Genomic DNA, 67,022 nt, shown 5'->3' with positions numbered 1-67,022 from the left:
GAGATTAAAAAATTAGGAGCCTCAGTTATAAAGGTAAAAAAGTGATTGAAAAAATAGGAGTTCAATTATATAGGTACAAAGTGTGATTGAAAAATTTAAAATCATCAATTATAAATGTAAAAAAATGGGATTAAAAAATTAAGGGCATCAATTATAAAGATAAAAAGTGAGATTAAAAAATTATGTACTTCAATTATAAAGATAAAAAATAAAATCCAAGAAAACTAAAAGACTCAATTATGAAAATAAAAAATAATAAAAACTTAAGAATTCTATAAAAGATAAGAGATCTGAACAGTTACTCAATGTATTATCCCTAATAAGTAATAACAGGTCCTGATTTTAACTCTAAATGACATAATCATCGTGTCAATAGAGACTTTCCTTTTAAAATATACTTTTAAAAAGATGATTTTGAAAATAAAATTATTTAAATATCAAATATACCTTTCCAAGCTCGACACCTTGGCGTAACTCGACGACGCTCCGGTTCCGGATGCGGTGAAGAACGCTCCGTTCAACATCGATCCCCTTCCGATCTCCAATTCCAATGCTTCCATTGGCTTTGTGGTGCATCCTCATGTTTTGTCACCTGAAATTTGTAGCACATATAATGTATGTATATGTTGGTTTAAAAGCTTACCCTTTTGCCTATCGGAACAAATAAATGGACTTGATTTTTTGGACCTCTTTGTTGTCTGCATCATTTGGTGCAAGGAATCTATTGCCTTGGCGGTTGATTATAGGATCGGCACTGCCTCCGATTGCATACATTTCTCAATGCGTATAATCATTGTTCACCACGTGGAAATATCCATGCCTACATCTGGATAGTAAAATGTTAAAAAAAATTACTGGATTGTGGGTATTTTTTTCACCTTGGCATTCTTTGTACAAGCCCTTCTCCGAAGTGATTAAAGGCAATGGTGACTTGCATGTTCTTATCTGGTTTATAAGTGTCACTATGTTCCAATAGCATGACCTTTTTATGATGTGTCAAGTAGTTATTCGAAATGGTGATGGCGGTGGAGCCGTGAATGGGGTTGATCAGCCCTTCGTTGCAGTTCGACAACGAGCAATGATCCACCCAAACACCGTTACCTCCGAATATCGACACCCTGTCGCCGTCCGATATCGTCCTCAAACCGTAATGACTAGGGGAGGGGAGTCCCTCACATAAGCATTCCTTCCTCTCTTGCAATCGTGAATGTTGATTACCGTGGATGATGACGTTGGTCACGTGCTGAACAGTAATGCACGCCCCGCCGGCAATGTGGACGTCGGCGTCTCAACCGTCTATGGTCTTGAACGAGTTCATAAGCAATTCCTCCTCCAATTTGATCTTCATGTCACGGGCGAAAATGATCCATTCCGGTTCGCCTTGAATGGCGGCATATCTTAGGGTTATGGGTTTAGGGTTAATCGGGTCGTGATCACAGGAGTTCGTCACCACATATATTTTCCCGTCCCTCCCACCAATGGCGTGCTTGCCGAACCCGATGGCGCAATCGGCTAGCCTCCGGCGGTTCTTTTCCCAATGAGGGTTGCACCGCCATCAATCGTCGATCGGATTGCTGGTTCCACAGGAGAGAAACCACGAGCTCCTCCTCTTCGCCATGGTAGCATTTGTTATGCTCCTGCAGTACAGAAAATTAAATTAAAAATATGAATGAAAATGGGGTGGCCGTTGATGAAAGAAATCGAAATGTACTCATTGACTTGTTGCTCAACTTGGTCGGGGTCTTGAACTGGTGAGGAGAAAACGGAGGAGGGAGAATGGGAATATTGCCATTAAGCCCCTTTTTTATTGCTTAGTGAATGTACAGAGTGAGGGAAACTCTAGGAACTGTTTATAAAGCAGGGGAGGGATTTGCTACAATTTTAAACTCTTCGTTTTAAACAAACCGACACTCTCTCAATCCACAAGTAATGTGGGATCTTGTTTTGTAAAATTATTAGATGATTCCAGCTCACCCGCCTGATTTATAGTATCAATCAATAATATTTATTTATATAATTTTTTCAAAGTAATTTTTTTTATTTTTTTTCTTAAATGTGAATAAGATATTATTAATTATTTTAAAATTGACGACTCTCGTTAACTAAAATTATAAAATTACAAATGATGTGATCAGGCAGGTGCCTCAAATATTTTATCATTTCTTCCTTTCTTTCTCCATCACACGTACATTTCCCATTAGGAAAAAGTGAAAATATAAAATTGGCCTCAATATTTATTCTATTAAATACTTTATTTTTTATTTCTTTTTCTTTGGTGTATTTTAATTTTGATATATTAACTTTTGATTAAAATGACCGCTATTAAATAAAAATTATTAATTAATTAGTGGTTAATATATATTGTTAACATGATATTTTTATATATGTCTAATCAGTGATATCATGTCATCATCTCATGTGATATATAAGGCTATAAATGAAACAATATAGATTATAAGTTATTCGAGTTTGCCTTGATCAAAATTCGCTCAAACTTGAATTGAGTTCTAAACGAGCTGAAGTGATCAACTTAAACTACTTTAGAAAAATGTAATATATGATTTTTATTTAATTAAAGTACATATTCAAGTTTTAATTTTTGATTTTGAGTTTAAGTTGAGTTTGAAAATTTAAAACTCACGATTTTCAAGTCAAAGTCAAAGTCAATTTTAAACTTTTCAAGTCCAATCAAGCTTAACAATATTCAAACTCAACTCGAATATACTCCTTTATAGTCCTAATAACATGACACATACTACATTATAATCTTGATGACATTACACATATCATATCACCATATTAGATGATGTATCATATTTAATATCACATTAAATGCCATAATATATACTATTATTAATTTGAGTGATGTGACACATGTAGTGATGACAAACGGGTGGAGCAGGTGCGACTATCCCTTCCCCCGTTCTCATGCCCACCTAATAGTTTTGTATCTACCACCTACCTACCACCTACGACAGATAAAATTTTTAAATCCACACCTGCTCACGTATATACATTCTCAAATCTATCCATATACTCACTATCCAACTGAATACATTCGTCTATATCCACCCATACTCGCCAATTTGAGATAGAATAAATGACGATCTTCAATTCTAAAAATGTTTATACCCTAACATTTGGTTAAACTACAATTCATGTCCAATAAAATTTTAAAATTTATAGAATAGTCTATAAAATTATAATTAAATTCATAATGTGCCAAATTTTATATGGTGGGTAGTTAGTGGGCAGGCGGATACGGGATGTGTAAGGTCTCAAACCCATCATCTACCCATTACCCACGGCGGGTATAGCTTTCTATATCTACACTCGCGTACTACCCACTAAACTTATACTCATCCACGCCCCAATTAAAGCGGGTACGATACAAAATCCACGAAATTATATTCATATGTCATCTTTAGACACATGACACATCATCATTTTGAATAGAAGATACATGACAAGTCAATAATTCAAACAATGTAAATATCATATCAATAACTTACATTAATAGTCAATTAATTAATATTTTTATCTAATAATAATTATTTTAATTAAAAAAATATTAAAGGTTAAACTATGCATTTCATATATAAATTATTAGTTTTAATACCTAAACTTTTAATTTTTTAAAATTATACCTAACGTTTAGTTTTTATTTCATTTTAGTACCTCGTTGTTAAAAACTTAATGTGTTTAGTAACTAAATTATAAGTTTTGATCAATTTTTGTACCGGAAATTTTAATTTTTTTCTTCAAAACTTAACGTTGAATTTTTAACAGGTGACTACAAAAAACCAAACTTTAAGTGTAGTTTAAAAAAAAATTTAAAAGTTTAAGTACTAAAACTAATAGTCTAGGTACTAAATGTGAATTTACCCAAAGTTAAAATGGTTTAAAAGTGTAAATTGAAAAACGATTACCCAAACAAACATTTAAGCCTAGTTTTAACATTATATTTAGAAGAAGTTACCTAGGTTTTGATTTTTTAACCAAGTCTTCACTGAAATACACATAAATGAACATAGATAAGAGTCATGATTAAAACTGTGGCTCTGAATTTAATTTGCATGCAGATATGGAGACGAGTTTGACGATAAGTGCCGAAGCACATGCTACACCATGTGCCTCCTTCGCCATATATATATATATATATATATATTGATCTTTTGGTTTCTACATGGAGACAAACATTGAATTTTATTTAGTGTTAATTCCCAACAAGGTCAAATTAGCATTCCAATGCTGACAGTCGGTCAAGAGAGAAGTGTGTGAAGAGCACAATATATATATAAAACTTGATTTAATTTGAAAATTATTTTTTAATTTATTTTGTTTTAAAATAATTTGATTCAATTTGAAATAATTCGATTCAAATTAACTCTAGATTATAATTTTTATAAACTCAATTTGAAAAAAATAGTAATTGGTGGATTGAATTTCAAGTTTAAAATGAGTCACTCGACTCTCTATGGTATATGTATATCATATATGGACAAAAATAAAAAAATATATATGCATTTATATATGGTTATAAAATGTCATTTAAATTGGAATCAAATAGTATCCGAATATTATAAATATTTACAATTAAATTTAAACATAAACTTGAAAACACAACTCGACTTAAATTTAATAACTCAATAATAACTCAAAATTGAGTTATAAAAGAGCGACTCAAATCGACGATGATACATATCAATTAAATCTCAAACGGAGTACTATCAATTGACTACCCACAAAACCAACAACAAAGCATAATACAATTTAGGAGCACACAGTTGCATACCATCCCGAGATCAACAACACCCGAGTCTCAAGTTTGACAGGCATAACCATACCGTACTCCACACTCAAAAGAGATCAATAGCCTATTAGATAAGTCTAGATGACCCACTGTTGGTAAAACAGATAATCTGCAACGTTTTCAGTTTGCATTGCACTTCTAATCTAACATTACTACCGATCCAATCGTCTTCAACTGTACCTCTGCGAGATAAGACAGGATTACCTACTTACATTTATAAAACCAATGTAAATCTACAATCAAACTTTGAAGGATCCATCTAGGTCACCCCCTTCTCACATGAGGCTTGCACTGTTGGAGCAGAAATAGTCCATCCACACATTTACCACTCATCAAACCGAAATCGACCTTCTCACATATTGACAAAATCAATTTCTTTTCTTTAGCCTTAAAGAAATATCGTTCCCATTTTGAGCTCCACACCCACATTAGTCGACGCCTCGACAACAGGGCACAGGCTACCGACTAGTAAACTCAAAGTAATGTGGTTCTATTCCGCTTAAAAAAGAAACAAAGGAATTAGTGCGGTTAAGGAAATCAAGAGTGGATAGATAAAGATGCGACCATTTACACTCACACAAGAAACCTGTCCTCAAGGTAGCCGATTTAAAGGTTAATCTTCGCTCAATCTTTTTTTATTGAACAGAATGTTATTTCTGAAGATCCATCTCGACCAACATAATTCGAAAAAACCCATATTCCATATTTGCTTATAAGGTTGACCAATCAATTGGGCACCCGATGATAAGAGAAATGATCTGATATTTCCTGGCATCACAAAATTAGGGTTCCAATGCGAGTACCGCCTGGTCCATAATCTCCAGACTACCTTACACTGTCATAGCACGTGAATAACAGTCTCCCTCTCCTCTTGAAACAAAACACACAATCGAGATCTCAAGGAAACCCCCCTTTTGGTCAGCTCAACATAAGCAGGAATTCTTCCAAGCACAGTTCTCCAAACAAATGCTTGAACCTTTAGTGGTGCGCAGTTATCCCAGGCTAAACTCTATAAGTGGTCCTTTTCATTTACCACGTTCACTACGCTGAGGCAACAGCTTCCAGAAGTATAAGCACCACTAGAGGAGCCTTTCCAGCTTAAGCTGTCCCTCTCCCCACTTCCTTGCACTGCCACATCTAGCGTTCTCATAAATTCATCCTACAAATTAAATTCTCATTCAAACAAGGTTCTTCTGGTTATTCCAAGTCTTACAGCCATACTCAAAAATCTTATCTGTCTTCTTTATGACCACACCCAAAATCCTAGGAAATGAGTGTTTTAATGACCGAACCTAACCTACGTCCAATGGTCTTTCTAAAAAATCAATCAAGCAACCATCGCCAACACAACATTTGGTATTCTTCGTGAAGACATCATCATCTTTCAATGAAGGAGACATAATATTTCTCCACATCTACTAGTTGTTCCTAGGAGGGAAAGCACTTAGGGTGCGTTTGGTTCACGGAATATAAGATTACCAGTGGTAATAAAAGATTACCAGAGAATAAGATTACTCGGAATGTTGTATTTTATATTTAATTGGTTTAGCAGAGATGTAAGATTATAGTGTTTGGTTAAAGGAATAAAAGCTTATTGGAACAAATTATCCTTATTATATATTTGTTTTTTTAACAAGTTGAATTCTACTATAATTTTTTTATACATTTTCTTTAAAAAATTTAAATTCATAAAATTTATATAATTTTTTTTACAAAATTAAAAAAGATAAATATGTTTAATGAAAGGGTAAATTTTATTTTAACCCCTGAACTTCATATAAAATTTTAATTATAGATTTTTTGTAAATCTAAAATAGTTTAAAGATAAATTTGTTGGATAACCTTCGTAGAATTTTTATTATTCAACGACAGAAGAATGATATTTTTGAAAACAATTAAGGGTATTTTAGTCCAAAACGCCGGTAATCCAACAATACCTAAGGGAAGGGGTAATCACATTCCCGGTAATATACCCAAAAAAATCTACTGTTGGTAATAAAAGATTACCGAGAATAGGATTACTAGCCAACAAAACGGGGGAATGAGAATTTCATTCTCTTAGTAATCCCATATGCCGTGAACCAAACGGCCCCTTAACTGAATCTTCAAAACTTTAAATATTTTGAAAATTTTTAAAAGTTTTTATGAAATGTTTCCCATCAAAATGATATAAAAATTAAACAGTACAAGTCTCCACTCAAATCAACTGAAATAAATTGTTTATAACTAACACATCTTCATACTTAATATTTATATCAAGATTTTATCCAAAAAATATATCTTAAAAAGAATGCTTTATACCCTTTTCTCAACTATAATATACCTCCAATATATTATTAATAATAACAATAAAATGATAGTGGAATCATGAGAAGCCCCACTAATTATCATCCCCACCATCTTAAATAAATTTTTTTAATCCACAATATTCTTTATTGAACATAAAAAAATTAATTCAGTTGTACTTAAGACTACATTGTAATTTCTCTTTAAATTTGCAAAAATTGATCAAAAAGTAAAGAGATGAAAGTACGAACATTGTTAGGTAAACACATGGAATATGGTGGGGGTGGCAATGGAAAAAATAATGCTATGTGATCCTTGTTCCCCCTTTCTAAACTCAACATTTACACATTGTCGACCTCAAAAACTCTTCATGTTAGCGCTCAAGAGCCATGGAAGGGGTGGTACATATCGGTGTATGCCATTGCAGCTAATGATTTCTCCAACTTTCATTACTGTTTGGTCCAAAAAAGGCAAAATTCGAATCTTTTACAGTATAACTCTTTGCCAACAATATTCCCACTTATACATGTCTTTGTTAGTGTCCAAGCTACGAGACAATTCTTTCTCGGCCATTTTTTTAATTTGTAAAACAACGTGAGCAGCCTTTAGTTCTGATTGATGAGTTATCATGCAATAATATTAACACCACCTTTGAGAAAAGAGATTAATAATTCGAGGTTTGAGACTAGCACACAAAAGATTAGTATATAAACTCCCTTGAGAGGGGAGAGAAGAGAACTCCCTGAACACTCTTTTCCCGAGTTCGCTCTCACGATTCTTCTTTTCACTATCAGCCGGTAGTCATATAATCATAGTCCGCGACGGATTTAAAAATGTTTTTTAGGGTGAACAGATATATGTTAAACTTTTTTCAAGTCGGGTAGACACAAATAAAATTTTAAGGTGGATACCACTAACACGATGAATAATTAACTAAATAAAATTTGAATTTCAATATAAACATATATCTACCCTCGAATACATGTGCATCTCCCACTCATCATTAGGGGTGTTTCAAATAATTCCCCAAATCTGAATTAATCAATTTTTTTTCTTTAACCATTAATTAAATCGCTTTTTTTTTTGCAAATCAATAACATAACCGATTTTCTTTATATAATTTTTAGTTAGATTTATTTGAGTTGAATAGAAGTATTCTTTTTATTGGGTAAAGTACACAAATGGTTTCCCAATTATAGATAAGATATTGTTTTATTAAGTCTCTCGACTATTGAAGTTATAAAATAGTCCTCCAAATATTGAGTGTTGATTTGTTGAGTCCATCGACTATTAAAAGTTACATAATTATCACATGATTATTCATTATGTTCCAAACTCATCTTTTTCTATTAAATATTGATAGTATTTTGAGTTAAACTTTAACTTGTTGACTGTGATATGATAAAATATGATCCCAAAATCTCAAACGATTATTATATCTCAGTCATCATGTTAGCGTCCAACTTAGACAACCACCAATATTTTAATAGAAAAATGACGAGTTTATAACATAATGAATAGTCAGATGATTATTTTGTAACTTTTAATAGTCTAGAGACTTAATAAAATAATACCTCTAGTTGGAGAATCATTTATGTACTTTACCTTTTTTTTATTTGAGCTAAAATTTAATTGCACATCGACAATTTAATGGTCTAGTGTGGTGAAAAAAATATTTGGGTTTTAATTCTTAATAAGTTTGAACTTAAAATATGTATTTAATATATATATATATATATAATATTAAATATTTAAAATATTTGGGTTTTAATTCTTAATAAGTTTTCTATTTTCTTTCTTTTTCTTTCTTTACAACTTGTGTCAATTTTATTGATCAATCAAATTTTTTCTTCTTTAATTTTGTTTAACCGGCGGCGACACCAATTTTGATGTTGATTGTCGTTCATCGGTTGTTTTTTTTAATAAGAATAATTATATCTTTGTGACATATTCTCTACCTTTATGGCACGTTTATCTCTATCTTTTGACACGTTTTTCTCTAGCTTTTGATAGCTTACGGTCTTTTTTCGTTTTTCCGTTTATCTTTTTATTAAAGTTGGATTTGACATCGCCAGGATTAATAAAGATAACGCTTCTTTATTATCATGTTGATCTTCCATGCTTTGAAATATCTAATTGATTTGGATATACGTTTTGCGTTCGTGGATAGTTGTCTCACGTTGCTTGACTATGATTTACGATTTATCGGTGGTCTTCAGTAGTTTTATCCCCTTTTGTGATTCGTTTGCCGATGCAATCGGATTTGTTCGTATCTTTATTTTGTTTGAGCATTGATTAGATTTTTTTAATCTTTATCTAGGTGGCTAGTTTTTGTACCAATAGTTATAGGAAAATGTCCTAATTATAATTTAGTTTACGGTTATGATTGTAAATCTTCTTTATAATTCTAGATATTTTCTATTTTTAATAAAACTAGCGATTTTCTGTCAAAAAAAATTCTTAATAAACTTTAGCTTAAAATATGTATTTTGAATAATTGTAGGAACTGCTTCATGAATCATAGAAGTGTTGGTTGAGATGTTCAATTCTATCAAATTGTACCACACAGTCTTTTTTTTAACAATGACAACTGAATTTCATTAATAAAAATAGAAGAATCAAAATTACAACGCATTTAAAGAGAAAATTGGAGACAGTAGTCACCAAAAACTCATACATAAAATTAAAATATTAAACCCAAATATATGAAGAGAATGAAACATTCTAAACATCAAAATAATCTATTAATCTTCATAAAACTCATTGTCTCTGTCGAACGAGACGCTTTACTATGTGATAAAGGAGTAGTGAGCGAACCAAATAATTTGGCAAACTGCTTCGCTACACAATTTTGATTATATCGACAAACAATCATTTACAAAAGAGGAGATTTGACAATACATGACCACTGACAAGTCAATCAGAAAACAAATATCGTGAGGATTTTTGTGGAGGCACCTACACGACCGCAGAAGTTTGCGAAAAACTTACCGAAAACTATAAGGAACGTGTCACAAAAGCAGATAAAAAGTGTGCCACAAGAACAAATAAAAGTGTGTCACAAGAACAAAGATTTTTATTTAAAAGTGAAAAAACTCAAGAAAAAACAAAGACATAATATGAAAAAGAAAAAAAAATAATAATCACCGACGGTCGGTAACCAATATTAAAATTAGTATCATCGCCGTCTAAACAAGAAAAAATGAACAAAAGAAGGCGACACAAAAATATTGAGAAAAAAAATTAGGTTAAAGAAAATAGAGACTGTTACAATTCACTACCACACAGTCATTTGAAATCAAACTAATTTTGTAAACAATTCCACGGCATAAACATTATCAAGTTGTACCATATAGTGAAAGCATATGTAATTCCAATTACTTTTGTAAAGTCGAAGATTCAAATTAGTCCCTTAAAACATCACAAATTTACATTTGAGATTATATTTGAGACTTCATTTTTAGTTATGTCAAATTATGGATGTACTAACAAAGACGTAATTTGTTTGGCTACAGATTATAAGTACCAAACATGCACGTTAATGCAGCCGCCGAAAAAGGAGGATTGCTGAATGTTTCTTTTTGGCTGCCTAAACTCTAATTGATATTAAGAAAAGGTATAATGGCAAAAAAGCTATCAATGTTCCTCACTTTTTTTTAATATTTCCATTATAATTTTTATTTGTCAATTTAAAATATAACGTTTCAATTTTTTTAAGTAAGTCCTTTTTGGGTGGTCAATTAATATATAACTAACTATCAACATTTCGCTAGCCTGGCTTGACGATATTAATTGTGCAATTGAAAAAGAAATGTTGAGGGCTTTTTTTGTTATTATACCTTTTGTTAACATTGACTAGAGTTTAGGCGAAGACATTTAGCAACTTTTTTTTTTACAAACTTGCTAGTTTTTTTAAAAATAGAAAATATACAAAATTACAATAAAGATTTATAAGTATAACCGTAAACCTAAAATATAATTATGGCATTTTCTTATTACCATTTAGATAAAAAAGTAGTTATATAAGGATCAAAGAAGGAAAATGTTAAAAAACCTAATCAAAAATCTCGAATAAAATAAAGATACGAATAAATCTAACTGCATTGGCAAAACGAACCACAAAAAGGGGTGAAGCTACTGAAAGATCACCGAAAAATCGTAAATCAGAGACGAGCGACATGAGAAAACTATCCACGAACGCAAAACGTGTATCCAAATCAATCTGAGGGTTCAAAGCAGGGAAGATCAGCATGATAACAAATAAGTTATATCTTGATCAATCATGGCGATGTCAAATCCAACCTTGAGAAAAAAAAAATAAACGAAAACAACGACAAAAAAACTCAGAAACTATCAAAAGACTTAGATAAACATGACACAAAGACATAAATAAACGTATCACAAATACATAATTATTCCTATTAAAAAAACTAAAAAAGACAACCATCGATCGATAACCAGTATCAAAACAGGTGCCGCCGGCTAATAAAAAGGAAAAAGTTGATTTGATCAATTGAAAATGGCATAAATTGTAAAGAAAAAATACAAAAGAGGGTGAACGTAGAGAGCTACTAGGGTTTTTAGTTTAAGACTTGTCCCCTGAATGTTATTTGCTATTTAGCAACTCTTCTTTTATATACTTATAACAAATAAAAATCATTATATTTTAATGTGAACAAATTGCCCAAAGTGGTGGTTAATAGTAGTAATAATTTATTATATTACTTGCATCATGATTTTATGGACTTATGTATGTCATGTTCATTTTGCAGGAATATTAATCACAAAAGACTAAATTCTGACCAGAATAAAGTTTTTTTATTAATTTAAGACAAGTATAATATAATATCTGTTTAAAAAATAATAATAATTTATTTATCAACGAAGTTATTTGATTCATGCTACATGAATAAAGTTGGATATATATATATATATGTTGACGGTCTAGACATTAGTCTTATAATTGATGATGAGAATGAAAATTAAGGGATGGGGACACCCAAACATTACAGAATGAATAACTTGATATGTGTATATATATGTATCTATGTTCGCTTTAAAAATCTTAGATCTTAGCAATTTCATCTGTAGAGTGTACATTCACTATCAATAGTTATTACCTTGCAATTGCCTTAGAAATCAGCTGATTTAAGAATGCAATTTTAACATGAGTAATCAATGAACCTTAACAGAGATGTTTATGCTATTAACAACTGAAGGCCTATGTACCAACCATTTTTTTCCTTACCTTTGCTTAGGCCCTTTGCTAGACCTACACTTCATCAATCTTCACAAATTCCTTTTTTGCTTGTTTCTATTTACAAAATAAACAGGGAAACTTAGGACACCAGATGCATCGTGATAATTTAATGGATAGAATGGTGCACGAGATGAGAGGAGAAACACCATCCTTTTCCTAATTGAGATCGATATCGACCCTCTCTGGGTTTCCCCTTTCTGTCTGATTGTTAGCTAATTCTATGCCTAGCTGACCTTTGTCCCCCGCACCAAATGCGTACAGCTTCCCGGACTCCGTGAGTGCGAATGTATGAGCGTTCCAGTATATCGAATTTGTAAGGCTGATCTGTACCACCTGTTCGTTCACTTTCTTCAATGACATTACCAGATCTGGGCTCAACACATTGGCATGTCTGTTTCCCTGCCAGATAAACAAGCAATGAACGAAAACGATGACAGTTAATCGGATGAAATATTTTACTCTGGCAGCTCAATGAACAAAAATGGTGTCAACTTTAAAAACGAAACAGATAACGAGCAATGACCCAAATCCGGTTTGAGGCTTAAACTGAGGTCAAGCATGCTGCAAATCCTCTATTTGATTGAATAGTAAACTATGTATAATCTTCTGTAAACCGAATACAGGTTAAAAACTACATTAAGTTTAAGGGGAAGGGAAGTTCAAACCTGTCCTTCAGCAGCAGTATCATGTCCAAGGCTAGCAGATTCACCATAACCGAAAGAGTATACATCACCACCGTCCGATACCACAAAGGTTGTGTAGTCCCCTGTTGCAACATGAATTGCTTTGACATTGCTTAAGGCCTCTACAACCTTTGGAACTGATTCAGACTCTTCATTTCCATGACCTAAGCACCCATAACGTCCCCAACCCCATGTGCAGACCCTTCCATCCCGACCCACAACAGCAGCATGCCAAGCACCAGCAGCAACCACAATTGGCTGAAGGTTCAAAATTTGAAACTGTTCAATTAATTGAGGGGACTTTTCATCAGTTCTTGAGCCATGTCCAAGCTTTCCGCCCAAGCCACCCAACGGAGTACACAGACCTAATCATTCGAAAAGAAGGGCACGTCAAAAAATCAATAGTCCTATAAAACATTCAAATATACATTGATATATGACTACATATGGAACAACAACATAGATGGACTTTGTGATTCTACAAATCATCAAAATCATTGTTTGGATGCCAAATTTAAAGAGCCATTTGATAAGGTATTCGGATGAACTCACATGCCACTTGGTTGACAGGCTAGGCAAAGAAGGTAGCAGTACCCAGCCGCAATTTGCACCACAGGTATGTTCTCAAGTGCTCCCAATAGAGGCTGGGGCTCCACATCATTTGGCTCGGTTTTGTGACCAAGTTTGCTATCCTTGCCCCAAGAGAATGTATAAACCCTGCCCTCTCTCGATAACACCGCTGTGAAAAAGTTCCCAATTGCAGCTTGGACCACAAATATGTCTTTCAAAGACTCAACAGGCTGGGGAGTTGTAACTATATTAGATCCTTGAACCCCATATTCTGCTTCGCCAAAGGAATCCTTTCCAAAGGCATAAACTCTCCCAGCATCGCTAATCAGCATTGTTCTGCCAGCCCCAGCGGCTGCTAGGATAATTCGAATGCCTTGCAAAGATCTACAAAATAACGGAGCTCCATTAACCCTTTGCATATACTTTTAAACCATCAGGCATATTGTAGAGAATAGAGATACAAAGTATTTGGCAACCTTATTTCCCGAGGCCGCCAGTCTTCTTCAGTATTGCCATGTCCCAACTGTCCTGAGCTATTAGAGCCAAAGAGTACACTGCTCCAGTTGATGTCACAGCAATGCTATGACCAGGCCCGGCAATTGCCTGTGATTTCTCCCTCCTGCAACATGCTTCCCCAGCGAGCAGAAACCTCAGGACCAATTTCCACGATCCCCCACATCTCTGTTTCAAACTTTGACGTTCTTCATCAGTCATTGGCTTAAATATAGCTCTTCTTCGGCACATGTCAAGAGCAGCAAGCTCCGATATGGACAATTCATAATTGGGGGCAAAGTTTGCAGGCTGCCTGAAAAAGGAGCATGTTGCCTGGAATACAAGTTAACAAAATCAAATCAGCCAGCATTATTAATTCCACCATTTAAAGGAGCTTCATGTTCAAAAAGCTAAAGAAAATTCCACTCACCTCTAGTTTCGCAAGATCTTGAGGATCCAAATTACATGCGGTGAGGACATGAAGAACGATGGAAGGATTGGCAGCTAAGGGGAATTCTCCGGGAGTGGAGTCCCTGAAGCAATGGCGTACTTGTCGCAGAAATGCAGATACAGGAGCAGCAAGAATAGTAGTAATCGGTTGATCAGGTATGTTGTAGTATTGTACGGTAGGGGTTCCACTCGTTGAGGCATCCATGGGCACTGCCAACTTTTGAAGTGCCCAAACTTGGCAAATAAGATTATCCAAAATGCTGACAATTAGGAAACATTGGTACACAATAATCACTAAGAACCCCTCCAATGATCCAAACTACCCCCTAAATATTAAACCTATGTCGACTTATCAGTTCAATCTACAAGTGCCGAAAATATCTACCTTAAGTAATGAATTGATCAGCAAACTTCAAGTCTCAACCCTACAAATAGAAAAACCAAAAATAAAAACAGAAAAAAGTTCTCATATAAACTCCTTAAAATCAATTTCACAAACCATGTGATCATTTCACAAATCACAAACCAAAGTGTACTTTTTTTAAACCTCTTGAGCAACTTTGTCCGAAAACAGACCGGTTTGGATCCAAACCTAGACCGGAGAGTCGAAATGGCAAAGCACGGAGAGGCCGAAAACTCCGACGAAAAGATAGACAAGGAAATTTGAAGAGAAAGAACCGAAAGAAGCTAATTTGGAAAAGAAGAATACCAGTCCTCCATGAAAAGCATATTCCACACTTAAAAGAAAACCCAGAAAAGCAAAGAATTCCTCATGAATGGGAGACACTCCTGTTACGTAAACTCTCTATTAAAAAAAAGTAAGATTGATCATTGACCTGATCAACAATCAATCAAGCAAGCAAAATCAACATCCACCGTTCAAAAGGCAGGGGATAATAAAGGGGGGGAAACCATTTTTAAGAAACCCAGATCATCCAAACCATCACATAATCAAAATTGGCGAAGTACACTGGAGAATCTAAAGAACAGAACAGAATTACATGTTTTAATAATATGTCATTTAAAAATCAAGGCAGAATAACAAAGATATGAAAATTACATATTAAGAACCCATGATTCCTCAAAAACCCATCAGCAACTATTGATAATTGAAGATAAATAAAACCCAAAAAAGAGGCAAAATTCAGATCAAAATGGATTCAGATTGGGATTTTTTGAAGGGAAAAAAAGGATAGAGAATTGTTTTGAGATTTTCTCTTATTCTCCATATGAATACAACGTAAGCTTCCTCTAAACTATGATAACTGACGTATCACAGCCTCTGGTTCAACGAAATCTGAGGGGCTAAATGATTAAAATATTATTATTTCTTTTTTTTTCTCTCGCAAAAAGAATAAAGCTTGATAATTTGATAAGAGGTAGGTGAAAAAAAATAGACAAGGGCCCTTTGGTTTTTCTACATGGACCAGTTTTACCGGAAAAAGGCTAAATCCCCCTGTGATTTCCGGAATGAATAACCGGCGATCCGAATCGCCGATCGTGGACGATCGGAATCGGTAAAGTTTATGATCACCATTAACAAAACAGAATAGCATGAAATTGAAAGAAACTTAGATAATTTGACCTGTAAATAAAGAGACTGAGCTCAAACTGAGTGAGCAAAACGCAAACTTGGTTCTTACTCTCTTTCACTTGTAAGAGTGCTTTCAGAAGGGAAAAAAGATTGTCCTTTTTTTTTTCCTGTTTTTGGGAGAGAAAAGGCACTGCAAATTGCAATCCAAATAAGAAGTAGAAAGACTTGATACACATATAAGACTGTTTCTAAAAAAATCTTTTAAACTTAAAATAATAAATTAAAATTAAATTTTATAATTTATAAGGCTTTTATTTGCTTTCAAACGCAATGTTTGTTAAAAATTAAACTTATCCAGTTATCCTATAATTAAAAAAAATATCCATTTACAACTAATTAAATAGTTTCAATGGTAGAAAATAATGTTAATATTTTTGAGATGATAAATTAGAACAGTTACATCTATAGAATATATATATTATCAATAAATAATAAAAATTCTAAGTAAATATGTATGTGAATTAGGATAGTAAAAAAGACGATAAAGATTTTGAGTTATTTGAGTTTATCTCGATTATAGATCGATAAATGCTCAAATCGAATAAACTCGACTCGAGCTCAAATCAAATTTTTAACGAATTAAAGTGAGTTACTTAATATCATACTTGAAAAACTCACGAGCAATTTCAAAAATAACTAAAAAAATCATCTACATAAACCTCGATCAATTATTAAACTACGATCGTATCACAGTGCAACAGTCGTATTATAACGTATTTTAAGATCACTACAACACCACAAATTGTATCCGCAATATAAAAATATAATTATTTTTAGAATATATATCTTATTGTTACGTCTGCAACTACAATTGTAGTTAACTAGTTATAACACTATAGCTATAATTGCGATTGTAACCACAATTTAGTATTATAACTTCAAGTGGACGGCTCTTCAAGGTTTAGAGATGTTTACGCGAATCAAATTATTTTAGTAATTAAAGGAATGACTGTTATTTTTAGAAATTTCAAGTTCGAGTACATTGTATGTTAGGGATGTTTGAACGTTCATTGTTAAGTGATTTAAAAATCTTTCGAACGTATACTAACTTATAATCATCTTTAAATATTTGCTCGTCTTTACAATTTTGATATTAAAAAATTTTCTGCAAATGTTTGTAAATAACGCATAATAAAAACTCTTCAACCTTTCTATCAGAATTAATCAATTTTACATATATAAGCTTTTCTTAGTGTTAAAAAAAAACTTTATTAAAGAGTATTCTCTAAAAATTTTCTAAGAATTAATCAATTTTATTAATTTAACAAGTACAATTGTAGAAATTGACTTACCTCATTTGTTAAAGGAACTATTCTTTTTCTTAGAGGTTAGGGGGTTCGAGCACTAACAACTGCAGTTGGATGATTGAGCGTTTATTGTCAAATGATTGAGAATATTTAAAATAAATATTATTTTATATTCACCTTAACTTAATAAAAAAAATATAACTAACAATTCCATGAATAAAAAAGTAACATATAATAAAATTATGAAAACCCTCATAACTAATAAACTTATTAATAAGAAATCATTTATTGTCTTAATAATATATTTAGTTAATTGAATTTATACAAATTAGAATTTATCACACCTGATCTGTAGTTGAAAATAATTAATTAAATAATGATTATATTTTTAAAATAAATTAAAAATATAGAAATAAATTCTTAATTAGATTTTAGGTATGTCATGATCTTAACTGTGAGAATCAACCTTAACCTAAACTTTTATATAGAAAAAAATAGAAAAGAGAAGAGTAAAATAGATGCCGCTTATAAAATAAACCTAAAATTATCAAAATTTAGACTGAAAATGGATTAGGTTATGGGACCAAGTTGATAGAATCTATGGAAATTAGACTATTTGACTGGATGGCTAATATCTAGGTATTATTAAATGAAAAACCTCATTTATTATTTTATAGAAAAGACAACTCTCAAACAATATTGATTAGAAAAGCAACTCTTTAAATTATCCGTATAAGATGACCTCGTATTCGGTGAAAAACAAGGTCGGACTTTATGCTTTTTTAAAAAAATGAATTTTATGCACTTATTGAGATTTTTATTTAAAAAATTAAATGAAGTTATTTAAAAAGTTGATGAATCTCATGTTTAGCATAACGCGAGGTCTGACAGTGTTTTTTTTTATAGAAAGCGAGATTAATCTACGTTAGATATGAGTGTTCGATCGAATCGAGTTAAAAATTTTTAAATTATTCAAATTGACGAGTTCTATTTTACAACTCGGAGTTGATTTGAAATTTTTTCAAGTCGAGTCGATCTGAGTTGAATTTTCGAGTTTCTATTTAAATTTAATTGTAAATATTTATAATATTATAAAATTATTTGTTTTTAATTTAAGTGATTTTCTATAACCATATATACAAGAGAAAATAATTTCATTGACCAAAAATGCCTTATAATATACGATTTTAACCATTTTTTTTTGGATTTGCCAAAATGACCAACTAAATCGCAATGCGATCGATAATTTGCAACGCGATCTCCGGTATCGCAAATCAGTTTCCAGATTCGCAACGCGAACTTGGACTATCGCAATGCGAACTTGGACTATCGCAATGCGAATATGTAAATCGCAATGCGATAGTCGACTATCGCAATGCAAACTTAAACTATCGCAATGCGAACTTGGACTATCGTAATACGAACTTCGACTATCGCAATGCAATAATCAACTATCGCAATGCGAATATGTAAATCGCAATGCGAACTTGGACTATCGCAATGTGATAGTCCAAATTCGTTGCGATAGTCGAAGTTCGCGTTGCGATTTATTCCAAATTCGCAACGACTGCATTTGTTTCTTGAGAATTTTCTCTAAAAAGATAGTATTCGCGCGGACGTGTCGAAGACACGTATTACCACGACCACGACCACAACCACGAGACGAGACGAGACGGCGGCAACAACGGCACGCGAGAGTCCTCCTTGTTCTCTATCACTCAACAAAGAAGTGGGAAAACCAAGCCTTAAATACCATTTCCAATAGTGTTTCTAATACTATGTGGGATTGAGCATTACCAACATTTGTTTCCAATACAATGTGATTATTCAGGAAACAATTAACAATCATGCACCTTAAAACAACTGAATCAGAAACCAATTGCATTAGTATTATACGATTAAATATGTCATAATTAAAAGTCAATCTACAATCAATCGTGATTATTGCAATTTTAAGCAAAACATTCAAAAATAATATCACTATTTAAGGCACATAGTATTGGGAACAAGTGTTGGTAATGCTTAATCCCACATAGTATTGGAAACACTATTGGGAATGATATTTAAGGTTTGGCTTTCCCACTTCCTTGTTGAGTGATAGAGAACAAGGGGGACTCTCGCGCGCCGCCGCCGCCGCCGTCCGTCTCGTCTCGGGTCGTGGTCGTACGTGTCTTCGACACGTCCGCGCGAATACTATCTTTTTAGAGAAAATTCTTAAGAAACAAATGCAATACCGTCGTTGCGATTTTGGACTATCCTATCGCAACGAATTTGGAATAAATCGCAACGCGAACTTCGACTATCGCAACGAATTTGGAATAAATCGCAACGCGAACTTCGACTATCGCAACGAACTTGGAATAAATCGCAACGCGAACTTGGACTATCACAATGTGAATATGTAAATCGCAATGCGATAGTCGAAGTTCGCGTTGCGAATCTGGAAACTGATTTGCGATACCGGAGATCGCGTTGCGAATTATCGATCGCATTACGATTTAGTTGGTCATTTTGGTAAATCAAAAAAAAATTGGTTAAAATCGTATATTATAAGACATTTTTTGTCACTGAGGTTATTTTCTCTATATACAATCAAATATATTTCTTTATTTGTGATATACATATATTATATAAAGTCCAAAAACTCGACTTGAAAATAAATCCACTGATTACTATATATTTCGAGTTATTCGAGTTACATTTCACAATTCGAATTAAACTTGAAATTTTTTGAGTCGAGATTATGAAATTGTAACTCGAAATCAATTCGAGTAAAAAAAATTCAATTTTTTTAGTGAGGTCGAGTTTTATTATCTTTACCTTATGTGTGCAATTTATAGGTATTTTTCCAAGTTGTTTTGAGTTATTTTTACAATAAAATAATAAATGAGAGTTTTTTTATTTAATAATGCCTACTATCTATAAATACAACGCCTCAATTATTGGGGACATTGGAACTGGACACTTTCCCTCTTCTTTTTTCCCCCTCTTGTCAGTTTTATAGACTATATATGACTAATTAATTCTATCATGTTTTTCAATTCCTTCCTTTTTTTTTAAGTTCTTTTTAAATATTTAAGTATTAATAAAATTATATTTAATATTAATCAGTTAATAATTCATTTTTTAAGTTCTTTTCAAAGATTTAAAAATTACAAATAAAAAGAGTTTGAAATTGTGGGTGTATTTTGTACTTCAGGTGCAATTGTAATGAAGGACCATTTCCATTACCAAGTGAGGATACTTGTTGTATTTGGCGATGGGTGTAAGAATAATCATTTGATCAAAATCCGTCATATTTTGAAGTTACAACAGGTGTCTATGAAACCTCCATTAACGTATATATAGCACCGCATTCTGTTTGTAGAGTTCTTGATGCACCGGGTGTATGATGAACCAGATATCACCGAAGGGCCAACATATATACCCCCTCAATCTACAGAAATGCCGTTGTGCCGAAAGCTGCTGCACCGACTATAGACGAAGCTGGTAGAAATCATTCAGCTCCCTGTTTCCGGTTTAACGGACAAAATCAACTGGGCCTCTCACTCTTAGTCAACTCGAGATCCCGGCTTCATCATTACCTTGTTTCGCTCCTTCCTGTCTTCCTGTGTCTTGTTCAGAATCTTCGTTATCTGTATTGGCTGTACCGGTGTATACTTCTACTGTTTCCTGAGATGTAGTAAATATCATGATAATTAGAAAATAGATATAACCAAAAAAACTAATGAAAATGAATGATTACTAATGAAATAGAAAAGGGACTTTAAATAAATTTCTTTCCATTATAGGGAAAAAGCACACAAGATCCAAGAAATTTTTGTGAGCCAACCATCATTTATACCTTTTCTACATGTTCTGAAACTCCATTGCTCTTGTTAAATGAGGAAGCCTTCTTTTGATCTTCCTTCAAGTCCCCACAAGAGAGGTCACCGTTCACAACTCCTATACCAGAGGCACCTTGGCCTGCCACGGATTGATATTTCTCTTTGTTTTCAATGCCTAAGCGAGTTCCACCACCATTTTCTTTATCAATGATGCTACCCTCGACCTCATGTCCCTCATTTGTCGATTTATCAGCTTTAGCTGCTACCTCTTGGGCTTTCCACCTTGCTTCTTCTTCTCTTTGTTGTCTGCTTCTTGCCTCTTGCTCCTTTAGCTGCTTAAATCTGGAAGATATGAAACACAACTATTAGCAACTACACCTCCAAGAAAGGCCATTCGAAAATAAGCAAAATTTGCCAGTACCTATCACCAGGACGCAGCCCATCTGGCATCAATTTTACTTCTTGTTTGGCCTCCTTTCTAGTGGCATTCAATTCGGAGAGAGACTTCTCAAGCTGGATTTGCTCTTCCTTGATTGTATCATCATTAAGTTGCTTTGCTGGATTCTTTGCACCTCCTAGCTTTTGAAGCCATACTTGTTGGGCCGTACTTAATACGTTATTTGTTAACCTGCAAATACATAATTAAGGGCATGAAAGATATAAAAAGCAGAGCAACATAATGTGGTGTATAACATAATATTTTATAGAGATGCTTTGAATCTGCTTACCAATATAGACTTAGACCAGAAGGAACTGAAAGAGCAAAATAGCCAATCATTAGAGGGAGGAACTTCGTCAAGGCTTGAGAACTCTTCATGTCGGGATCATTGCTCTATGAAGAGAACAAAAGAGAAAGTTCGATGATAGTAAATTAGTTCTAGCTACCTAAAATCGTGATAAGCAACACATAACAGTATTTATATAAAAAATAATACTTGTCAGCTTCTCCCAACAAGATTAGACAATAATTCCATTCTAGCAACATCATGACTACAAAAAACTCAGAACCACCAAGATAAAAATGAAAAAAAAAGCTGAAATTTTTATAAAGAAGTCATAAAGATAAAGTGGATATACATTGTTGTGGCTGAGATAAATTTACTAGGATTTAACATTCTTCTTAAAATTAGGCGCAGAGTTTATTGTACATAAATGAGATGAGATCCAAGTCGGTAACAGATATGCGGAACTATGAAAACATTGTGACTCGGCACATTATCATGTTTGTCACACTAGCCTACATCTTTTTGAGGTATGTCAAACAGAAACAAAGTGAAGGGACACTAAAAATAACTACTTCTCAAAATATCTACATATTGTTTTTTAACAAATAAATAGCATTGAAGTGGGGTATAGTAAGCTAAATAATAGATAAAAGAAATGAGATAGAACTATGCTAATTAATCATGGATAACTGACCTGAGCTGATTGCATGATTTGGACAGAGACATACTGCGAGACAACCAGCAAAACAGGCAACACAAGATATGCAAATGTATCTGACCATCCAAGGGGTGGGTGTCCATCCTACGAAAAGAAGCATACCACCATGGATCAGAACAAACACCAGATTTGTCAAATAAAAATTTCACAATCAAGCAAGAGACATGAACCATTAAATTTAACAGTCAAAAAAGGGGAGAAATTGCAAATAATAGTAAACACTTACTACAAATGGGAAAAGCCAAGATATACCGCTGCCATTCTGTCGAGCAGCGACTGTAGTTGGACCAGCTAGAGAGGGTATCCAAAAGAAGCCTTCCGTGAGGAGTCCCTACATGCAACTTTTGATTAGAAATAAGAAATTCTTGAAAGCAAATGTTAAAATTAGAAAACTAAAAAAATGGCACACTACCTCATTTGCAACATTTGACAGTGCTCGATAAAGCCCAATCCACACTGGGATTGTGGCAAGAGTAGGAAGGCATCCTGGGGAGAGAGAACAATGAAAGATGTATATAATCAGAGTCACCTCACGTATCAAGTGTAAAAGGTGTTATACCGCTAGAAGAAGACCAAGATTTTATGAAGCAAACAGACGCAAAGATAATCTGACCCTCTTTCTTTCTGTGTTGCTTTAAGCAGACTGCTTTTGACATGCCACATCAGCAAAGACCAAAAGAAATCAAAATAGAAGATGGTGGCATTACATTTACTATTACTTAAAGTTTGCTACTCCAACATTTAAATTTTACACACAAGTCCAAAACTTTCTTAAATCCCGGCAACTAAGATAGAACATAACGAAATAGAGTAAAGATTCAACAGACAAAAAGGATGAAAACAATAAATAAAATAAAGTATCGGGAATTCAAAAGCTTTAGGAAATTAAAACAGTAAGTGGATTATGCAGAGTTTAATAAGGCAGTGTGACGAGAATAGGATGTATTATGAGTACCTGCTAATGGATTTATCCCAGCTAGTTTATATAATCTAGCAGTTTCCAGTTGAATTCTCTCCTACAAATACAAAAGAAAAGTAGCTCAACGATTAAAACAATTTCAATTTAATTAATATATCATAATCAGAAACTAGAATTATGAGTTAGATTAACTAATTAATTAATAATAATGTAGAGCCAACCGTCCCTGCTTTAAACAAAATGCAAAATTTTACCTGATCTCCAGCATACTTCTGCTGAATAGCCTTTATTTGAGGTTGTAAGGAACGCATGGCCATTGTAGATTCTACCTGCGCTCAAAAACAAAAAACAAAAAATATATAAGAACAATTTGGCAAAACCCAAACCTCCTTTTTTCTCTAAGAAACATACCATTTTTTTTTCAATAAAAGAACACAAAATATTAATGAAGTGATACTGAATGGAGAAATAGCTCCTCTGTTGCTAAATATAGTTCTATTGTTCTGTTTGGTTTTATCTTAAACAACGAACCTGCTTCCTAGTCAAGGGAAACGTAGCAGCCTTAACCAGAACAGTCAGAAGTATAATAGCAAAACCATAAGCGTACGGCACATGCAAACCCGATAATCCATCCTTCAAAACCTGGACGAATTTAACCCAAGCAACGTTGATATTTTCTCAAAGAAAAAAAAAGTCAATAAAAAGGAAAAAAGAAAGGAACTTTTAATTACCTTCAAAACAGTTTCCATGGAGTCGGCTATTCCCGAAAGCCAATCATTGTTTTGTTTAGCAGTAGTCGCCGTGGTGGTAGTAATCGTGTCTGAAGACGAAACGGCGGCGTCAGCAATCGTATAGAGAAAGCTTTCTGCTCTAGTAAACAGCTCTCTGATGGCACCCTCGGAAGCATCCGGGTCGGGCAAGAACCCCGGTTTGAACCCGAACTTGGCCACGGATAGTGAACCGCGAAGAAATGGTCGGTGATTGGAAAATTGAGCTCGCTTAAATAGAGGATTGGGTGGCCCGGTTCGGTTGACGAAAGGAGATAGAACGAGCACGTTCGGTCTGATAGAGAGAGGCGAGGCCATTCCTTTTTGTTTGAAGTTAAAATCTTTACAGAAAACCCTAGAATTAGAGTTGCAGAGGTTTCTGCCGAAGGCGGAGATATGGGAGAGAAATGGAATTTTGTTTTTTCTAAAACAATCTTGGGAAGAGAAGATAATTAATTACAAATAAAAATAGAGTGGATATGTTTTTCTTTTCTTTTATTTTTTTATTAGGGAAACGTAATTATAAAATAAAATATAAATAAATTTAATAATTTAAAAAACGGTCGGATAGGAAAATGAAATGCAAATGTTTTCTTTTTTCTTTTTCACGTGGTAATTAGTAGGTGGATACTTTTATACATATAATTAGAACTTATAAAAACCCATCCTTTTAATTTTCTTTTCATTCTTATTTTAATAATTAAAGTTTAAAATTCTTTTAATTTAATCACTTAATTTTTAAATGATCCATTTTTATTACTCTATCCTTAAATAATTAACGATATTATAACATTACATATAATACAAAAATAACATTATTTTAAAAAAATTAAATTTATACCAAAACTACGTATTTTTATTTTCGGTAAATTCATTTTTGCCCTTTATTTCCTCATTTCTTCCTTTTTTTTTATTGCTCTTTTTCTTTCACTGTCCAGAATTCAACCATCACTTGTTGCAATTGATCATTATGTCAACCACCGTTGTTCGTAGTCAACAACAAATGATGAGTCCCAAATTTTCTTATTAAGCTCATTTTTATCCATCTGAACATAAATTCGATGTTGGTTTAATTGAAAACATCTCAAGCTCTATGAATATAGCGTCACCGTTTCCATTATCTTATGAAATAAGTGTTTTTGGGTGACTCTTTCATTTTGTAGTTGAACCACCGCTTGAACTGGATTTTAGGCTTTTCGAATCTAATCTTTTGAGTTAAAATCACCACATATTAAGAGTTCGTTTAGTTATGCCGTCTAAACACACATTTGGTCTAAAATTCCAGAAAATCTTAGAAGAGTATGCGCAAGATCATCACCCCATATGGTGGCTCTCATCGAAACTCGCATTAGCGGACGAAAAGTTGATCAGGTGATTAACAAGATTGGTTATGAAAATTCCTATAGAGTGGAAGCGACCGGTTTTTCGGGAGGCATTTGGATGCATTGGGAGGACCATCTCACTGTTGAAATCGTACCAGCTCATCCAAATTCATTCTAAATTCTCGTGGGTAACGTCTTCTAACCCCATTTTTGTTACTATTATTTTATGGTAACCCTAACATGAGCAAACGTTTGGCTTTGTGGAGAGATCTTTGTACTATTTCGGTTCCCCGTGGTGCTCCCTGGATTTTAGCTGGGGACTTTAATGATATCATTTCTTGTGATGAGAAAAGAGACGGTTCTCACCCAGGGCGTGGGTATCCTCATTTTCATGAGTTTCTGAATCATTTTAACCTAACGGATCTTGGCTTTAAAGGACCTCCCTTCACTTGGACCCCAGGGGGATCTTCTAGCGGCTAGATCGGGTGGTGGTGAACGGAGAATGGATCGATGCAGCTCCGTCCTATTCAGTTTATCATCTCCCTCGCATCAAATCGGATTACCGCTCGCTTCTCCTTCAATCTATGGATTATCCTGCACCCTTAAGACCTCGACCGTTTTGTTTTTTGGCGGGCTGGACTAAGCACCCGAATTTTAATATCTTCATCTGGAATAACTAGAACCCCAAGGGTAATCTTCTTGACTCTATGGCTACTTGGAACAGGAATGTTTACGGTCACATTATTGGTGAAAAAATGAAACTCAAACTTCAGCTTGCCAATATTCAGACTGCCTTAGACAGAGACGGGAATGAGCATATCATGGCCAAGGAGCTTGAAGTGCGAACCAAGCTAGAGGAGATTCTCAAGCACGAGGAGCTTCTCTGGTATCAAAAATCGAGAAGCGAGTGGATCCTTAACGGGGATCGTAATACTAAGTTTTTCCATAGCAAGACAATCCAACGAATGAAAGCATCCGCATTCAAGCCCTCAAGTTGAACAATTGCGAGTGGTGTTTTGAAGAAAACACTCTCTGATCGGAAGCCACTTCTTTCTTTTCTACGCTCTATTGGGGTGACGAGCGAAGCCCGGGCAGATTTCCTATCCGCAATGCTTTCCATTATCTCTCTAGAGAAGATATCCAGAATCTCGACAATCCTATCACTAATGCTTTCCTGCTATTTTATTTCAAAACCAGTGGGATACTGTTGGTTCTTCTGTCTGCACTTGAGTTCGAGATATTTTCGGTAGTAATAATATTGGCAAATACCTTGGAATGCCCTTATGGATCCCTCGGCTTCCAACTATCTACAAATCTTGGCAAATACCTTGGAATGCCCCTATTCCATAATAGGGTGACGAAAAGCACCTTTCAGTTCGTCTTCGACAAAATCCATAATAAACTTAATGGTTGGATCGCTTCTTAGCTTTCGCTAGCCGGAAGAGTGACTCTTGCGAAATCGACCTTACTTGTCATTCCCAATTACTTCATGCAGATAGTTCTAATTTCTAAAGGGGTTTGTGAGAAAAATTGAACAAATTGCCCACCAATTTATCTAAGGTAGCGAAAGAGGATCCCCGAAAGCTTCACTTGTCAAGTGGAGTAGCTGTTGTCAATCTCACGGTCGTGGCAGGCACGACATTCAGCCGGTCCATACTCAAAACAAAGCCTTTTCGTTAAATTGGGGTATAATTTGATTATGAAGCTGGATGCACTTTGAGTTCAGATCTTGAGGGCTAAATATAAGGTGAAAGAACTTTTCTCTTGTCATTTAAAGGCTACAAATGAGTCCTTTATCTGGAAGACCCTCACTCATATTTGGGATTGTGTTCACGATAATGTCCAATGATCTATTGGTAAAAGGAGAAAGACTAGCTTTTGGTTCAATGTGTAGATCCCGGGGTTGGGCCCTCTTGCTAAAAATGGAGTCACAAACCGAATCTATAATCCTCAAGCAATGGTATCTGGATATGTTAATTTGGAGGGCACTTGGAACATTCAACTTCTCTCCCAGCATCTTGACGGCGACGTTCTTAAACGCGTGCTTGGCAACTCCTCCCCAGGATGACTTGGGCGAGGATTTACCGGCTTGGCGATGGTCATATTCTGGGCAGTATATGTTGGAGGAAAAGTCAAAAAAGGTAGGAATTGGGGCACTGCCTAGATGCACGTTTTCAAATAAAGGGTAGGCACCGAATGGTGCTTATTTCAAAGTTTGAAAATTTTGTGTTGAAAATGGTAATAGTTAAATCATACATTTAGTCATTGTATTTTAGGGTAACTACAAGATTAATCCTTAAGATTCAACTATAAATACCCTAGCTCATTAAGCTTCAAAATCATCCCAAAAATTATTTATTTCTCCCAATATTAGAGAGCTTTCTTGTGAGTTGTGAGTGTTTTGTAAACACCTGTAAATTTTCTCTCTTAGTAAAATATCTGCAGTAGTCTGGAGACGTAAGCAAATTGGCTGAACTCCGTTATCAATTTCAGATATTATTTTTCCGCTTTTATTTCGCATTCTCACTAATCTGATTATAGGAAAATTACTCGTTCTCGATTTATTTCCCAACAACTGGTATCAAAGCTTTTGGTTGTGAATTTTATCAATTTTTTACGAGGTTACTATTCATTACTGTTCACGTGAATAGTAAAAAATTTGTCGGCGATACGAATTTGTCGACGGATGTGTTCTAATACACGGTGGTTCGCAAAGATTGTCAAAAACAATCCAAACGAAGCCAGATTCGAGTGGAAGTGATGGTTGCAGACAAAGGGAAGATGAAAATTGAAAAGTTCGATGGTGCGGACTTTGGCTTTTGGAATATGTAGATTAAAGATTTTCTATACCAGAAAAATCTATATCAATCTCTCTCAGGAAAGCAACATGAGGGCATGAAGAATGAAGACTGGGCTCTTCTCAATAGACAAGCCTTCGGAGTTATCCGATTGACGTTGTCCCGCAATGTTGCTTTCAACATAGCAAAGGAAAAGACCACGACAGGTCTTATGGCGGCTCTCTCCAGTATGTATGAGAAGCCATCAGCCTCAAAAAAGTTCACTTGATGAGGCGATTATTCAATTTGCGGATAGCGGAAGGGGCATCAGTGGCTCAACACCTGAATGAACTCAACACAATCACAACCCAGTTGAGTTCCGTGGAAATTGAATTCGATGATGAAGTTCGAGCTTTAATTCTTTTATCATCTCTACCAGACAGTTGGAATGCTACTGTTACAGCAGTCAACAACTCGTCGGGAAACAACAAATTAAAATTCGACGATATTCGGGATCTGGTACTGAGCGAAGAAATTCGACGGAAAGAATCGGGTGAAGCTTCAACCTCCTCAGCCTTGCACACAGAGTCTAGAGGGAGAACTTCAGAAAGAAATTCAAATCGTGGTAGATCCAAATCCAGAAGGGGAAAATCAAGGACGAGAAAGAAAGATTTTACCTGTTATAATTGCGACAAGAAGGGTCATTTTAAAAGAGATTGTCGAGCACCGAAGAAAAATACCGGCGCACAGGAATCTGCAAACGTGACAGAGGAGTCTGGTGATGCCATGATTCTAAGCGTCAACAGTCCGATTGAATCATGGAACTTGGATTCAGGGGCATTTTTCCACTCCACCCCATGCCGAAAAATCATGGAGAACTATGTTAGTGGTGATTTTAGGAAGGTTCATCTAGCTGATGATGAAATCTTGAAGATCGTCGGAAAAGGAGACATCCGACTAAAGTTGCCAAACAATACCACCTGGACGCTGAAAAGAGTGAGACATATTCCTGGCCTCAAAAGAAATTTGATTTCTGTAGGACAACTTGATGAGAAGATTATAGTATAACCTTTTCAGGCTGTGAATGGAAGATTACCAAAGGAGCACTCGTCATTGCTCGTGGTAAGAAGACTGATACTCTATATGTAACCTCAAACTTAGAGAATATCATTGCAGCAGTAGATGCTGATAGAAAATCAAACCTATGGCACCAAAGGCTTGGTCATATGAGCGAGAAAGGGATGAAAACACTTTTGTCAAAAGGGAAGCTGTCGGATCTAAAGAATGTAGATGTCGGACTATGCGAGGATTGCATCTTTGGCAAATAAAAGAAAGGCAGCTTTGTAAAGATTGGTAAAACACCCAAGGCTGAAAAACTAGAGTTGGTTCATACTGATGTATGGGGACCATCTCCAATTTCATCTCTTGCAGGCTTATTATATTATGTCACCTTCATCGATGATTCTACAAGGAAGGTGTGGGTTTATTTTCTGAAGGATAAATCAGAAGTCTTTGATACCTTCAGAAAATGGAAGGCCATGGTGGAAAATGAGACTGGTCTGAAAGTCAAGCGGTTGAGGTCTGACAATGGAGGAGAGTACATAAATCGTAGATTCAGAGATTTCTGCGCAAATAATGGGATCAAGATGGAGACAACAGTTCCCATGACACCGCAGCAGAATGGCATAGCAGATCGCATGAATAGAACTCTGAATGAATGTGCCAGAAGCATGAGGATACATGTCGGATTGCCTAAATTTCTATGGGCTGAAGCTGTAACACCCCACTACATCAAATTTGTTTTTTTGCGGCATTTTTTTAGTCCTATAGCGGCGGTTTTAAGCGCCGCCAAAAGCACTTGCGGCGATATAAAAAACGTCGCAAGAAGCGTCACTAATACTAGCGCCGCTAAAGTTAGCGGCGTTTGAGAACAAAAAACGCCGCAATAGGTCAAGATCTATCGCGGCGTTTTTGTAACAAACGCCGCAAAAGGTCAGATCTATAACGGCGTTTTTGGAACAAACGCCGCAAAAGGTCGATATCTATAGCAGCATTTTGAAACAAACGCCGTAAATGTCAGATTTATAGCGGCGTTTTTAGATACAAACGTCGTAAAAGGTGAAATCTATAGCGGCCACAAACGCCGCTAATTACCGAATAATTGATTTTACATATTTCATTTCTGCTCTATATCACCTAAATTTAATATCATGTAGCTTTATCTAATTAGCAACAACCATACATTTTAATTAAAACACAAGTTATGCAGAAAAATACTTAACAACAAAATAAATTAAAATTTATAAACATTAAAATTAAATGTAATGTAGTTTGACATTGTTCTCTAGAATTTAGTCTAGGTTCTTTCACTTTCAATTAAAAAAGTATTGTTCACTAGAATTTAGTCTTCATTGCTCCTTCGTGGGAAAGGAAGTAAAAAAATAGAGACACCTACACCCTCATATGTCTTGCATTTTCCAATCAATCTTTACGACGTGAGCATCATAGTAATCTGATTGGTCTCTCCTATCCTAAATTCCAGAAAGAAACACAAATTAACACAAAGATGGAAAATTATTGAGAGATTTAAGAACAATGAGTGCATCTATTAATCACCTGCAAGCACAACACGAGATTTCAAATGGACACCTTATTACATTCAGAATGCTCAAATGGGATAGATTGCTCTCATACTACATTTTTTACATTAACCCATTCATCATCCTCAGCCCCATATCGAACAAATCTGACTTGGACTTCCCTCAAAAAATAATACATTTTATCAAATAACTTAAATATTAGGCCCAGTAAGATACAGTGAATGCAATAATATGATCTAACTACTGTAAAGTGCACAACGTAAAGTGCACAACGTAACCGAATGGTAAATAATTAGCCATTAATAAAGTACTTCAAGACAATCATTTATACCAAGTAGGTACAAATCAATTGCTTTGAACTTGTGGAACTTATACGAATGAAACTGTAAGATATTTCCTTGAGTTTGACCAAACAATAAAACATCACTCCTTTTACAACATGACATGGATCTTAGGAGATCGTAATGAATGTTGGTAAAGAAATATGCAATGCCTATTATTTTCCCTTATTTGGTGTTTTTATCATGATTTTAATGGGTTATATAATATAAATTCGCCTAGAAATAGATGAAGCACAGAATACTGAGAATCAAGTATTATGCAGGAATCAAACTGACTCACCATCTGCCTTTCTAAACATAGAGTCCAGTGGAACAACATATCTACGGCAAAAACCCTCAGCAGCCTGCAGTAAATAACAAATTTCATATGGGTTGAAACAAAAAGAAAAAAATACAGAACTCCAATGGAACTGTCAGAATCCTTCTACTACTAAATTATACAACCCAACAAAACAAAATCACTGAATAAAATATCAGACTTCCTTCGGTTAAGCTGAAAAACATTTAGCAAAGCATGATAAGAGGCAACCAAAACCTTTGTAGGATTTCCCTGTAGGTCAAAGGCTTTTGATACAAGAGGTACCCGAACCTTAAGTTCATTCTCTGCTTGCTTAGGACAAAGATTTTCAACAGATATCTGAAATAACAAAAGAAGGCTTGGGTTATGTCACATATAAAAAAATTGAAGCTCCCATTTGGTGTACATGCTCGTACAGGAACTTACACTAAATTAATAAAGAAAAGGACAACAATAAAAAATTAATCTATTGTCATTGAGAAATGCATCACACTAAACATTTTACAATTCTGAAAAATACATCCCCGTGATACACTTGAGGTATTTCCACATTGGAGGCCTCTAAATTCTAAATTTCCAACTTTGTAAGAACATGGAATAAGGAGGTGTGACCAGTCTGTGCATCAGACCAAAATAACGAGCACGCTCTGTTACCCCAACACAACCTCTAGAGTCCAAGATATTAAAAAAATGAGATGTCTTCAGTAGTTGATCATACCTAGCATGTTATTGATAAAATGTTAACATAAAGAGAAAGTAAATAAGGAGAAAATTAGGAATACGAATCATTGGAACATTTGTAAACATATGCAGGAATTGACAATCCTAAAGCAAGTAATGAATGAGCTTCTTCCTCAAAAAAATCAAAATGCTTTTGAATATGGCAAACACTGGCATGCTCTAAATAATAAGCACTCATTTCCTTCCTGAAAGTACACGATTCAATAGAATAATTATTCACATTGGACATAAATGGTAAAGCAAAAGCATTTTCAGCCATTAGGATGCATATATTGATAACTCAATGGGAATAATAAATTAAAGAAGACAATCTAAGTCTTGGTCTCTTGGGAGAATCAATGGGCATCAAACTATGAACCTTCATAACAACTCTTCGAGCTAAAAGAGGGAGGGAAAAAAGGGTGAAGATTACTCATTTTCCATGAAAAGTAACATAAGTATACGCTCAAGGCACCAATAGCATGAAAATATACAAATTGGAAAACATACATCTACATAAAAAAAAGCCACCATTAAAATAGATCATATAACCGGGCTCTCCCAATTGTCCTCGACAAACCGTATATCATGTTCACTAACATCAATACTTGATACAAACATAACATGAAAAGGTTAGAAAATCTTATCACTAACACCAAGATATAAAATTACAAAAAGAGAATTTAAGAAAACCAAAGAAAAAGCAAGCAAGTCTTATATTATTCGAGCTTTCATTGTTCACAAGCATTATTCTATATAGTGTTCATATTGTTCATTTTTATCTCTTCCTTGGCTGATCTTAAACTTTGCAAACAGCCAAACACTCTTTTTCTACTAGGGGAATTATTTATTTGCAAACATATTTTCATCGAAATAAATTGTATGGATGAGATTAACAAAAACTACAACAAAGATAACATTAGATAATTATAGCAATGACTGAATATATAAACACAGTTCTACCATAAACAAAAGCTATTAGCATACAGGTAGTGATGACAATCATTATTGGAGACAGCAAGACAATCATTATTGAAAAGAAAAGGGAAAAGCCAACAAAATTCATAAGAAACAGATGATTTGAAGCGATAACATAATCCAGAGCAAGGTTTTCTTCTCTTATAATTTACTAACAACGACAAAGAGAGTAAAAACTTAACAGAACAAACTCACCATATTGTGTTTGGTTCAAGTGCCCGAATTCAAACTCTGTGTTTGGTTCAATAATTTGAGGTATCAGTCCATACCTGGAAAGCATCTTCTTAATCTGTAGCTATGGTCTGAAGTACCTGGAAGCCATAAATGCTGAAGACCCTTCTAATACCCATCTTAATCTGCAGGTATCAGTCCTTGCATACAGTAGTGATAGGTGAAGGCACAATTCCATTTGAAGTTCAAATTCGAAGGAAGGAGATGCATTTGCAAGATGAAGCCCCCGTATGATCTCGTAAAATACCCCCAATACGAAAGCAATTACTTTGTAAACCTAATTCACTAAAATAAAGCATAAAACTTTCATTTTTTAGAGAACCCAAAGTCTGAAACCTGAAAATTCAAAAATTCGAAAATTCAAAAGGATTCAATTAAAAAGAAAGAAAATGAGAAGAGAGGAACCTGAGAAGATTACAGTAAGTGAGGGAATTAGATGACCAAATAGGGGCTGAAGGGTGAAGTGAAGGAATATCACCACCAAGCATTGTACGTAATATCGTCTAACAAAACATAATCATCAAATATCCATGCGTTGGGGTTTTTCGAGGAAGAATTAGGGAAGAATTAGGGAAGAAGAGGGAAGATACGGAAAAAGAAGTTTAAAAGAATTAGGGATCGATAAGGAGAAAGTGGGGAAATATAATTATCATTTCGCGGCGTTTGCAAGAAAAATCGCCACTAATGTACGTGATTTTGCGGCGTTTTTATAACAAACACCATTATTGTAAACTCTATAGTGGTGTTTTTCCAAAAACGCCAGTAATGTATGCGTTTATAGCGACGTTTTTGATAAAACGTCAGCACAGTACAAAATTTTAGCGGCGTTTTTTACATAAACGCCACTAAACAACCGCTGCTAAAAACCAGATTTGTGTTACTGATTGCGGCGTTTGTTTGATAAACGCCGCTAAATTACTTATATATAGCGTTGTTTGTTGGAAAAATGCCACTGTAAGCAACCCTATTGCGGCATCTGTATAAAAACGCCACTATAAACAACTATATTCCGGCGTTTGTTTGATAAACGCCGCTAAATTACTTCTATATAGCGTCGTTTGTTGGACAAATGCCACTGTAAGCAACCCTATTATGTCGTTTGTATAAAAACGCCACTATAAACAACTATATTCCAGCGTTTGAGCTATAAACGCCGCTAAATTACCACTCTATTGCGGCGTTTGTTAAAAAAACGCTGCTAAAGTAGTATTTTATGGCGTTTCGATTGTAAACGCCGCTACATGCTTAAATTTTGTGGCATTTACCCTAAAAATACCGCTAAAAACGCCGCTACATAACACTTTTGCTGTAGTACCCCCAACCCGTATCCCAACCCGGATACGAGTCAGAGATATTACATTGACTTTTAAAACACAACTCATTACAAATAATAGTAAAATACTTGAACTTATATTACGAAAAATACAATAATATACATATGGTAATATAAGTTTACCAAAATATTCAGAGCATACACAACTTAACTCTTTAATTACATGTCAACATCCATTTTCATAACAAAATGACCTATTGATTAAGTTGCTTCTGATCTGATAGTTGCAGGAGTAATGTTGTCCAGCTACTTAACCTCGATCGTCTACTTTATCGAATCCTACGTGTGAAACACTCACACGCTAAGTCATCGACTTAGTGGGGCAATAATATAATAATAATATCAATAAATATAAAGTAATTGCCAAAATGAGAGGGGTTGCAGTAATAAGATGTATGTAAACAATGCAATAACCAAAACCATGTTTCTTACACATATACTTATCAAATTCACATTCATAAGTTCACCTTAGTAAGTTCATTAGCCCATGGTACCATACAGAGAACCTAAGGTATGTGAGTATTGTGAGGTTGTGCACTATGATGTCATCACAGCTCATATAATTGCACCTAAGTGACACGTAGAATTGCACCGGAGTGCCGCGTAGAATTGCACCGTAGTGCCATATAATAATGTCCATAAGGACCACATATCATTCCTTAAGAATCATATACATATGCCAAGGATCAAGTATGTGTCTCACCAGACTTCACACGTGTTCCAAAGAATACATATATGTCCCGAAGGACCACATATCATTCCTTAAGAATCATATACATATACCAAGGATCAAGTATGTGTCTCACCAGACTTCACACATGTTCCAAAGAATACATATATGTCCCGAAGGACCACATATCATTCCTTAAGAATCATATACATATACCAAGGATCAAGTATGTGTCTCACCAGACTTCACACATGTTCCAAAGAATACATATATGTCCCGAAGGACCACATAGACCCTCTACCCTTGGCATACCAACTATACCTATAGTTCTCATTTACATAACATGGGCTTTCACAATTTATCTAATTCATATCACGTAGACATATTATTTCCATACATTTATCATATAACTCACATAACTTTTTCTTTCATATTCATGTCCCATAATGCATATGGTATGGATTCATGTCATATATCATAATATGAACTACGATCATGTATCAAAATATTGAATCTAGACTTATCACAAGTCTAGAACTGAATAAAATACATATTCATGCTATGCATATGCACTCACCTAGATTTCTTTGTTTTTCCCTCGATTGATCCTACTTGTCGATGGTTCCAGAACTCGATTAGGCTCAATATCTACATAAGCAAAATTTTCAAGATGATTATCAGATGCCTAAGTCTTGAAATTAACCTCTAATAGCCTACCAATTTAAGAAATTGATAGTTTAGTCTCTCTTCTTTCTTTTCTCTTTTTTTATTATGGGGGAATCGGTTCCCCCCTGGGGGTATCGATTCCCCCCTAGCGTTCTGGAAATTCATATTCGTTTGAGGGGGTATCGATTCCCCTTGAATGGGTATCGATTCCCCTAGCCCAGAAATCCTATTTTGAGCTCGAAATTCACTTCATTTCAGCTTAAACCTTCATATTTTACTTCCTTTAATATTCCTAACTTCCATACACATATTTAAACTCATTTCTATTCCATAATCACTTCTTTAAACCCAAAATTCCATCATTTACATGGCATTCAAGAATCACACTAAATTTTCAAGGTGTTCTAATTCCAATTCTAACACTTCATATCCCTTAATTAACTTGATGACAAGTCAAATCTCACTTCCAATTCTTATTATGAACTCTAATCTAAGATTTCACTTTTCTACTTCATTTCTTTAATTCTTCATATACTTCTCCTCTTGAGATTTTAAAATAATTTAAACTTCCTTTAAGCTTAATTATTGCCTAATGGTCATGAATCAACCATAAATTCATCAAGAAATTCACTAACAAGAAAGTCTTACCTTAGCTTGGGTCTCACGTATGAAGAAGAAAGAAGAAGATGACTCTGGAAGCTTGTTTTAATTTCCTATACATCCACGTGGTTAATATAATACTAACCCCAAAATTATATTGCTATAAAAAGACCATTTTGTCCTTCTAATCTTCTTTCTTTATAATTCAATCCTACACAAAATAACTCAAATAAGTCATTGAACTCTTCCATCATTCTACTTAAATCACCAAATGCTGAAACTTTACAAATTAATCACTAACCCGGCATAGAGGATGTTACAGAAGCTATCAACACTGCAACTTACCTGATCAACCGTGGGCCCTCAGTTCCCTTAGATGGCGGAATACAAGAGGAAGTTTGGAGGAAGAAAGAAATAAACCTTTCACACTTAAGAGTGTTTGGTTGTATTTCTTATGTACACATAGACTCTGCTGAAAGAAGTAAACTTGATGCTAAGTCCAACAAATATGCCTTTGTTGGTTATGGCGGTGATGAGTTCAGTTACCGGTTTTGAGACTATGAAAATCGAAAGATCATCAGAAATAGAGATGTCATTTTCAATGAGAATGTGATGTACAAAGACAGATTAATCATAAAATCAAGTAGCTCAAACACCGAAGTTGAAACAAAGGAATTTACTGAGTTCGAGGAGATTTTTGGAAATGATGTTCAGATCAGTCCTAAAATAGTTCAAGAAGAACCAGGCACACCGGAACTAAGACGCTCCTCCATAATTCCTAAACCAACCCAGCGGTATTCTCCTTCTTTGCACTACTTGTTGCTGACTGACAATGGTGAACCAGAGTGCTATGATCAAGTAATGCAAGTGGAGGATTCCGTCAAGTGGAAGTCTTCCATGAAATATAAGATGGACTCGCTTATGTCAAATCAGACATGAGAATTAGCTGAATTACCACCAGGCAAGAAATCGCTTCATAACAAGTGAATTTACATGATCAAAGAAGAGCACGATAGGAGCAAACGCTACAAAGCAAGATTGGTTGTCAAAGGCTTTCAGCAAAAAGAAGGTATTGACTACAATGAAATTTTCTCTCCAGTTGTAAAACTGTCTACAATCAGACTAGTGTTGAAAATTATAGCTGTAGAGAATTTACATCTTGAGCAGTTAGATGTAAAGACAGCTTTCCTTCATGGTGATTTGGAGGAAAAAATCTATATGAGGCAGCCAGAAGGCTGCATAAAAGAAGACAAGAAAAACCTGGTATGCAGGTTGAAGAAGAGCTTGTATGGTTTAAAACAAGCTCCTAGACAGTGGTATAAGAAGTTCGACAACTTCATGAGTAGCAGTGGTTTTACCAGATGTCAAGCAGATCATTGTTGCTACATCAAGAGGTTCTACAATAGCTTCATTATTTTATTATTGTATGTTGATGACATGCTCGTTGCAGGCTCAGACATGCAAGAGATTATAAACTTGAAGCAAAAATTGTCGAAGCAGTTTGCTATGAAGGATATGGGTGCTGTAAAGCAGATTCTTGGGATGAGGATTAAGAGAGACACAAAGTCAGGGACTTTGATGTTATCACTGGCTGAGTACATCAACAAAGTACTCTCCAGATTCAACATGCAAGATGCTAAACCAGTAAGTACACCTTTAGGTGTTAATTTTAGACTCTCCAAAGAACAATCACCAAAGACGGAGGAAGAACGTGCATACATGGTGAAGGTGTCGTATGCCTCAGCAATTAGAAGTCTAATGTATGCCATGGTTTGTACTAGACCAAATATTGCTCATGCAGTGGGAACTGTTAGCATGTACATGAATAATCCAGGCAAGGTACACTGGGAAGCTGTCAAATGGATCCTCAGATATCTGTGGGGTACTACAAACAAATCACTTTGTTTCAAAAGTGGAGATACGATACTGACAAGATATGTAGATGCTGACTTAACCGGAAATGTCGACATCAGAAGAAGCACTACAGGGTATGTCTATACCCTAGGAGGAACTGCAGTGAGTTGGGTTTCTCAACTACAGAAGATAGTTGCTCTCTCCACAACTGAAGCAGAATATGTCGCTGCTACGGAAGCCAGCAAGGAGATGGTTTGGCTCCAAATTTTCTTGGAAGAGTTAGGCAAGAAACAAGAAAATAATGTCTTGTATTGCGACAGTCAAAGTGTTATCCATGTAGCGAAGAATCCGTCTTTTTATTCCAGGACGAAGCACATACAATTGAGATATCATTTTATCCAGTCTCTTCTGGAATATAGGATTTTGAAACTTGAAAAGATTAGTGGAGCTCAAAATCTGGCAGACATGTTAACAAAGACGGTGACTACGGACAAACTGAAGTTGTGTTCAGCTTCAGTTGGCATGCTAGAATAACAAGACTAGAAATGTTGCTGCATTGATCGAGGTATGAAGACATATTAAAATCAGTCTTCAAGTGGGAGATTGTTGGAGGAAAAGTCAAAAAGGGTGGGAATTGGGGCACCGCCTAGATGCACGTTTTCAAACAAAGGGTAGGCACCGAATGGTGCTTATTTCAAAGGTTGAAATTTTTGTGTTGAAAATGGTAATGGTTAAATCATACATTTAGCCATTGTATTTTAGGGTAATTATAAGATTAGTCCCTAAGATTCAACTATAAATACCCTAGCTCATTAAGCTTCAAAATCATCCCAAAAAAATCATTTTTTTCTCCCAATACTAGAGAGCTTTCTTGTGAGTAGTGAGTGTTTTGTAAACACCTGTAAATTTTCTCTCTTAGTAAAAGATCTACAGCAGTCTAGAGACGTAAGCAAATTGGCTGAACTCCGTTATCAATTTCGGGTATTATTTTTCTGCTTTTATTTCGCATTCTCACTAATCTGATTATAGGAAAATTACTTGTTCTAGGTTTATTTCCCAACAGTATACAGTCAAAACCGCCTTCAACTAGATTTACCAAGATGCTCGAGAACCTCGCATCAAAGTTTGGAACCTCGCTTGGGAGTTTGATAGACCACAACGCATTCGACAATTTATTTGGCTTGCCCTCCATAATAGGCTGATGACCAATGCTGAGAGGTTGAGGCGGGGTATCACCAACAACAACGGTTGCCCTCTCTGTAACTCCGAGGTGGAATCTATCACTCACATCTTGAGAGATTGTCGCTATGTTTGGATGTTTTGGAACTATATCTTATCATACCACCTCTATCCGACTTTCTTTTCCTCCTTTCTTGATGATTGGTTGCAATCTAATTTATGTTGTAATGTAGGAATGAATACCATCAATTACCATTGGAGGCATCTTTTTGGAGTTCTCATCTGGAAACTTTGGAAGCATCGGAATAATATGGTCTCCAACGGCCAAGCCTGGTCAGCAATGTCTTTCCTTCATGAGGCTATGGCCTGGGCGAGGTGCATCAAATCCAGTCAACCTAGAACGGACTCCAACGCCAATATAGTCAAGCATGCGCAGTGGAAGCCTTTCATCAATGGAATTTTTAAACTTAATTTTTATGGAACCGTTCACCCTACAACGATGAAGGCTGCTTACGGTGGCACTCTCCGAGACGCCAATGGAGATTGGGTTGTCGGATATTGCAGAAACCTTGGTCAATTCCCATCTTCCACGCCGAACTTTGGGGTGTGCTGGAAGTGATCCATCTTGCCTGGAACTGTGGCATTCGTAAACTTGAGGTGGAACTGGACAATAAAGAAGTTGTTTCCATCCTTAACAGTAACCCTCAAATCTTCGAAGGACCTCTTGTTCTGAGGATTCGGGATTACGCTCACCGAGATTGACACCTTACCTTCGTTTATGTCCCTCGCAATACTAACCAACTCGCCGACATAATGGTTAAGCTCGGACGGCAAATGAACATGAGCACTTATGTTTTTTCTATTCCTCCAAGGGAAGCTTGAAGTATTCTTATTGCTGATCAGAATGCCCTAATCAGTGGTTATAATCATAATTCATAATTAGTCTAGTCTTGTTGTAACCAAAAAAAAATTAAAAATCACTTTAGAAAGTATTTTATAACATCAATTTTCAAATGTATTTTTCAAAAGCAATGCCAAACTGAACCCTAAATCTATAATTTTCATAGTTAAATCAATCCGGCTTCAAGCTATGCTTTTCTCTTCTGTATTTTTCAACCTTTAATTGTTCAGATTTTTTAATAGAGCTCCGATCATTCAAGAGCTCGAAAACAAAATGACAGGTTTCGTTTGTCCACTTTTAGTTCCTCATTATCCTATTCTTTTTTAGTAATTTTATTTTTGTATTTTCTTTAACGCGGTTTTATTGCTACTCTGATTTGGTTTTACGGTATGGTAAAGTAACAGCTAATGGTGTAGTTTAAGTTGGCTCAGGATTTAACGACAATTTTTAAACATCTCCATATGGGAAGTATGTGTTCTTTTGTAACCTATGACAGAGACTCAAAGAGAGTTCGAGATACATGTTGATGACTAGGGGTGTTCAAAATTCGGTTTTAATCGAATTAACCGATCGAACTGAATTAATTCGGTTAATTTGGTCGGCTACCGAACTATTTCGGTCGGAGAATGGTTAACGATTTTTTTATATTCGGTTAACGGTTAATTCGGTTCGAAATCAGTTAATTAATCGAATTAACCTTTAAATACAAATATATAATTAAATAACTCAACCTATCAGTCGACCCAATGCACCAACCAACCCCCAATTTATTTAAAACCCAAATTAATTTTAATTAATTAAAATAATCTCAAAATTAAATGTAAAACCCATTTAAAACTCAAATCAATTTTAATTAATTAGATATTGTAAATTGTTTTTTAATTAAAATATATTAAATTCTAAAATTTTAAAGAAATTCGATTAATTCGAAAATTAACCGAAATTTATTCGGTTCGGTTAATACTTTCATAAAAAAGTTCGGTTCGATTAACGGTTAAATTTTTTTTTGGTTAATTTGATTAAGAGTATTTCGGTTCGGTCGGCCACTGTTTTAACCGAATGAACACCACTATTGATGACTTAAAAGACCTATAGATTAGAGGTGTTCTTTTTTTTTGTTCAATTAATTATTGATATTCAATTTATTAATCGACTAATCTAGATCATGTAATGTGGAGACGAGGGAGATCCTCCCAGTTTATTCAATTCACAAACGTCATGATTCAAACTCCTGACCTTACTTAAAAAATGTAGTGTCTCATCCCACTAGATCAACTGGTTGTTGATAGATTAATGATATATTGTAATGACTTAAAAGATGTATAAATCATTTTACTGGTAAATGTTAAGAATAATAATACTATGTAAAAAGCTGCTCCGGCCGCCTTCGGAGGGCAACGGAGAGACGCCAAGCATCAAGGAGGGCATCGGGTAGAAATCGTGTGAAACACCATTGAAGGGCATGAGACCAGTAGGGCGTGCATCGTGCTTCGTATCCTATTTGGCGGATCGCGGCTTTCGCATAATCTTTCGGCGATGGCACAAACATCGACGATTTATGGATTAAGGCTACTTTGCTTGCTAAATTTGTTGCCACGTATAACGGCACCTGCCACAGTAAACGTATATGTCTAAAAGAAAACTACTTACATTTTTTTTAAGATTAAGAGGATCTCTTTGTTTGTTTTACTGCCATTGATTTTTTAGAAAATATTTTTTTTATTATTTTAATATTTAATTAGTAGGAAATAGATTGATCAATATAACTAATTTTTCTAGTTAACAATTTTTTTAGTATTTTATGAAAAATTACTTACTATTTGATTTTTCGTAAGCCATTTTAAGAACTATCTGTCTTGTAAAGAAGTTTGGATTTTTATTTTTATTTTTATTTTACAGTTTTTAAACTTTAATACTCCTATATTTTAGTGCATTATTTATGAAAATTAAGCAGTAAATTGTTACATGAAAGAAAGTCATACCTGGCATTGCACGTCAATCCCATTTGGTTTATATTCCACATAAAGAGATATCGATAATTGATCAACGTACCTGCATATCATATATACCAATGATTATGTTGGGTAATATTGAATATAATATGATTTATGTTCTAAATATTTTCAATTATTTGACAGTGAATATTCAATTACTCTGCTGTAGTTGTTGGTTTGATGTTCGAATCTGTAATTTCTAGAAATAACAACGATTCATTTATTATTGAGGTAAATTAGTTCGGGTGTATATGTTTAATTTTTATATTATATTCATATTTAAAACTGTAATATATTGATAAACGAACATAACTTTTATATTTATTTAAAATCAAAACATATTAATAAAAACGAAACATAATAAAAGGGGCAGGCATACGCTTTTGTGGCGGCATAGATCGTGTAAAGAGGATGCGAAGGCACAACAACGGAAGCACCGGAGCCGACGTTAACAACCGCACCGCGCTTCCTACTTATCATCCCCAGCAGCACCGCTCTGCTAACCCATGTCGTCCCTTCCAAATTAACCCTAATAATTCCCTTCACCACTTCCTCGCCCACCTCATGTAAATACATGGCTTTCGGGTACGTCACCCCAACGTTGTTAATCAACACCCCAACTTCCACCCCTTTCACTGCCTCTTCTATCAACCCCACGGCGGCGGATGCATCTCCGCGGGAGAAGTCATGGGCCACCACCTTGATCTTTATCAGCGGGAATTTTTCTTGGATTTCGGTCGAAACTGTTTTGAGCTTGTCTGGGTTCCTACTGAGGAGTATGAGGTTGAGTCCTCGACGAGCTAGTTGGTCGGCGAAGGCTTTGCCGATGCCGTCGGTGGCTCCGGTGACTATAGCCCACGAACCGTAGTTAGAGAGGTCCTTGGGGGCTCTGAAAATTGTGGTGAAAACCCATTTGAGAAGGGAAAAGGAGTGGTTGAGGAAAGAGATTAAACCTAGAAATGAGACGGTAAACAGCCATAGATGCTGCATTGGTTGTTGTGGTTGATGCAGAGCCTTTGCAGGTTTGCAGTATCGAATAGAGATTTAAATAATGATATGTTACTCAAATAATCGTTGTGAAGAATCCAAAAATATTTTTCATGATAAACATAAATACTTAATAACATAAATTTTTTTATAAATACAAATAAAATTTTAAGATAAACACAATCAATAAAATAAAAATAATTTATATCGTAAGGTGGGCACGAAAAATTTTAAAACGTGTATAATCAATAAAATAAAAAAATTAATTAAAAAATTTTGAATTTTAAATTATTATTGTACGACTGTTCGCAAAACAGTTGCTTTCAATAATAAAACCAAACCAACCGATGTTATAAGAGCAAATGGAATGAATTAAACCCAACTTTATTCAACTGCCTTTAATTGTCAACAATTTAGTCACAAGTCACAGCCCGTCAGTTTCATGAATAATTACAATATCATATCAAACAATCTAAATGATTAAAAGAAATATTATTCTTCTTAAAAGTTTTAAATTCAAATAAATATATTTACGAGATATGTGCGTTATCGATAATTGAAAAAGATTATATATAAATATTATCGTATAATCATCTAATCATTTAAAAAAATAATATCAATATCTCATTTAAAAAATAACAACGTAATTTTCAACCAACGACTACGTCACTATCTATTTTCCCTCAAAGAACAAAGCAAAGCTGGACAAGCCTTTAACTACCATACCTAATCAAGCATGCACTTACCATTATTAATGTGTTATCAACTATTTGCTTTTTCATACAATTTGTTAGGCCACGTAATTTAGAAATACTATTGAGGGGATTGAATATGTTAATAACATAATTAAATACGTTGAGCATAAATAAAATTTTAAAATATAAACTATAAATAAAATAAATAATTAATAAAAAAAATTCAAATTATTTAACCCATATACCACTTCATTTATTTAGACATTAATATCATACCTAAGGCGGGGAATTCTATTTTTAATTATATGGTTTTATTTTCCTTTGAATTGGGCGAACGGATAATAATAATTATGGTGAATTTTGTAACTTTATTTACTAAACAATCCAGGCTGAAAAAAATTTAAAAATAGGGTATTTCAGAATTAATTTGGAATTCAAGTAATTTGTTACGGTACACGAAAAAGTCCCACAAGGGAATGACGAGTTTCATAAAATATAACAAATAATTAGAACTCGTCACGAGGACATGATAAATTCCATACAATTTTCTAGAAGTCCATATGACGAGTTTTATTTTTTTAATATATTTTATAAAACTCGTCACTCTCATAACGAATTTCACGTATACTATAACAAATGTCTTAGATCTAAAAATAATTTTCAGACCCTTATTTTTCAATTTTCCCGTCTATAATATTCCCAAAATTTAAACTGTGAATTTGCTTTTTCACTGCAATATAATTTATTTGAGCTCAAGCTCATTTCTTTATTACATTAGTGTAAAAAATATTATAACGTTTAATTAAATAATCATTTTAGTTTTTAAGAGTATTTTGTTTGACCTAATATTATATTTTACGACAAAAAGACCTCTTCTTAGAGGAAAATAGTTGCTCAATAAAGGGTTATTGGCTAATTCTCTAAAAATAGGAACATTTTTACTACAAAATAAAACATTAGGGGTCAAAATCTTCTTCTTTTTTATTAAGCGAATGATTATAAAGTAATATAAGTTCTAAATACTCTCAACCATTTGACAATGAATGTTCAATCACCTTGTTGCAGATGCTGGTGCTCAAACCTGTGACTTCTAGGAACAATACCGATTCTTTTAACCACTAAGATAAGTTGGTTCGTGCAGGTTAAAATATTCAAAAAGAAAGAATAATGACTAAAATTTAGTCAAATTTTAGAGGTCTTTTTACTATAAAATGGAGCATGGTGAGTTAAACTATTTTAAAACAAGAATTAGAGTTAAAATAGTTATTTAATCAAATGTTATAAATATTTTTAACATTATATCTTCTTTATTATCTAAGTCTAAATTCAACCTTTCTACGAATAAGATCTTAAATCTCAAATCTTAATCCCAAGCAAACTAAAAGTCCAACAGACCCATTGCCTGAACCAACCGAGGTCCAAATTGACCCGGGTCAACCCAAACCCAAACAATCTGTATCCATCAACTCGTTTTGACCCAACAATTTCGTTACCGAAGTAGCTTGCAGGGGGGAGTACGAGGAAGAATGCAAGGCGGAAATGAGAGAGTATTTCATTTGGATTGGACAAATTAAGCGTCGATGACTTCGTTCAACAATGTCGAAACATGCTTGGGATCCGTCGGTAATCACGAAACCGGCAAGGTTTCCCATGTTTACGTAAAGAACAGAGAACCAAGTTCGTTGTAAAGAGATTTCGTTCCAACGGTTTCTGCATCAATTATTAAGAACTTCAATACTAAACCTTTAGCTGCATCTTCTGCAATCCGTAATCGAGTAAGCCAATCCAACGGTTTCTGGTTGACTGAACCTGCCATAATGTCCATGGGTTGTTATTATTTTAACCACACTCGACTTCTGTAAAAGAGAAATATGGACAATAACCAGAACCGATTTCTTGGTAGAGAAGCAAACCATGAATGTGATCCCTCAAACTTCCATCGTGCATATATTCGTAAAATTGTATCTGTTGATGAACTTCTTCTCAGTATCCAATTAGAGGAACCAAGTTTCTATGATGAATCCTTGATAAGATGGCAACCTGAAAGCATGCATCAGTCATCGATACACAACCATGTAGTGTGAGGTAAATTCAAGGTTATTCACATAGTACCGATGTTGGTGGTATCGACCTATATGTACCAGTTTCGAGAACAAGAATAAACTAATTATGTATCCGTCCAAGTGGACTGCACTCAGTAACATTGTCAAGAAAGTTAAAAGAGCCTAGTTAAATGGGATTATGGGATACTACCTCAGTCACAAATTGCTTATTCAAATGGCTAGACGAATCGCTCATCGTCTTGACATCAACCTCCTTTCCATCTTTCATTTTGCCATAGTAGACCGATCCAAAACTTCCCTTGCCAATCTTTTTGGTAAAATTATTAGTTGGTTCTTCTAGATCAGAGAGTGAGATGCAGTACGCCACTCCTTCCGGTAAATGCCCGCCCCGTGCTATTGTGTTATGGTTGGAGAAGAAGAAGGAAGAGAAGGCATCGAAGAGGAGAGGCGAGAAAGCATTGAGGAACAATTGGGAAATAAGGATCGAGGGTTAGGGATTGAAGATAGGGATTGGGAATTAAATCATGTGGTATGCACGGGGAAACTTACCACAGCAGAGGAGCAGGCCAGGCGAGGTAATTGTATGCTGGAGCAGCCCAAGACCGAAGGCCCAGTACCTGAAGAAGAAAAGAAATAGAAGAATCATTATGTTAGTTAGTTGTTATGAAGCTTGGACAACTGGCATGAATTCTATGGCTAATGTAACTAAATAATACCAGCTCTGATTGTAAAAATTCCTTATGCAATGAATGAATGGTTATTTCTTCTCTAAATTCTCTCTTTCTCTTCTCGAATCTCACTATATTTCTCTAATTCCATAACAAATTGGTAATCAGAGCTTCGATTCTGGAAAATATTTCTTGTGGGCATGCCAAAGAAGAATCAATCTATGGCGAAAACTAATTTATCTGGGATCCAAAAACAGATTGAAGACCTAGTTGTATTGGTGAAACAGGGGCAAGATGAAACTAATCCACCTAAATAGTGGGAGACTCAAGAGAATAGAATCACTGCATTAGAGTCTAGAATGGCTACTAATCAAGGTTATGTGGAGGAACTGCTAAAGATTCTGACAGGCAAAAATAGAAAGCAAGAACATTCTACGGATGAACAGGTACAATCTCCTTATACTGCTAAAAATAAGGAGAAGAATCTTGTTTTAGTGACTGCGGTGAATGACAAATCTAGATTCACTTATAAAACAGATGAACCTGGGATATTAAAGACTAAACTTGATGCTTGTTTAGTTCTTAAGAAAAATTCTAGGCCTGAAAATCAAATAGGTGAAAACAGTGAATCTAGACCTATTATGTTGAGGTTGGAAGCTAAAAAAAAGGGTACAGGGGGTTCCTTTAGCAGTTCAGGAACTATGTGGCACAGACCTAAAATAGAACTTCCTTTCTTTGAAGGGGTTAATCCTAGAGGGTGGATTCAGAAATGCTTGAAAAAATTTTCTATTTGTAGTGTGCCTATGGAACAGAGAGTGGAGGTAGCCATTATGTATTTAACAGGCAAAGCAGAAATATGGTTTGATGGTTATATAATGCAGAAACACCATGTAACATGGCATGCATTTGAAGCTGATATCTGTCACAGATTTAGTGATAGATCAATTTCTGATATTGTAGAGGAGTTTACTAAATTGACACAGAAAGGGTCTGTAGAGGATTATCAGGAGAAGTTTGAAGAGCTACAACCTTATATGCTCCTACAGAATCCTACTTTGACTGAAGAATTTTTGTGTCACTTTTTATTAGTGGACTCAGAGATGATATTAAGCATAGGGTCAAGGCTTTAGACCCTAAGAACTTATCTAAAGCATGTAAACAAACCAAGCTTTATGAGCTGTCATTAGAATTTGAAAATAGAAGATTCAGGCCTTCTTTTAAGGTCCCACCCTACCTAAACCCCATAACTACATCTAAGACAACTGCATTACCAGTAACTACAAAGCTTACTTCTATACCAAATCCAAAACAAAATCTTATGGATTATAGAAGGTAAAACAGTCTCTGTTTAAAATGTGGTGAAAAATATATTCCAGGTCATCAGTGTAAGACCAAACAGTTAAATATGATTACTGAAGAAGTTGACACTTCTCCAGTAGAAGTTTGTCCTACTGATGCAGAGCAGTTTCAACAACAAGAAAAGGAGAATCTGGAAATTTCTATGAATGTTATTACTGGCTGCATTGGCCATAATACATTCAGAATTCAGGGTAATATTCAAGGAAAACCATTGAGTATCCTAATTGACAGTGGCAATACACACATTTTTTTGACTCCTAAATGGGCTGATGATGGCATACAGGTGAATATTGCTTATCCTTTGGCTATTATTGTGGCTAATGTCCAACAGTTGTTCAGTTCTGCTAGATGCAACAAGGTATAATGGGAAATGCAAGGACATACTTTCTTACATGATTTTAGGTTGCTTAAATTGTGAGGAAGTGACATGGTCTTGGGAGTTGATTGGATGAAATTATTCAGTCCAATTTTGATGGATTTCAACAATATAACCTTAAGCTTTGACCATGGAGGGGAACATATTTGTATTCAAGGTCAACAACCCTCAACTGAATTACATCACATATAAGGAGCTACATTACTTAAAATGAGTGCAAGAGATTATGATATTATTGGCCATATTTCCCTATTGACTATGGCAGGAAACTCTCATTCTGTTCCTATTGAACTGCAACCTATCTTGAATAAATACAACAAAGTTTTGCTGAACCTGAAGGACTGCCTCCTCAGAGGACACATGACCATGCAATTCCACTAATACCTAATGTCACGCCAGTTAATCTTAGGCCTTATTGATTTCCTCACAATCAGAAGGCTGAAGTTGGAAAACATATAGCAACTATGCTTTCTTCTTCTGTTATTCAACCCAGCGGGAGTCATTTTGCCTCTCCCTGCCTTCTTATTAAAAAGAATGATGGCACTTGGAGGTTTTGTGTGGACTATAGACAACTAAACAATTTGACCATCAAAGATAAATTTCCTATTCCTATAGTGGAAGACTTATTGGATGAGTTGCATGGGGTATTTTATTTTTTAAAGATTGATTTGAGGTCAGGTTATTAGCAGATTAGAATTAAAGCAGATGATATCTATAAAATAGCCTTTAGAACTCATCAAGGGCATTATGAATTTAAGGTAATGCCTTTTGGCCTTATTAATGCATCTGCTACATTTCAAGCTCTCATGAATGAATTATTCAATTCTTTTCTTAGAAAATTTGTTTTAGTCTTCTTTGATGATATTCTGGTATATAGTAGCAGTATGCAGCAGCATGTTAATCATTACAGCTTGTTTTAGAAGTTTTGAAGGTCAATCAAATATTTGCAAAATGATCCAAGTGTTTTTTTGGACAAACTAAGGTGGAGTATCTTGGTCATATTATTTCTACTGCAGGGGTGTCTACTGATCCTAGCAAAGTGGAAGTTATGCAGACTTGGCCTCAGCCTAAAAACCTTAAATCTCTCAGAGGGTTTCTGGGTCTAAAAGGTTACTACATAAGATTTATCAGGAATTATGGTATTATTAGCAGACCATTGACATAGATGTTAAAGAATGATGGATTTCATTGGAATTCTACTGCTTACTCTGCTTTTGAATGCCTTAAGAAAGCTATGTGTTATGCTCCAGTTTTAGCATTGCCAGATTTTTCTAAGACATTTTATCTGGAAACAGATGCTAGTTCTGGGGGTATAGGAGTTGTTCTTTCACAAGATGGAAGACCTATTGCTTATTTGAGTGAAGCTCTAAGCCCTAGACATTCAGCCTTATCTATTTATGAAAGAGAATATCTTGATATTCTCTTGGCTGTTTCTAAATGGAGGCATTATTTGGAGAGTGCACCTTTTGTTATTAAGACTGACCATGAACCATTGAAGTTTCTTTTGGAACAAAAGCTGACAACTACTATTCAGAAAAAAGGGTTGATAAAGTTATTAGGATTAGACTATACTATTCAGTATAGAAAGGGGAAATCAAATGTGGTTGTTGATGCTTTATCTAGAAGATGGGAGGCTGAAGCCCACTGTTTGGCTGTGGAAGTGACAGTTTTGATACCTAGTTGGGTTCAGGAGATTGAAGAAAGTTATAAGGGTGACTCATTAGCTCAGAACTGTATTTCAATTTTGACTATTAGTCATGTGGCTGACAGTAAATAGAAGTATTCTGGAGTTATTCTTAGATATGATGGGAGAGTTTATGTTGGAGCTACTGGAAGCCTTAGAGTGCAGATTATAAAGTCTTTACATGACTCTCCTCAGGGGGGACATTCAGGTGCTCAGTCCACATATTATAGGATTAGGTCCAATTTTTATTGGCCAAATCTTAAATCTATGGTTGTTGTTTACGTTAGATGTTGTAAGACTTGCCAGCAAAAAAAATGGAACATTTAGCAAAGCCTGGATTACTACAGCCACTCCTATTCCTAACCAGGCTTGGGAAATCATTACTATGAATTTCATTGAAGGTTTGCCTACTTCACTTAAGAAAAACTGTATTTTGGTAATTGTGGATAAATTTACCAAGTACAATCATTTTCTACCTTTAGCTCACCCCTATTCTGCAGCAGAAGTGGCTAAGCTCTGTTTGGATAATGTATACAAGCTACATGGCCAGCCTAAAATGGACATTTCTTATAGGGATAAGACATTCACAAGTATTTTTTGGAAGGAATTCATGAAACAGTTGGGAACTAAGACACTGTTCAGCACTGCTTACCATCCAGAAACAGATGGACAAACAGAGAGAGTTAACCAGTGTTTGGAGCAGTATTTGAGAGGGTTTTGTTTCTATCAACCTAAGTAGTAGGCTAAGTGGCTACCACATGCTGAATGGTGGTACAATACCACTTATCATACTGCCCTAAAGTTAATACCCTTTCAGGCTTTATATGGTTACAAACCACCTATTATGGTTTGGCCTACAGAGTCCACAGTACAGACAGTTGCAGAAATTATGAATAGTAGAGAGGCTACTAGACAGTTGCTTAAGACTCAACTACATATGTCAAGTAATCGAATGAAGCAACAACAAGATAAGAATAGAACTGAAAGGGTTTTTGAGTTTGAGGATATGGTTTACCTGAAATTACAACCCTATAGGAAGACATCCATTGCCCTGAGAAAAAACTTGAAGTTAGCAACGAAATATTTCAGGCCTTATCGAATTCTAGAAAAGATTGGAACAATAGCCTATCGATTAGACTTACCAGAGTCCTCTCGATGCATCCAGTTTTCCATGTCAGCCTTTGAAAAAGTTCATCAGAGAATCACGACTGCGCCACAGAACCTCCTACAGTGGATGAAGACGAGATGTTACAAATCAAACCTTTACAGATTATGGCTCGAAGAATCGTAAATAGAAACGGAAAACCTGTGACACAACTTTTGGTTCTCTCTGGGAGAATCTTACTGAAGAGAATGACACTTGGGAGGATTATTCGACTCTTAAGGGTAAATTTCCTGTGTTCGATCCTTGGGGACAAGGCTCGTCTCGAGGGGTGGGTATTGTTATGGTTGGAGAAGAAGAAGGAAGAGAAAGCATTGAAGAGGAGAGGCGAGGAAGCATTGAGGAACAATTGGGAAATGAGGATCGAGGGTTAGGGATTGAAGATAGGGATTGGGAATTAAATCACGTGGTATGCACGGGGAAACTTACCACAGCAGAGGAGCAGGCCATGCGAGGTAATTGTATGCTAGAGCAGCCCAAGATCGAAGGCCCAGTACCTGAAGAAGAAAAGAAAGAGAAGAATCATTATGTTAGTTAGTTGTTATGAAGCTTGGACAGCTGGCATGAATTCTATGGCTAATGTAACTAAATAATACCAGCTCTAATTGTAAAAATTCCTTATGCAATGAATGAATGACTATTTTCTTCTCTAAATTCTCTCTTTCTCTTCTCGAATCTCACTCTATTTCTCTAATTCCATAACATATTGAGCAGGTTGTTGATTGTTTGGGGTCAGATTGTACGTTACCTGATAGGAAAACAAGAATCAATCATAGAACTACGAAGGACTGCACATTGCATAAATGATTAATAATTAGTAATTTAAGTGTTCGAACCGTTTTCATTGCATTTTCGGGGAGACATCTTCCTTTGGAAATTGCGCAACAATATCAAACTTGCCAAGAAAAGAACTAACAAAACTGCAAGCACTCCAATTGAGGCCCCAAGAATCAACTTGAAACGTAGTTTCCTCTGCGCCTCGTTATGTAGTCCAGGATTACCTTCATAGCTACAACAGAAATACATACACATATATATATATATAGCTGTTTATAAATTTTATGTATAGGAACACATAGAGCATAATGTAATGCACTACAACGTACTCACTTGAAATCTATTTTCTTCCTTAGCAATGCTGCAGGAATTCCCCACAAAACGAGTGTCCTGTATGTACCTGAAATATAGATATATCATGGGGAAAATAAAAAAATTATCTGCTTCTTATACCATTTTTTGTTAAAAACAAACCATTTATTTCTGTTTAATGATCTGGAAAGAAGATATAAGAAACCAAGATTTCTACTTAAAATGCTTGCAAGTTAGGCACACGACCGAGGTACAAAGGTAGTGAACCGTTAAGTTTATTGTTCTCCAGATGTCTGCAAGCACCCGTAAAGGATGTCAATTAGGACAAGCTCACAAGAGAATAAGTCCCAAAGTGAAATGCCAATCCTGAATTCCTAAGGAAATTTAATACAGATATATGTATAGCTTACACAATTTTCAGACTGATAAGGCTACTCATATCAGGGAGCGGCCCTGTTAAGGAGTTGGAGTCCAACCACCTGCAGAAGATGGGTGATTAAGTGGATGGTGATACAAAAATCGTGAAGGTTAAGTTTTCGATACTTACAACTCGATCAATCCCTCCGTGTGATTAATCTCAGATGGAATTTGGCCCTTCAGATTCTGAATGTGCAATGTTCATCAGGTTAAAAAAACCCATCAAATTCTATGAAAAATAGAGTAACCATTCTAAAAAGAACTTAACAAGGTTGTTTTAATATAGTTATGACATGAATAAGAAATTTACCAAGTTCAAATGCATTACATTTTTGTTATTCTTGGTGATGGTGTTGGGCTGCAATTTACCCATGTCCAGGGAGCAGGAATACAAGGGTTACCTCCTTCGTTCTCCCAAACGCTTTCGGCAGCCATATTCCGAATGGTGTCGAGAGTGTTCACTGCTAAATCGAGAAACGAATGAGTTTTCATCTCATTGAGTCAATCAAATTCCTTGAACATACAAACTGATGTGCAATATGATCAAAAGTTATATAAAATGGCCATCTTACCATCTCGTCTGTCAGTTTTTGCAGCAATCTGTTGGTATTTGCTTATCTCAGTTGCATTAAGGAGCGGCCCTCTAGTAGAATCATTTACCTTAGAAAAGGTGAATGACAGAACAAAATCGAGACTGACGTTCATGTAGCTCGGCTCATAAAGAGTGTAGCTCCCATTGGCATTCTCAGCTATGTTTACCACAGCATTGCTATAATCAGGGATGTAAGGCTCTCGCAGTCTGAATTTCCTGGTTTCATTCGGAGCCAAATCTTCGATTTCATCCGGAAGATGTTGGTCGACAATACTATCAGGATGCCCTAGAGTGCAGGCAGTACAGCAGTTAGCTTATTTTAGCTTTTGTGTTTTCCCTTTCATTCAAAAAAAAAATCTAATTCCTCCAATTCTCGTGGTTGGCTATAATTTGTTCCTTTTAATGGCATATTTTTTTAATATTAAAATCAAAAGATTAATCGTGTATTGACGGCGCAAAAAACTGAAACATGCACTATCATCAATCTATCTCCACCACTGAAACAAAGTGATTGAATATTGTATGAACTCCAACAATGTTTCAGTGTGGAAATTTCCTCTACTTGTGTCCATCAATCTATATCAAACAGCTAAGAAATCTTGTAATGAATTAAACAGAGTGGTAGGGTATTATTCTCATGCAGTAAAGACCGGGAAAGAAGACTTTGGACACAGACCCGTCCATGAGTATGGGTAAAAGGGAACTCGCCAAGGGCCTCTACTTATTCAGGGATTAAAACTATAAATTTATATATAATTAAAAAAGATAAATAATTTATTTAGTAGTTTACTTATTATTTAATTTTCGTTTTGGTAATTCAAATATTTTTTAAAACCATATTCAATGTTAGATTTTGTTTTTTTTTTGTTATTTATCATTAAAAAATTAACAACGATGCTAAATTGATATTTTTAAATTATTTTTTACTTAATTATTTTTTATTTCATTTTTTTTATAATACTTGTTGTTAAAGGTTTAATTTCTATATTCGCCTGCCTGACACTACTGTTAAAGATATTATTCCAAATCCAAATTTGAATTAAAAGAAATATTTTGGGCATAAAATTCAAGAAATGATGGCTAAAAGGTAGAGAAATTTCTTGGAAAATGATAAGAGTTTTGGATAAATATGTGGACAACAAGGACTGAAAGGTTACAGGGAGGTTTGAAAACCTTAAAATGGAGTAATAAGTAGGGGTGACAAAATTGATTCGACTTAAAAAATTGATCTTTTAATTTGATTTAATTTAAATTAATTTTAAGTTGTAATTTTATAAATTCGATTTGATTTGAAAAAACTTTAAGTTCAAATCGAATCATAAAATACAACTCAAATAACTTTAAATTTTTAATAATTAGTAGATTTGTTTTTAATTTTGAGTAGAGCCCCTCGATTCTGTAAAATTTATGTATAATATATATATATATATATAGAAAAATTATTTAAATTGAAATAAAATAATATTATAAATATTTATAATTAAATTTAAACAAAAACATAAAAACTACTATTAACTTAAAAAAATATTTCAAATTAATTTTAAATAATAAAATATGACTCATCAATTTAAATAATTCAAAAATTTTATATTTAACTCGATTCAACTCAATAGAATAACCACATCTAATCATGAGATGATGCTCTATGCAATCTTGGAGGGCCCATAAGTAAAGTAGTAATTAAGTAGATACTGAGCAGCCCCTAAAAGGAGAAAAATTGTTCACGCGGTGATTGGGACGCCTCTTTGTCATAGGAAAAACAAGTTGGCCTAATTTTTCACGAGGTAATATCATTATGATTGGGTTTAACACCCCCCCCCCCTCAATAGGGTAAGCGGGTAATTTATTTGAGAAAAGAAAGTAAGTACAGATTTATTTTGGGATCTTCGATATTTGTTATGGTATTTATAAAATTCGTCATCTTAATGTAATGAATTTTAATAAAAATATTTTTTATTTAAATTCGAACATATTAAGTTGATGAATTCTAATAAAGTTTAATTTTTTATTAAATTTTATCACATCGAGATAAATAATTTAAATAAAAAATATTTTTAATTTTCTAAATTATTTTTTATTCACGATACTAAAATTTAGAGATTGTGCCTAGCGTATAAATGGTTAGTTTATCTTATAGTATTTTTTTTGGAGCATTCTAGTTTTAATTTTTAGTTAAAATAGTTTTTATTAGATGCAAACCATTTGTTGACACATTACTAATGTGATATTTTTACATGTATTTATTGACAACATATTATGTGTCATGTTAAACAAAGTGATGATGTGATACGTCAACAACAAATATTGAGAGTTAATATACTAACAGTTTTTATTTAACCTGAGCTATTTTAATAAAAAAATTAAAACGTTGAGGGTAACATTTATTTCTATAATTATATTAATAACATTTTTAATAGATAAATTTTGTTGGAATATTGATTTAGATTGTATGTTCAGCTCTTTTTTTGTTACAATCAGCCAATTCGTTCTACCACAGTGACTGAATATCTTCGAGCATAGGGTCCGATAGAGAATAAGAGAGTCCACGAGTTAATTATTTCTTTGAAACATAAGAGCTCCAACCTTCATTATATAACGGATCTAGAGAATTTTTTGGAGTGGGCATACGAATATTTATAATATAATTTTTTTGTATCGGGATGAATACAATACAAATTCAAGGTGGTTTCAAGATGGACGCAATTAATAAAATAAATAAATGAATGAAAAAAATAAAATTTATATAAGAAGATTTATATTTTAGAAAATTCCAGGTGGGCAACGATGTACATCCGCCAGTAATCATATACGTACGATTTTTTTTATACATAGGCCGTCGAAATTATTTTTAGAGTTCAAAAAGCATTTATTATTTAAAAACAATTTTTTAACCATCTTTTTAATTATTGTAATAAAATAAAAATAACTTTATTTTTTAGAAACAGTGATGAAAAATTTTGTGAAGGATATCCTTCTGTTGTGAATCATAAATAAGATAGCATTCATTGGATTATGACCAGTCACATAACAATATTTACTTAATTTTGAAAATATAAAAAGATTTTGTATAACATATATATTTTTAAAAAAATGAATGACTGTAAAAGGGGGAAAATAGTAGCAATTTGGGCGTTTGGGGTTCAAAACCCACAAAATGCTTCCACTCTCATTCCCTAAGATAGCCTAAGATGTTCTTTCTTTGTGAGCTATGAGTTCTTTTCAACAATATTGAGTAGGGATGACAATTTAACCCGAATTCGATGGGTTTCGATATGATAGGGTCATATTTTTTTAAAAATAATTTGGGTTCGAGTTGGGTCAGGTCATATATTTTAAGTGGTGAGACCGGGTTGGATTTTTTAAGGGGTGAGATCGGGTCGGGCCGAGTTCGAGTAGAGTGTAAACAATTATGACCCAACCTGAGGATAATAATGTAGTTTACTAGAAAAATTATTATTATTTTTTAATTAAGTCCTTATTTTATACCGGATTAAATCAGGTCATGTAGAATTTATACTCTAAAAATTCGGACCAGGTCGGAGTCGGGTGGATGATATATATTTTGGGATCGAGTCGATTTCGGGCGGAGGAGATAAAATTTTCGGGTCGGGTTCGGGTAGATGATACATATTTTCGGATTGGATCAAGTTGACCAAAAATTCGACCCTAACCGACTAATTACTATCTCTAGTCTTGAGTGATTATAAAGTAATATTTATTCAGAACGTTTTTAATCAATAAATATTGTACACATTTTGCTAACCCAGCCCCTCAAATTCAAGACCTATAAAGAAATTAATATTCTATTTCACCACTGAAATTACTTAACGAATTATCGTGGACTAGAGGTTTATGGGATTGGCTTAGGCAAATAATTCATCTAAATACAAATTAGCAGGACTCAAAATGGTTGTTTTATCAATTTATATTTTCAAGTTTGAGTAGAGTCACTCAAATTTATAAAATATATGTATATATAGTTAGTTAGTTAGTTAGAAAAATATTTAAATTGAAGTCAAATAATAATATAATATTATAAATATTTATAATTAAATTTAAACAGAAACACAAAAACTCGTATCGACTTAAAAAATATTTCAAATCAATTTAAAGTTGTAAAATATGACTCGTCAATTTAAATAATTAAAAAAAATTATATTTAACTAGATTCAACTCAATCGAATGTCTACCTCTAATTATGAGATGATCTCTATGCAATCTCGGAGGGCCCCATTGCCCTATAAGTAAAGTAGTAATTAAGTAGATACTGAGCAGCCCCTAAAAGGGGGGAAAATTGTTCACGCGGTGATTGGGATGCCTCTTTGTCATAGGAAAAACAAGTGGGCGTAAGCGGTTCAACTTTGTTTTTCATGAGGTAATATCATTATGATTGGGTTTACCCCCCCTCCCCTGAATAGGGTAAGCGGGTAATTTATTTGAGAAAAGAAAGTTAGTAGAGATTTATTTTGGAATCTTCAGAATTTGTTATAGTATTTATAAAACTCATCATCTCAACGTAACGAATTTTAATAAAAAATATTTTTTATTTAAACTCGAACACGTTAAGGTGATAAATTCTAATCAAATATACTTTTTATTAAATTTTATCACATCGAGATAAACAATTTAAATAAAAAATATTTTTAATTTTCTGAATTATTTTTTATTCAAAATAGTAAAATTTAGAGATAGTGCCTAGCGTATAAATGGTTAGTATTTTTTGGAGCATTCTAGTTTTAATTTTTAGTTAAAATAGTTTTTATCAGATGAAAACTATTAGTTGACACATATTACTAATGTGCATTTTCACATGTATTTATTAACGACATATTATGTGTTATGTCACACAAAGTGATGATGTATTACGTCAACAACATATGTTGAGATTTAGTCTACTAATAGTTTTCATTCAACGTGAGCTATTTTAATAAAAAAAATTAAAACTTTGAGGCTAACATTTATTTCTATAATTACATTAATAACATTTTTAATAGATAAATTTTGTTGGAGTATTGATTTAGATTGTATGTTCAGCTCTTTTTATGTTACAATCAGCCAATTCGTTCTACCACAGTGACTGAATATCTTCGGGCCTAGGTCCGATAGAGAACAGAGAGTCCACGAGTTAATTATTTCTTTGATACATAAGAGCTCCAGCCTTCATTATATAACGGATCTAGAGAATTTTTTAGAGTGGGCATACGAATATTTATAATATACATTTTTTGTATAGGGATGAATACGATATAATTTTAGGGTGGTTTTAGTTTGAGCATAATTAATAAAATAAATAAATAAACGGAAAAAAATTGAAATTTATATAAGAAAATTTATATTTTAGAAAATTCCAAGGTGGGCAACCCACCCTAGAGGCCATGTACATCCGCAGTAATCGTATACGTATGATTTTTTTTATACATAGGTCATCGAGATTATTTTTAAAGTTCAAAAGGCATTTATTATTTTAAAAAAACTTTTTAACCATCTTTTTTAATTATCGTAATAAAATAGAAATAACTTTATTTTTTAAACAGTGATGAAAAATTTTGTGAAGGATATCCTTCTGTTGTGAATCATAAATAAGATAGCATTCATTAGATTATGACCAGTCACATAACAATATTTACTTAATTTTGAAAATATAAAACGACTTTGTATAACATATATATTTTTTAAAAATAGTAGCAATTTGGGCCTTTGGGGTTCAAAACCCACAAAATGCTTCCTCTCTCATTCCTAAGATAGCCTAAGATTTTTTCTTTGTGAGCTATGAGTTCCTTTCAACAATCTTGATTAGGGATGGCAATTTAACTCGAATTCGATGAGTTCTGATATGACAGGGTCATATTTTTTAAAAATAATTGAGTTCGATTGAGTCAGGTCAGATTTTTAAGGGGTGAGATCGGGTTGGGGCCGAGTTCGAGTGGAGTGTGAAAAATTCCGATCAAACCTAAGGATATATAATTTAGTTTCCTCAAAAAATTTATTATTATTTTAATTAAGTCCTTATTTATACTGGATTAAATCGAGTCATGTAGAATTTATACTCTAAAAATTCAGATTAGTCGGAGTCGGGTGGATGATATATATTTTGGGATCGAGTTGATTTCGGGCGGAGGAGATAAAATTTCGGGTCGGGTTCGGGTTGACCAGAAACCCGACCCTAACCCACTCATTACTATCTCTAGTCTTGAGTGATTATAAAGTAATATTTGTTCAGAACGTTTTAATCAATAAATTACACATTTTCTAACGCAACCCCTTGAATTCAAGACCTGTAAAGAGAATAACATTCCATTTCACCACTGAAATTACTTAACGAATTATCGTGGATTAGAGGTTTATGGATTGGCTTAGGCAAATAATTCATCTAAATACAAATTAGCGGGACTCGAAATGGTTGTTTTATCAATTCATTTTGTTTTATTTGAACTAATAAATTTTAAATTATATTTTCACTGAAAAGATTTAACACTTTATAGTATTAGACCAACTGAAAATTGATAATTTCTTTGAAATTTGTTCGAAATACATTGAAATATTAAAGACAGTCATTTTAGAATCAAAGCTGTGCCCATCCTTGGTGCCAAAATTTTAGGCTTTGGTTATGGCATTGGCATATTCCCAACCTACATCTACTTAGAATGCTATATGAGAAAGAGAAGAAAATTCCAAAAAGAATAAAACAGGTAAATAACAAACAACCCTGAAAGCATCATAGGATAGAATATATGTATTATGTTTTGTTTTTTTTAAAGAAGAAAAGAAAAGGCAACATCCCACTTGAGGTTGCATGGAGTTAATCCCCCCAAATTTGTTAATCGCCAATCATGCCCGCCCCTCCATTTTTGCTTAAACAAACTCCCATAATTGCAAATCATAAAGCCATTTGTGTTTAGTGGACACTTGGGCATTTTCCTTTTGGAACTTCTTTGTTTACCCCACTCATTTAAAAGTATGCCTTTTAGGCTTCTAGCCTTTAAGCCTCAAACCTCATTGTTGAAGCCAAATAAATTAATTAATAAAAAAATCCCAAACTTGAAATATAATTCTTAAGGAAAATGGATATTTCCACCAATTATTAATCATATGATGTTCAGGATTGTTCTTTGCCTTCTTGACAAAGGCAGGGTTAGCACGGCGCAACGTGCGTGATGGAACAGGGCCCCGGATTGAGAGAAGAAAATTATAAGGGACATTTTTGCCATATGTTTTTTGTTTGCTGCTAAAGATTATATTAAGGCTTGTCAAGCTTGGGTGCTCTTTATAGTGAATGATCGGAGAGAAGCAATGGTGGCTTTGTAAATCCCACACGCATGAGGTGTTGTTTTAAAAAAATTCTAACCGACCATTATTCGAGCTAATAAAAAATTTCAACACGTTATCTAAAAATTTACCTCCATTTTTATGTAATCTCAAACCATCTACCTTCCTAAAATTCTATACAAACGAGTATCATCTTTAAGCTTTCGTTTTAAAACAATCATGTCAAGTTCTTAATAGTAAATAAAAAAAATAAAGAAGATTGTTCGAAAATAAGATTAAGAGCTGGATTATTATATACATAAAAATAGAAAAATAATGTATCTTTAAATAATATAACCCGACTGCTTTTTTTTAAAAATCATATCTATTTAACACTGTCATTGCCAATAAAAGAGCCATCACCCATCTAAAAGTAGCAGTGAAAAAAAGCATATGTAGGTTGACGTGGTGCACTATGTGGGCACAATTACAAACACATGAAGCTAATTACGTTAAAGAATTATTTTTATTTTAAAGATTATAAGTTCAAACATCAACGATTACAGTAAGATAATTAAACATTTATTATCAATAATTAAAATATTTATAACAATATTATTTTATAATCACTTTAATTTAATAAAGAAATTATTTATATATTTGACAGCCTCTATTGTTATTGTTCTGTATACTAAACCCTAAAATTTTCAAAGTTTTATATTCTTCGATCAACTACAGTCATTTAATATGACCACTGGCAAGTTCGTATGATCTACCAGATAAATCTACTATCTATCAATCAAATCTATTTATCATGTCAACCTATAAATAACTCTCATCAACTTAAACATAACATCAGTACTAAAAACATATAATAAATTACCATGTAAGATTGAAGAAATGGACACATTCTTTCTCACAATCTTTCTCTTGATTGCTCATCGTCTTCTATAATTTGTTTATTCTTTCATTTCTCTCCTATGAATAATTGTCTAACGCTTTTCATCTAAATCAGAAGGAATGAACGATCAGAAATCAATATAATTCGAATTTTTATCAACAAAAATAAATTTCAAATAACATAAAAACTATATATATATTGTCTTCCCTTAAATTAATAAAAAAAGACTTGAGAGGAAGTTATGAACGAGGACGATAGAGATGCCATGGCAACTTATGAGGATCGTAGGAGGAGAAAAAATTGGGCTGTGGCCTCAAGAGACGGCTCAGATCGATTAGCTTATGTTCGCATATCATTTCCATTCTCGTTATTTATTTATTTAAATTTTATAACGTTTCCGATGCACCAAAAAGAGTGATTACCTATTCTGCTGCCAATGATAATGAACAGAATATTTTAATCTAAATTGATTTTATATTTATTATCGTTAAATTTAGATTATTTTTCTTAATTATACTGTTAAATTTTTGTTTTATATTAAAGACTTTTAATATTTAAACTATTAATTTTTGTTTGTTTTAGTAGTTTAAACATTCATTTTTTCAAAACCATACCTAACATTTAGTTTTTTGTTTCATTTTAGTACTTCGCCATTAAAATTTAATGGATATGCCCACGAGGCATAGCTCTGTTGATGGACGACCAATCCGAACGATGACCCATGAGAGAATGACGAATTAACCAACTTAGTCCAATTTCAGGCCCATCAGATGGTTGACGAATGAGATCGAATGGTGAAGTCAAATAATTCATCGTCGATTTGAGGAGATTGATGTATTTTTTCAGTGAAATGAAGGTAAGGTGTGGGCTGAAAAGTTTGGGCTTCGTCGGCCGACAGATGCGATGGCTGACGGCTATAGATATGGCGTCGATAAGCACGAAATTTTAAAAGTTTAAATACTAAAACGGACTAAAACTGATAATTTAAATACTAAATGCATAACTTGCCTTATAATCAATTACATGCTCAACTTGTTTAAAAAGAAAATATGATATATTGCACGAATCAACTTACCTCAGTAGGTAAAGTAATTGTTGTTGTTCCTATATGTTAAGAGCTCGAGCACCAGAAACTGTAGCAGAGTGATTGAACGTTCATTGTTAAATGATTAATAGTATTTAGAACAAATACTACTTTAATAACTTTAACTTAATAAAAAAAATGCAATATCTCATGGTGAATTTCATTATATGTATATATCATATGTGAATTTTATTTCCAAAATTTAATTTGATTTGTATTATTATGTATGCGTTACATTTAAATTTATTATGATAGAGTTCTTTATACATTAATTATCAATTTGTTACATTGTAAATTATAATAATTAATTATAATTATATTAATTGTAATATAATATTATGTGTGTATTCCGTGCATGAATTCAGTGATGTGAAAACAACCAGTACAGTACTTTCCCAAAACGACTCATAAAATACAAGAAGCGTCGTCACAAGCAAGTTTTAGGTCAATTCATTTTATGATATCTCATATATAGATGGGAGACAATTTGTTATACTTCCTCTAGACCTCCTCCACAAACAATTTCGTTAAAAACTAAGTCTCTGAAGGACTAGAAGTTCTCCGAACGGTACCCTCTCGTCGACATACTCTGGCCTTCTTCTCTGGACAAGATTCTTGACATTACTATTAGCAGGTCTTTATGATCTACCCTAACAAAATTTATTACTAGACGATCATATCCATCCAACATGTTAGCCTACGCATAATTATTATGATCATAGGCTTCACACTAACACTAAAGGGTGCTATAAATCACTTGTCAAGAGTAAAGACACATACATCTTCTTGTACGTTCTTCTTCGTGATCTTCTATTTCATCTTCTACTAATTTTAATAATCAGATGATATAAACCGTTTGTGACATAATTGTGTGTCCATTGACTTCGGCACCTCATTCAAATTAGAAATGGTGAATCATTTATAGCCGTAATCAAAATATCACCATCAATAATTACAGTTATTGAAGTCACCAGATTAAAAGGGATGAACCATTATAATTGTTATAGTTAATATCATTGTTTTAAGAACTGTGTTAGCATGAAAGTAAATGTTGATTATTATGTGGGCTGACAAATTAAAATTGATTAAAAATTAATATTTTCGTTAAAAAATAACTTTTTTTTGAAAAAATTGACAACCAAATTTATCAAAAAACAAATAAAGACTAATTTGCTTAAAAAAATATTGATAGCTAATTATTTATTTTTCACAAAATATATAAAAATCAATTATATATACTTTTAGTTACGAATTTAATATTTTGGAATCTCCCTATAGGCTATAAGCTATAAGGTTGACGGCCCCATAGTTATTTTATTTTATTTTTCTTCCTTGAAGAAAAGAAAGGTTCTAATACGAACAATCAGTTGGTTTAATGGGATGAGACACTAGATCCCTTACGCAAGGTCAAGGGTTCGAATCTTGACGTTTGCGAATAGACAAATGGGTGGGAGGATCGCCCTTGCTTTTGCAATACCGATCTGGATTAGTCGGTCAATAGATCGGATATCAATGATTAATTCAAAAATAAAATTCCAATGAATGGAGACAGTAGCATGCTTAGGCCCAAATTTGACTAGACAATTATGTTGTTTGTCCATGATTGGGAATTCATGCTTCTCGGCCTTTTTTCTTTCCTTTGTACGTGTCTAAAAGATTATCCAATATATATATAATTTAATTTTAAAAAAAATGTATGATCCTTTGATGAAGAAATAAAAATGAAAGAATAAAAACTTTAGGGTGAATTTGAATTAGTATCTACACTATAATTTTTAGTACCTACATTTTCAATTTTGTTTTCAAAACCATACTAACGTTTAGTTTTTGTTTCATTTTAGCACCACGTTCAAAATTTAACGTTAAATTTTGAGAGAAAAAAATGAAAGTTTAGGTACTAAAACGGACCACAACTAATAGATTAGATACTAAATACGTAAGTTTTTAACGACGGGTAAATTTAACGTTAAATTTTGAGAGAAAAAATGAAAGTTTAGGTACTAAAACGGACCACACTAATAGATTAGATACTAAATACGTTAAGTTTTTAACGACGGGTACTAAAATGAAACAAAAACTAAACGTTATATATGATCTTAGAAAAATTAAAAGTTTAGGTATTTAAACACATTAAAACTGATAATTAGGTACTAAATGAATAGTTTACCCATTTATGTGAATTCAAATGGATATAATCGGGGACTCAAAATATAGGATAGAATTAGTATTTAGTCATTAAATTATTCTGGTTTCTAACGTTAGTTTTTGTTTCATTTTAGCACCACGTTCAAAATTTAACGTTAAATTTTGAGAGAAAAAAATGAAAGTTTAGGTACTAAAACGGACCACACTAATAGATTAGATACTAAATACGTTAAGTTTTTAACGACGGGTACTAAATGAAACAAAAACTAAACGTTATATATGATCTTAGAAAAATTAAAAGTTTAGGTATTTAAACACATTAAAACTGATAATTTAGGTACTAAATGCATAGTTTACCCATTTATTGTGAATTCAAATGGATATAATCGGGGACACTAAAATATAGGATAATTATGTATTTAGTCATTAAATTATTATTCTGGTTTCATTAGTTACCGAATTATTTATTTCAAAATAATCATTAACTTTACATTTTGGTCATCGCCTTTAAAAAATAATTCGATGTTGATATGTCACCGTAATGTAATACCATGTTATAATTGAAAATAAAAATAAAATTTACATCTGCAGTTCTACTACTATTTTAACAATAGATGACTAAAATGAAACCAAGATGTAACGTTAGTGATGATTTTTTGGGGAAAAATAGTTGGATGACCAAAATGAAATCATAGTGATAATTGGGTGACTAGATACATAGTTTACCCAAGTATATGTTTCTTTAAGAAAAAACAATGGATACGTGGGAGGTTCTTGATTTTCCATGTCCTGGATTTGGGTCTCGTACGTTCTTCTTTTGCAGTACCATTTTACATTAAAATACAATATTTTAACATGACAGATATCCATTGATTTAAACATGATACTTTATTTTAATCAAAATCATCAAATTTAATTATCTTTATAATACACTAAAATATGAGTCCGTATCAATGTTATAAAAATAAAACAGAGATTAAACAATAATAATTATCGATTCATCCAATTTCGTCAACACCATTTACTATAATTGCTCAATTTTTTTAAAACTTAATTTAGAGGAATTATTGTGGAATCATAGGATTTTTTCATATTACAAGTTAAAATTACGATATTTTAGGTTTTTCCCCTTTCAAATAGACAGTAACTCAAAAGCTGAGAATAAGTGTCTGAATTTCCAAAGAGACCGAACATATGTCATGCATTGCATTGGCTAAAAAAATTAAAATAAAATGTCAAAAAAGGCACTTTGATGAATAATTATAAAAAAGCTTCTGATGTGTAGTGCAGATTTTATCTAGTGTTTATTTTTTAAAAATTAATCACTGATATTTAATCTATTGATTGATTAATCTAGATCAGGTACTGTAGAGGTGAGGGCGACCCTCCTAACCCAGTTTGCTCCATTGCAAATGTCATGATTCAAAACTCTATTACTTAAGGGACCTAGTACCATCATACTAGGCCAACCAATTGTTGGTTTATCTAGTATTTATTTATCTAAATGATAATAATGGCATGCTATTTTTTAATATTTAAATAAGAGTCTAATGTTTTTTAAATTGTCAAAAGAAACGAGATATGGGTACCAAGATAAACTAATTTTTCAATTTTATTAAAAAAAAGGTAAATAAAGTATTAAATAATAGATTTAGATTAAAATAAATAACAAGCGAGAAGTTGTTGAAAAAATCAAACCACATGGGCTGGCTTTGGAAATTTTTTTTATTAAAAGCCAAT

At 33.8% G+C, this 67,022-nt stretch overlaps 2 protein-coding genes, 1 long non-coding RNA gene and 2 pseudogenes across 3 annotated transcripts; all 5 read right to left on the bottom strand.

The window, feature by feature from the left end:
• Positions 1–505: 505 nt before the first annotated feature.
• LOC120124957 lies at positions 506–1,108 on the bottom strand. The gene is made up of 3 exons (XR_005516321.1): positions 879–1,108; positions 688–826; positions 506–592 (listed from the first exon to the last, which is right to left on the bottom strand). It is a non-coding gene; the product is annotated as an uncharacterized LOC120124957 (long non-coding RNA).
• Positions 1,109–12,237: 11,129 nt separating this feature from the next.
• Positions 12,238–16,239, bottom strand: LOC120124724 (annotated as a pseudogene).
• Positions 16,240–20,851: 4,612 nt separating this feature from the next.
• Positions 20,852–24,791, bottom strand: LOC120125170 (ALBINO3-like protein 1, chloroplastic). The gene is made up of 11 exons (XM_039143664.1): positions 24,316–24,791; positions 24,116–24,226; positions 23,839–23,913; positions 23,621–23,681; positions 23,078–23,151; positions 22,892–22,996; positions 22,642–22,749; positions 21,951–22,054; positions 21,644–21,850; positions 21,240–21,564; positions 20,852–21,067 (listed from the first exon to the last, which is right to left on the bottom strand). Exons 1-11 carry the CDS (start codon positions 24,667–24,669, stop codon positions 20,951–20,953), a joined length of 1,641 nt encoding a protein of 546 aa, XP_038999595.1. The 5' UTR covers positions 24,670–24,791; the 3' UTR covers positions 20,852–20,950.
• A 17,291-nt stretch (positions 24,792–42,082) lies between these two features.
• LOC120124856 (very-long-chain 3-oxoacyl-CoA reductase-like protein At1g24470) lies at positions 42,083–43,829 on the bottom strand. The gene is made up of 3 exons (XM_039143427.1): positions 43,195–43,829; positions 42,804–42,873; positions 42,083–42,430 (listed from the first exon to the last, which is right to left on the bottom strand). The coding sequence occupies exons 1-3, from the start codon at positions 43,803–43,805 to the stop codon at positions 42,182–42,184; spliced, it is 930 nt and encodes a 309-aa protein (XP_038999358.1). The 5' UTR covers positions 43,806–43,829; the 3' UTR covers positions 42,083–42,181.
• A 2,322-nt stretch (positions 43,830–46,151) lies between these two features.
• Positions 46,152–54,591, bottom strand: LOC120125064 (annotated as a pseudogene).
• Positions 54,592–67,022: the final 12,431 nt, after the last annotated feature.

Source organism: Hibiscus syriacus, unplaced genomic scaffold (genome assembly GCF_006381635.1).
Source record: "Hibiscus syriacus cultivar Baekdansim isolate YM2019G1 unplaced genomic scaffold, ASM638163v2 tig00110429_pilon, whole genome shotgun sequence".
Lineage (NCBI taxonomy): Eukaryota > Viridiplantae > Streptophyta > Magnoliopsida > Malvales > Malvaceae > Hibiscus > Hibiscus syriacus.
Note: the sequence above shows the minus strand (reverse complement) of the source record. Positions and strands in the feature narration are given on the sequence as shown.

Bases quoted from the DNA above. Each gene is read 5' to 3' on its own strand.
- LOC120125170 (XM_039143664.1), bottom strand. From the start codon at position 24,669: ATGGCCTCGCCTCTCTCTATCAGACCGAACGTGCTCGTTCTATCTCCT. The intron at 22,055-22,641 runs GTCAGTTATCCA...TTCTCTTCATAG, and splicing joins AAATCATGCAATCAGCTCAG to AGCAATGATCCCGACATGAA. The intron at 21,565-21,643 runs GTACTGGCAAAT...CATATCTTCCAG, and splicing joins GGGCTGCGTCCTGGTGATAG to ATTTAAGCAGCTAAAGGAGC.
- LOC120124856 (XM_039143427.1), bottom strand. From the start codon at position 43,805: ATGCAGCATCTATGGCTGTTTACCGTCTCATTTCTAGGTTTAATCTCT. The intron at 42,874-43,194 runs GTATGCCTGCCC...TATGATATGCAG, and splicing joins ATCTATGCCGCCACAAAAGC to GTACGTTGATCAATTATCGA. The intron at 42,431-42,803 runs GTATGACTTTCT...TTACTGTGGCAG, and splicing joins GGATTGACGTGCAATGCCAG to GTGCCGTTATACGTGGCAAC.